General features: G+C 41.7%; 1 protein-coding gene and 1 pseudogene across 4 annotated transcripts; both read right to left on the bottom strand.

Moving 5' to 3' along the window:
* Positions 1-7,690: 7,690 nt before the first annotated feature.
* On the bottom strand, positions 7,691-36,165 carry TRA2A (transformer 2 alpha homolog (Drosophila)). Of its 4 annotated transcripts, XM_011973941.1 has the most exons (10): positions 35,913-36,165; positions 35,305-35,394; positions 26,288-26,587; positions 25,863-25,996; positions 20,236-20,401; positions 17,081-17,269; positions 11,658-11,773; positions 9,043-9,171; positions 8,655-8,719; positions 7,691-8,476 (listed from the first exon to the last, which is right to left on the bottom strand). In XM_011973941.1, the coding sequence occupies exons 5-10, from the start codon at positions 20,266-20,268 to the stop codon at positions 8,466-8,468; spliced, it is 543 nt and encodes a 180-aa protein (XP_011829331.1). In that variant the 5' UTR covers positions 20,269-20,401; positions 25,863-25,996; positions 26,288-26,587; positions 35,305-35,394; positions 35,913-36,165; the 3' UTR covers positions 7,691-8,465. The 4 variants fall into 4 exon arrangements, with proteins under 4 accessions (XP_011829331.1, XP_011829330.1, XP_011829329.1 ...); XM_011973940.1 differs by lacking the exon at positions 35,305-35,394 and having other exon boundaries at positions 8,655-8,722; XM_011973939.1 differs by lacking the exon at positions 26,288-26,587 and having other exon boundaries at positions 8,655-8,722.
* A 28,291-nt stretch (positions 36,166-64,456) lies between these two features.
* On the bottom strand, positions 64,457-66,894 carry LOC105535009 (annotated as a pseudogene).
* Between the last annotated feature and the right edge of the window lie 2,522 nt (positions 66,895-69,416).

The raw sequence follows: 69,416 nt of genomic DNA on the forward strand, positions 1-69,416 counted from the left end.
AAAAAAAAAAAAAGAAAAACCCCAGATCATGGCTTGAATTTAGTTATCATGTCTTTTCAGTCTCCTTTAATCTGAAATACTCCTGTCTTTATCTTTTATAATATTGAAATTGTTTAAGCTCCCAAGTCAATTATTTTACAGACTACTTCTCAATTGGGGGGTATCTGATTTTTTCTGATTATAGCAGTGATTATACTTATTTTTTGTGAAATATCACCAATGTCTTTAGTGCATCAGGAAGCACATGATATCCATTATTCCCATTACTGATGATATTAACTTTAATCCCATGGTTTGATATGCCAGGTTTCTCCAGTGTAAATTTACAAAGTTTTTTCTTTTCTTTTCTTTTTTTTTTTTTTTTGGAGATGGAGTCTCGCTCTGTCACCCAGGCTGCACTGCAGTGGCATGATCTCAGCTTACTGCAACCGCTTTCCTACTGCAACCCATGTCTCCCAGTTTCAAGCAATTCTCCTGCCTTGGCCTCCCGAGTAGCTGGGACTACAGGGGTATGCTGCCACATCTGGCTATTTTTTTGATGTTTTTAGTAGAGACAGGGTTTCACTGTGTTGCCCAGGCTGGTTTCAAACTCCTGAACTCAGGCAATCCGCCTGCCTCAGCCTCCCAAAGTGCTAGGATTACAGGTGTGAGCCACCATGCCTGGCCCAAAGTTTTTTCTTATTTGTAATAAGTAGCTTGTGAAGATATATTTTCAGATTATATAAACTCCTTGTTATTCCTGAATTTATTTTTGTTTGTTTGAGATGGAGTCTTACTCTGTCGCCAGGCCCAGGCTGGAGTGCAGTGGCGCGATCTCAGCTCACCGCAACCTCCGCCTCCCAGGTTCAAGCGATTCTGCTGCCTCAGCCTCCTGAGTAGCTGGGACTATAGACGTGTGCCACCACACCTGGCTAATTTTTTATTTTTAGTAGAGACGGGGTTTCACCATGTTGGCCAGGCTGATCTTGAACTCCTGACCTCAGGTGATCCACCGGCCTTGGCCTCTTAAAGTGCTGGAATTACAGACATAAGCCACCACACCCGGCCTATTCCTGAAATTTTTATGTACTAGTTTTAGTACCCATCAGAGACTTCCCTTATCAACTATTATTATTGTGGTTGCCAAATAATAACATAGTTTTTTTACATTTATATATTAACCCACCTATAATTTGTATTGTTGCAATATTGTATGAGGCAGGAGTCTAAATCTGTTTTCTTCCAAATAGCCATATACCATCCTTTATTGATTTGTCATTTTCCCATAAAAATAAAATGCCACCTTTATCGTATAAGTACACAAGTTTTCTTTCCTTTTTTGAGACAGGGTCTCATTCTGTCAGCTAGGCTGGAGTGCAGTGGCACGACCATGGCTCACTGCAGCCTGGATCTCCCAGGCTCAACTTACACATCAGCCTCCTGAGTAGCTAGGACTACAGGTATGCACCATCAAACCCAGCAAATTTTTTATTTTTTGTAGAGATGGGGATCTCACTATGTCGTCCAGGCTAGTCTTGAACTCCTGGGCTCAAGTGATCCTCCTGCGTCAGCCTCCCTAAGTGCTGGGATTACAGGCATGAGCCACCACACCCAGCCCATGTAAGTTTTCATAGGTACTTGGATCTAGTCTGGAGTCTATTCCTGATTATTTATTCATTTCTAAGTACATTCTTCCATGTGATCTTTGGAACTATTTCATTGAACTTCCAGCCCCCAGTCCCAAATCTTGTAGGGACAACTATAAACTGTTTAATAAGACCTTTCCCCTTCTGTGTAGGAATTTGGCCTTTCATTAAATTTCTAGTTGTTTCTCTGGTACCCTGATAAGGATAGTATGTCAACTATGTTACAACATTGCTTGTGGTAAAAATGATTTGACTGGTAAATTGTGTCTGGACTGGGAGAAACTAAAGTATCCAATGGAGACACTACATCTTAAGTGCAATGACATAAGAGGCATGTGTCTCAGGAAGCTTGGAAGCGATGCCTGTGGGTACTGGGTCATAAAACTTTTAAAACCAGGTGTCTTGTGCACTTGCGTGATGTGGATCTCACATCTCAGACCTAAGTTGTATTGCTGTGTGAACTGCTACAAGGTTTCCTGTGGAATGCCTGGCACTGCCCTACTTGCTGCTTCCTATCCTGTATTTTTCGAAGTGAATATGCCAAATGTGGACTAATGGTTTTCTAAGTCTGAATGTTTAACTTAAGACACCCTGCTGGTGCATTCTCACTGTAACTCCATGAAGTGTACAATAATATACATTTGGAGGTAAGGATTGAAATATTTATAGTACTAGGTTTTCCCATTCAGTAGTATGAATTCAGGATATATACATAAAAGACAACAAATGTTTTTCATTTTCTTCATTTGAGCTTTGCACTTTAATAACGAATTTAATAATTTGTTGTTAAAAAATAGTATAAACTCTAAATCACCTTAAGAACAACCAAAGCATACAAACCATACTTTAAAATGATAAATTTTATTAAAAGTTTGATTACAAATATATGTGTATGCCTTTACAAAGACAGGTTTGAAACTTTGCCTACATTCATTGTTGAAGGAAATGCTAAATTTCAGGTGGAAGTTTGTGAAAATAATGTATCAATAGCTTTGTTAGAGTATTTGAAATAAATCCAGCCGGGCGCCGTAGCTCACATCTGTAATCCCAGCAATATGGGAGGCTGAGGTGGGCGGATCACGAGGTCAATCGATCAAGACCATCCTGGCCAACATGGTGAAACCCCGACTCCACTAAAAATACAAAAAGTAGCTGGGCGTGGTAGCGCGCGCCTGTAGTCCCAGCTACTCTGGAGGCTGAGGCAGGAGAATCGCTTGAACCCGGAAGGCAGAGGTTGCAATGAGCTGAGATCGCGCCACTGCACTCTAGCCTGGGCCGGGTGACAGAGTGAGGCTCCATCTCAAAAAAAGAATATAAATCCATATCCCTTTTAAGTTTCAAAAAAAGAACATTTTCCATTGTGACTTTTTTTTTTTTGAGACAGAGTTTCACTCTTGTTACCCAGGCTGGAGTGCAATGGCATGATCTCAGTTCACTGCAACCTCCACCTCCCGGGTTCAAGCGATTCTCTTGCCTCAGCCTCCCGAGTAGCTGGGATTACAGGCATGCGTCACCAAGCCCAGCTAATTATATATTTTTAGTAGAGACGGGGTTTCTCCATATTGGTCAGGCTGGTCAACTCCTGACCAGGTGATCTGCCCGCCTCAGCCTCCCAAAGTTGCTGGGATTACAGGCGCGAGCCACCGTGCCCGGCCCATTGTGACCTGTTTGCACTTGATATTCTTGTGAATATCAAATAGAATGCTTAACTTATCTGACATATATAATCAGGGATCCCAGTATTCTGTATCAATGAATTTTCTTTTTTTATTTGGAGATGGAGTCTCGCTCTGTCGCCTAGGCTGGAGTGCAGTGACACGATCTCAGCTCACTGCAACTTCCGCCTCCCGGGTTCAAGCGATTCTCCTGCCTCAGCCTCCGGAGTAGTTGGGACCACAGGTGCATGCCACCACACCCGGCTAATTTTTTAATTTTTAGTAGAGACAGGGTTTTATCGTGTTAGCCAGAATGGTCTCGATTTCCTGACCTTGTGATCTGCCTGCCTTGGCCTCTCAAAGAGTTGGGATTACAGGCGTGAGCCACTGTACCCGGCCATAAATGAATTTTCAAGGTGACTTAAGCACCAACACTTTAATGATAATTAAACTGCCATTTTTCTTCCCTTATTACAAAGATTACTAAAAGTGATTTTTAACCATTGTTAGGGTTGTCATGATTATTTTCAGCCGAGATCCCTTCTGTCACACTGCCCTTATACTTCAGCTCTTTCAATTACTCTTCTATCCTCATTCATTTATGCAAATATTTATTGGATACCTACTCCATGCCAGGCATCATTCTGTGCAGCAGTCACAAAGCAAGGAAGTTACCTCATTGGTTAATCATTTTACAACTTTCAAATTGCAGAGTATACCAGGAACAGTTATGTAGCAACAAACTACATATATGTGGATTTTTTTTTTTTTTTGCTATGCATACTTGAAACTATACAGATTAAACACTAACTTCCCATTTCCTCTCTCTGTATATACTTTGAATTTTTCCTAGTGTTTGGAGCCATACTCTGTAACAGTCTGAAACTAGTACCTCAATTACTCATGTATCCATGCACTTGCAACTATACCCATTAAATACTAACTCCCCAGCGGGGCATGGTGGCTCATGCCTTAATCCCAGCACTTTGGGAGGCTGAGGCCGGCAGATCACAAAGTCAGGAGATCAAGACCATCCTGGCCAACATGGTGAAACTTCATCTCTACTTTAAAAAAAAAAAAAAAAAAAAAAATTAGCCGGGCGTGGTGGCACACGCCTGTAGTCCCAGCTACTCAGAGGCTGAGGCAGGAGAATCGCTTGAACCTAGGAGGCGGAAGCTGCAGTGAGCTGAGATCGTGCCACTATATTCCAGCCTGGACAACAGAGCAAGACTGTCTCAAAAACAAAATAAAACAAACAAAAAACCACCACCACCACAAAAAAACAACTCCCCATTCCTCTATATACACACTTTGAATTTTTCCTAGTGATTGGAGACATACTTTATAACGGTCTAAAACTAGTACCTCAACTACCCATGTATCCATTCATCCACCTCTAAGGGGTGAATAGGATAGTCATTTTAAACTAATTTTGTGTTGTAAATAATTGAGTATATAACCTTAGTTTTCTTTGTATAATACCATCTTTTTTTTTTTTTTTTTTTTGAGAGTCTTTCTCTGTTGCCCAGGCTGGAGTACAGTGGTGCTCTCTGTTCACTGCTACCTCTGCCTCCCAGGTTCAAGTGATTCTCCGCCTCAGCCTCCTGAGTAGCGGGGAGTACAGGCACATGCCACCATCCCTGGCTAATTTTTGTATTTTTAGTAGAGGCTGGGTTTCACCATGTTGGTCAGGTGAGTCTCAAACTCCTGACCTCAGGTGGATCCACCTGCCTCTGCCCCACAAAGTGCTAGGATTACAGACATAAGCCACCACGCCCAGCCCAAAAAGTAAATTTTTTTTTTTGTTTTTTGAGGCGGAGTCTCGCTCTGTCCCCCAGGCTGGAGTGCAGTGGCGTGATCTTGGTTCACTGCAAGCTCCGCCTCCCCGACTCACACCATTGTCCTGCCTCAGCCTCCCAAGTAGCTGGGACTACAGGGGCCCACCACCACGCCTGGCTAATTTTTTGTATTTTTAGTAGAGACAGGGTTTCATCATGTTAGCCAGGATGGTCTTGACCTCCTGACCTCGTGATCCACCCGCCTCAGCCTCCCAAAGTGCTGGGATTACAGGCATAAGCCAGCGCACCCAGCCTACTCTCTTAATAAATACTGTCTTCCAGGCCAGGCACGGTGGCTCACGCCTGTAATCCTAGCACTTTCGGAGGCCGAGGGGGGCGGATCACCTGAGGTTGGGAGTTCAAGACCAGCCTAACCAACATGGAGAAACCCCGTCTCTACTAAAAATACAAAATTAGCTGGAGTGGTGGCACATGCCTGTAATCCCAGCTACTTGGGAGGCTGAGGCAGGAGAATCGCTTGAACCCGGGAGGTGGAGGTTGTGGTGAGCCGAGATCACGCCATTGCACCCCAGCCTGGGCAACAAGTGCGAGACCATGTCTCAAAAACAAAAAAAACCTGTCTTCCGGATTGCGGCTAATGTTTTCAGTGTTGATACACTGCTTGTCTTTTAAAGTCAACAATGTTCTATTCAGAACTATAGGTTCTTTTTATTATTAAAGCCAAACCAAACCTTTATTATTATTAGAGGCAGGGTTCTCACTACGTTGTCCAGCTGGAGTGCAGTGGTTATTCACAGGCACAATCATAACATAATAGCACAATGCAGCCTTGAATTCCTGACCTCAAGCAATCGTCCTACCTCAGCGTTCCAAAAAGCTGTGACTATAGGTGCACTCTGCTCAGCTCCCTAGTCGCAAAATTTATTTAAAATAATTTTTAATAATAAATTTATTATTTAAAAAAGACAAGTCTTTCAAAAAGTAAGCTTTTAAATAGAGATGTCTAGCTGGGCATGGTGGCTCATGCCTGTAATCCCAGCACTGTGGGAGGCCGAGGTGGGAGGATTGCTTTAGCCTGGGAGGCAAGGGTTAGGTGGTCTCTGCACCCAGCCTGGGTGACAGAGACCCTGTTTCAAACAGAACAAAAGATGTCTGAGGCTTCAATCCCCTAACACTTTTTGAGACCACTTTAGCCAGGCTGGTCTTGAACTCTTGACCTCAAGTGATCCACCTGCTCAACCTCCCAAACTGCTGGAATTACAGGCATGAGCCACCACGCCTGGCCCTAGTCTTTTTTTTTTTTTCTTTTAGAGATGGAGTCTTACTCTGTTGCCCAGGCTAGAGTGCATTGGTGCAATCTTCGCTCACTGCAACCTCCACCTCCTGGGTTCACACGATTCTCCTGCCTCTGCCTCCTGAGTAGTTGTGATTATAGGTGCGTGCCAACACACCCGGCTAATTTTTGTAGTTTTAGTAGAGACGGGGTTTCACCACGTTGGCCAGTTTGGTCTTGAACTCCTGAGCTCAGGTGATCCGCCCGCCTCGGCCTCCCAAAGTGCTGGGATTACAGGCATGAGCCACTGCTCCCAGCCTTTTTTTTATGAGACGGAAGTCTCACTCTGTCTCTAAGGCTGGAGTGCAGTGGCATGATCTTGGCTCACTGCAACCCCCACCTCCTGGGTTCAAGTGATCCTCCTGCTTCAGCCTCCTGAGTAGCTGGGATTACAGGTGCCCGCCACCACGCCCGGCTAATTTTTTTGTATTTTTAGTAGAGACGGGGTTTCACCGTGTTAGCCAGGATGGTCTCAATCTCCTGACTTCGTGATCTGCCCACCTCGGCCTCCCAAATGCTGGGATTACAGGTGTTAGCACTGCGCCCGGTCCCCTAACACCTTTTTTATAAAGGTCACTTGAAACACCCTCCTCTTCTTTTACTTTATGGTCATTTAAAAATGTGTGTTTTCTATTGGAATATATTCAGACTTTTTAAGATATTAGCTACCTACCGGCCAGGCGCGGTGGCTCACACCTGTAATCCCAGCACTTTGGGAGGCTGAGGCAGGCAGATCACGAGGTCAGGAGATGGAGACCATCCTAGCTAACACGGTGAAACCTCATCTCTACTAAAAATAGAAAAAATTAGCCAGGCTTGGTGGCGGGCGCCTGTAGCCCCAGCTACTTGGGAGGCTGAGGCAGGAGAATGGCGTGAACCCGGAAGGCGGAGGTTGCAGTGAGTCAAGATCATGCCACTGCACTCCAGCCTGGACAACAGAGCGAGACTCTTGTCTCAGAAAAATAAAAATAAAAAAAAGAAGTATTAGCTACCTATCTTTCCTTCAGCATGGTGCTAGTACTGAATATTCTCAATATTTACAACTTGGTCTCCTCCAAAAGAGAAGAAAAACAAGGGTTTTAAAAGAACCAAAGAAAAGACAAGAAATAACATTCTGGTGTAAGAAAAAATATTTTTAAAAATGAGAAACATTGGGAAATTAAAACTCAGGATGGGTAAACTTTCATATAAATATGCACTGGGGGGATGTGAGGGAAAAGGACCAGTTCCTCAATCAATCATATTTCTCCATTATACCACAATAAAGAGACAATCCAATTTTCAAAGAAATTAGCTTTTATTTGAGACTACTTTTCCCCACATGTATCTTTCAAGAATTCTATGCTATATGATAACCTGCTTATCCACTGTCCCAATATCAGAATTTCTAACAGCAAATTATACAACTGCTGTAGGTAATAAATAAGGGTTGTCCTTCACTGATTAAGGGACTAAACGTCAATAAATTTAACAATAACAACAAAAAAATCACACTTTAGTTTTTAAGTTTTAACAGATGTATTTCAAATACAGCATGTTTTACAGGAGTTCACAAACTTTCCATCTCTAAAAAAAAAACTTTCAACTACTTGACTGTTCCATTCCACCCCAGACAATCCTGACACGACTGAACTACTTCATGTGTTACTTTCCTGAAAATAAAGTTAAAAAAAGGAGTTCATGATAAATGCAGATCTCTAATACAGTATCTAACACAAAATAAGCTTTAAAAAGACAGTTTCTTTCCTTATTTGATTAGTTAGAAGTTTAGGTAAAAGCAAAAAAAAAAAAAAAAAAAAAATTACAAAGCATAACATTAGGGTTCTTTTTATACTCAAGATGTTTAACTGCTCAAAATGATAACAATTACATCTTTAAGAGTATAATTAAAAGGGGTGGAAAACAGCAACACAATTGACAAAAGTGTAGATGCTAAATCAAAGATTTTTTTTCTTAAGGAGTAGGAAGAATCCAAAGCTTGGGGAAGTCTCAGGAAAAAAAGAAAAAAAGAAAACAGAGGAAAAAAATGTCCTTAATTACAACCATTCCGTTATCAATAGCGTCCTAAAAGAGAAAAAGAAAAAAAAAAAAAAAAAAAAGAAAAGGTTAACAATTATAGTTTAATTTGCCTAATATTTTTCCAACTATTAACTGCCACCTTCCACCTTATACTCTAATATTCTAAAGTAAGCCATTAATTAGAAATGAGGTTTTTAATGCTACAAAAGCAAAGTTCACATACTTGGGCTGTAGGAACGAGATCTTGATCGTGATCTGTATCGACTATAATAAGGAGAAGGTGATCGTCTTCTGTAAAAAATGAAAGATTACTTAGCATACTACATAATCACTCCACTGAGGCCGATGAAAATAAAAATTCCTCATCATTCAAAATAATAATGTACCTAAGGTGATAACTACTTAATATTAAGTTCTCTTTGTGCCAATGAGACCAGAAAAGTATAGAGCACAACAGAATACTGGCATATACAGATTGCTAACTTCTGTTCCTAAAGCGTCATATATGATCTATTTTAAAAATCAAGTTTTTATTCATATGTATCAAACATAAAAGTGCCAACCACTACTATCATCTAATTTAGAACAGAAAGCTCAAGTTAAAACATTACCTGTACCGGTAATCATAGTCTTCATATCTGTCATACCCACGATCATATCCTCTATCATAGTAAGAATCTCGACGTCTGCCACCACCTCCACCTCCACCACCGCCTCCTCCTCCACCACCACCACCACTACTGCAGAAAAATGTAAAAATTCTGCATTAGTGTGAATGACTATTTTCCAGGACACTTTAATAGAAATTGAATGCCTTAAAAAAGAGAAAAGTGAGAAAGAACATCCCTTTCATCAGAAATTGCCTCCGTATCTCATTTTACTGACTCCCATGGTATTCTGCTTTGCCTTATTCACTACATACATAACCAAGGACTTCACAAAACTCTCAAAACTATTAACTGCTCTTCTATTAATGCACTGCCCAAATCATCAAAACCTTTTCAACAAATTGAAACGATGAAACACTGTGTTGAGCAGCAGTATAAAAATGCTAATATGCATCCCTACTGCTAAATGAGACTGGTAAAATAAATAAATAAATGAATAAAAGGTGTATCCCTGTGACTAAAAGGCAATAAACACCAAGAATTTTAAAGTAACTAACTCTGGACACCAAAGAGAATACCAACGAATGACTATATTCCTTCTTTTATTCCCAAGAAATACCTCCATGAATACTGCCTTTGGTTGTATATTTTATTTTTATTTTTTCAGACAGAATCTTGCTCTGTCACCTAGGCTGGAGTGTACTGGTGTGATCTCAGCTCACTGCAAGCCCTGCCTCCCGGGTTCACACCATTCTCCTGCCTCAGCCTCCCAAGTAGCTGGGACTACAGGCACCCGCCACCACGCCCGGCTAATTTTTGTATTTTTAGTAGAGACAGGGTTCCACCGTGGTCCCAACCTCCTGACCTCATGATCCACCCGCCTCGGCCTCCCAAAGTGTTGGGATTACAGGTGTGAGCCACTGCGCCTGGCCAATGAACATCACAAGCCAGCCAGGAGGGTTGTATATTTAAAAACATTATCAAAACCCCTACTTACGTTTTTTGTTTTTGTTTTTAGAAAGAGTCTCACTCTGTCGCCCAGGCTCACTGCAACGTCCGCCTCCCAGGTTCAAGTGATTCTTGTGCCTCAGCTCCCGAGTAGCTGGGATTACAGGTGTGTGCCACCACACCCGGCTAATTTTTGTATTATTCTTTTAGTAGAAGCAGGGTTTTGCCACGTTGCCCAAGATGGATTTGAACTCCCGGCCTCAAGTGATCTGCCTGCCTCGGCCTCCCAAAGTGCTGGGATTACAAGTGTGAGCCACTACACATCAGGATGGCGTACAGTGGCTCATGCCTATAATCTCAGCACTCTGGGAAGTCAAGGTGGGTGAATCCCTTGAGCCCAGGTGTTCAAGACCCACCCAGGCAATGTGATGAGACCTCTTGCTCTAAGAGAGTCCTTCTCTCTTTAAAACAAAAAAATTAGCATGGCGGCATGCACATGTAGTCCCAGCTACTTCACAGGCTGAGGTGGGAGGATTGCTTTGGCCCAGGAAGAAGTTGCAGTGAGCCAAGGTTGCTCACAAGGTGCTACAGGTTCTTTTTATAACCTACCTCCAATTTTATTCTTTAGCTTATGAGGCGCAACCTCAGTTCACTGCAAACTCTGCTTCCCAGGTTGAAGCAATCCTCCCACCTCAGCCTCCTGAGTAGCTAGGACTACAGGTACATGCCACCATGCCTAGCTAATTTTTGTATGTTTTAAGGAGAGATGGGATTTCACCATGTTGTACAGGCTGGTCATAAACTCCTGGGCTCAAGTGATCCACCCACCTTGGCCTCCCAGTGCTGGGATTACAGGTGTTGAGCCACTGTGCCCGGCCTACTGTGGCATCTTTTAATATTTTTAACAAATGCTAAAATCAATAAAATCTGTCTTAAACACAGAGACTTCCCCAAATCACATAAGAACAAAAAGAGAATCAATATTTAAACAGCCTATAATATTTTTCTAGTATTCAGTAATTTTTCTGCTTGTACAGTACAAAGAGCTCAGCCAGGCTGGGGGGAAAAAAAAGCCAGGATGCACTTTTGATAGTTTTAATTTATCCTGTTGCTCAAACATATGTATGTAAAAATAAAAAGACTGGCTGAGGCAGGTGGATTGCTTGAGCCCAGGAGTTCAAGACCAGCCTGTACAACATAGTGAAATCTTACCTCTGAAATACACAAAAAACAATGTATTTAACTTTCAACTCTCTCCTGGCATGGTGGCTCATACCTGCAATCCTACACTTTGGGAGGCCAAGGCGGGCAGATCACTTCAGCCCAAGATTTCAAGACCAGCCTGGGCAACAAGGCAAAACCCCACATGGCAAAACCCCATCTCTACAAAAAATACAAAAATTAGCTAGACGTGGTGGCACGTGCCTGTAGTCCCAGCTACTCGGGAGGCTGAGGTGGGAGGACTGCTTGACCCAGGAAGCAGAGGTTGCAGTGAGCTGAGATGGCGCCACAGCAGCCCAGCCTGGGTCACAGAGTGAGACCATGTCTCAAACCCACACCCTTGCCAAAATCAATTCTAATTATAGGAAAAAAGTTTTTCTGAGTAATCAAAATTTTGCACATATTTCTGGTGGATTTCATAGTTTAGCTTAGGAAACTTGAACTCTTACTGAGTTGGTCTGCCCATGTAGATGCCTGGTGTTGGTGTGTGTGCTCTCTTGGTGATAGAATAATCCACCCGAATTCTTCTACCATCCAGCTCCATTCCATTTGCCCTTTCCATAGCCTAGAAAGAACAGGCACAGAAAGTCACGTATAATTCACCAGTCTTGAAGTAATCATTACTTAAAATTAAGCACAAAGTATTTGTAATCCAAATAAACTCCTGATTTTCAAAATGACAGCAATGTAGCTTGTACAGGGCACTGTATAGACAATTCTAGACCTCAACAATGTCCAGAACACATTTTAATTTACTCAGCAGAAAGAGTAGTTAATAAACTTTCCCAAATAATTTTCCAGTTCTGGTTCAATTCCCATTCCCCACTCCATGAGATCAACAAACAGTAGTTAATAAACTTTCCCAAATAATTTTCCAGTTTTGGTTCAATTCCCATTCCCCATTCTATGAGATCAACAGGGGAGCGGAGACTGAAGTCTTTTCAAGCTAATTTTGTAGGTTGCCCAGGTAGACTGCCATTTCATACTTTCTAGTTTCCGGCGATTTCACTTATAAAGACTGACTTCAGAACATTAAAAAGGGTTTGCTAAGCTTTATACAGGTTCTTTTTATAACCTGCCCCCAATCTTATTCTTTAGTTTGCAGTCTAGTATACTGACAAGACTCAGTGAGCAGTCAAGAAATGATGATATAAATAGACAAGAACAAATTTATGGTAATGCCTTTCAGCCTTTTACTGAGACTGAACTAATAAAAGTATAATAAACTAATAAAAGCTACACAATTTTTATGTATCCACAAATATTTCTCTGTAAGAGTGCCCTATAAACTAAAGGTCATTAAAAAACAAAACAAAACAAAAGACAAGGTCTCACTCCGTTGCCCAAGCTGGCAGTGACAAGATCATAGTTTACTGTGACCTCAAACTTCTCGGCTTATGCAATCCTCCAGCCTTAGTCTCCTAAGTAGCTAGAACCACAAGGTTTGTGCCACCATGCTTGGCTAATTAAAACAAAAATTATTGGTAGAGAAGGGGTCTAAACAGTATTCCATTCAATGGACTGCATTTTATTATTTATTTATGAGAACAAGTTTCGCTCTTGCTGCACAGGCTGGAGTGCAATGGCGTGACCTCAGCTCACTGCAGCCTCTGCCTCCTGGGTTGAAGTGATTCTTCTGCCTCAGCCTCCCAAGTAGCTGGGATTACAGGAATGCGCCACCATGCCCAGCTAATTTTTTGTATTTTTAGTAGAGATGGGGTTTCACCATGTTGGCCAGGATGGTCTCGATCTCTTGACCTCGTGATCCGCCCGCCTCGGCCTTCCAAAGTGCTGGGATTACAGGCATAAGCCACCACACCCGGCCTGCAAGCATTTATTTTTGTAGAGACAAGATCTGGATATGTTGCCCAGGCTGGTCCCTTAACTCATGGCCTCAAGTGGCCTTCCCACCTCAGCCTCCCAAATTGCATGAGCCACCTTGCACAGCCTAATTCTTGAAGATCAAGAGATGTCTCTTTGAAAACAACTCTTTAGAGTATTATTTGTTTCTGGAACAATTTTTTTCCTATTCTCTCACACACACATATATATTTGTAGAGACCAAGTCTCCCTACGTTTCCCCAGGCTGGTCTCAAACTCCCGGGCTCAAGGAATCCTCCTGCCAAAGTGCTGGGATTAGAAGCATGAGCCACCACACCCGGTTCAATTTTTAAAAAGAACTTTACATCACATAAATGTCTGTAAAAGCAAAGCTGCAAAAATTTAACACATTTTCCATTTGAAGTTCCAAAAATCAAAGTTGATCTCCCCTCATCCCATCCTAAGCACTGCCCCCAAAAACACACACAAAACCTCTAAGTACTTCTTACTAAAACAGGGTGAGGAGCTTATATTATTATCTTCACCACATGCACTCTAACAACTTTGACACTTCAGTGAAATTTTCAGAATCAGGGAGAAGTTAGTTAATAAAGGACACAAATTTTAAAATGATTTTAAAAATCACTTTAGGCTGGGCGTCATAGCTCACACCTGTCATCCCAACACTTTGGGAGGCCAAGATGGACGGATCATGAGGTGTCAGGATCGAGACGATCCTGGCCAACATGGTGAAACCCCATCTCTACTAAAAATACAAAAATTAGCTGGGTGTGGTGGCGTGCGCCTGCAGTCCCAGCTACTCAGGAGGCTGAGACAGCAGTAGCCGAGATTGTGCCACTGCCCTCCAGCCTGGCAACAGAGCAAGACTCTGTCTCAAAAAAAAAAAAAAAAAAAAAAAAAATCACTTTAGCCAACTGAAGTGGCTCATGCCTGTAATCCTGGTACTTTGGGGAGGTCAAGGAGGGCAGATCACTTGAGGTCCAGAGTTTGAGGCTAGCCTGGGCAATGGGGCAAAACCCTGTCTCTACCAAAAAATACAAAAATTAGCTGGGCATGGTGGTGTGCACTGGGGTTGTCCCAGCTACTCTGGAGGCTGAGGTGGGAGGATCACTTGAGCCTGGGAGGCGAAAGTTGCAGTGAGCTGAGATCGTGCCATCACACTCCAGCCTAGGCGACAGGGCAAAGAGCAAGACCTCATCACAAAAACAAAAAAAACAAAAAACAGAAACAAGAAAAAAATCAAATCACTTCAGATTGCCTGTCCCTAAAGACTGGAGGCAGTCTCAGCCATAGAGAAGAAACCATACAACATGCCTGTGTTAGCTGAGGATTCAGCCTAGGCAACTGAAAAGAGAAACTGCGATTTAGCTGACAAGCCTAGTCAACCCAATCCTTAAGTAACACATTGTCACCTAGTGAACTAAAAGGAACTTCTAAACCTGCCACTAAGTAACTGCTCCTGTCTTTAAAGTTGCCATTTAAGCTTTTTTTTTTTTCTTCTTTTTGAGATGGAGTGGAGTCTTGCTCTGTTGCCCAGACTGGAGTGAAGTGGCACGAATTTGTCTCACTGCAACCTCTGCCTCCCAGGTTCAAGCAATTCTCCTGCCTCAGCCTCCCGAGTAGCTGGGATTACAGGCACATGCCACCATGCCTGGCTAATTTGTGTACTTTAGTACAGACGGGGTTTCACTGCGTTGGCCAGGCTGGTCTTGAACTCCTGACCTCAGGTGATCCACCCACCTCAGCCTCCTCAAATGCTGGGATTACAAGGTGCGAGCCACTACGCCCGGCCTGCCATTTTAGCTTTATCCAGAAGTGGAAGGGGGAGAGGTGGAATCAAGAGATAAACATGTTTCATATTAAAAAATAGTAAGAAGAAAAAAACTGTGTTCTGGCTTGCACTTCGCAACTTTTACTTCAGCTCAGATATCCTAGTATTTCTAAATTGATACCTTTATCTCTTGAGAAAAGAAATATATATAAATCACAAATATGTAACAGTAAAAAAAAAAAAGTCATAATACTGACAAATTAAGGCATTAAACTGCCTGTGACATAAATGATTAAAAACTGAAGTACTAGCCAAGATTGTGCCACTGCACTCCAGCCTGGGCGACAGAGCGAGACTGTCTCAAAAAAAAAAAAAAAAAAAAAAAAAAAAAAAAAGCCTGATTATTAATAGAACTTCTAGATATATACAAATATATATATATTTTTTAATTTAGAAGACAGAAGGTCTAATAAAACTAAAAGTATTGAGCTTCAAATTCCTTAAAATGCAATTTTATAAATCAATTACTATCAACTTTTAGTAAAGAGTAAGCGAGCCTAGGCCAGGTATAGCAGCTCACATCAGTAATCCTAGCACCTTGGGAGGCCAAGGCAGGAGGAACAGTTGAGGCCAGGAGGAGTTCCGAGACCAGCCTAAGCGACACAGCAAGACTCCCTGCAAAAACTTAAAGCAAGCCTAATACTTCGTTTATAATACCTAATATGTTAGAATAGCACTATTTCAAATTATTGACATTGATTAGTTCATTGTTAGACAAGAACAGCATTAAAAAATTATCAATTCTTTCCTTGTAGTATTTTTCAATTATTGAACAGACTGATACATGAACATTTAGAGAACAGAAAAACAAAGTTCCTTCTTCATTATAGACACAAAATTAAACATATCAAACCTAAACATCCCAGAATTATTTTTAAAGTTAACGTAATCACCTATTTGGAGCATCATTATGGCTTATTCAAAAGAGAACGCTTACACATAAATACTTTTTCCATTAACTTTTAACTTTTTCCATTAACTTTACACACCCAGATTTCAATTAGGATATGCCTATACCAGAGAGCATAACTGAAAAAAGTGAAACTGTGGTCACTCCAATTGTTAACACTGAGAGGCAGAGTTTGAATCAGGTCAAAATTAGAAAGGACATAACAGACCACATATGATGGCTCATGCCTGTAAAACCAGCATTCTGGGAGGATCACTTGAGGCCAGGAGTTCAAGATCAGCCTGGGTAACATAGTGAGACCTCATCTCTACAACAAGAAATTATCTGGGCATGGTGGCCCACGCTTGTAGTCCCTGCTACTCAGAAGGCTGAGGTGGGAGGACTGCTTGAGCCCAGGAGGTCAAGGCTGCACTCCAGCCTGGGCAACAAAGCAAAATCAGCAAGATCCTATGTTTTATTTTTTTGAGACGGAGTCTCGCTCTGTCGCTAATCAATGTCAATGATTTGAAATAGTGCTATTCTAACATATTAGGTGTTAAAAAGGAAGTGTTAGGCTTGCTTTAAGTTTTTGCAGGCAGTCTTGCTGTGTCGCTTAGGCTGGTCTCGGAACTCCTCCTGGCCTCAACTGTTCCTCCTGCCTTGGCCTCCCAAGGTGCTAGGATTACTGATGTGAGCTGCTATACCTGGCCTAGGCTCGCTTACTCTTTACTAAAAGTTGATAGTAATTGATTTATAAAATTGCATTTTAAGGAATTTGAAGCTTATACTTTTAGTTTTATTAGACCTTCTGTCTTCTAAATTCAAAAATATATATATTTGTATATATCTAGAAGTTCTATTAATAATCAGGCTTTCTTTCTCTCTCTTTTTTTTTGAGAGAGTCTCACTCTGTCGCCCAGGCTGGAGAGCAGTGGTGCAATCTCGGCTCACTGCAAGCTCTGCCTCCTGGGTTTGCGCCATTCTCCTGCCTCAGCCTCCCGAGTAGCTGGGACTACAGGTGCCCGCCACCACGCCCGGCTAATTTTTTGTATTTTTAGGAGAGTCGGGGTTTCACCGTGTTGGCCAGGATGGTCTCGACCTCCTGACCTCATGATCCGCCCGCCTTGGCCTCCCAAAGTGGTGGGATTACAGTCCTGAGTCACTGCACCCAGCCGCAAGATACTATCTTAAAAAATAAATAAATAAGAAAGAAAGAAAAAGGAATGCAATGTTTACAGAAACAAAAGTCTGTTAATCAACTTTTCACACTAATTCAGTACTATAATCAGGCATATAAAAGACAAATTTACCTCCTTTGAGTCATCTATTCTCTCAAAATACACAAATGCAAATCCTCGAGATCGTCCAGTTCGCTGATCATAAACCACATTGACACCACTCAATGGTCCATATCGAGAAAATACTTCACGAAGATCTCTCTCTGTTGTGTACAAACTGAGGCCAAACACTCCAAGGCAAGTGTTGGGATCTGGATTTGCCTATTGAATAAAAATATTATTTAAAACTCCAAATTAAAATCAAAATTAAAGAAACAAATACTTTGTTTAGAACACCTCATCTAATACACAAAAAATATATTGTTTCTAGTAATTTAGAGGTAAGATTTTAAGAAAACTAGAGCAGATGAGCCATATTTTACAATTCACAATACACCCAGGGACTTCTTTGGGATATGCTTTCTGTCTATTGCCTGAATTAAAATGTTCTTACTCTCCAGCCCAGCCACGTTCATAATGTATCCTAAAAATCCTGTAATCCCAGCACTTCGGGAGGCTGAGGCGAGTGGATCACCTGAGGTTAGGAGTTTGACACCAGCCTGGCCAACACGGTGAAACCCCATCTCTACTAAAAATACAAAAATTAGCCGGGCATGTTGGCAGGTGCCTGTAATCCCAGCTACTCCAGAGGCTGAGGCAGGAGAATCGCTTGAATCCTGGAGGTGGAGGTTGCAGTGAGTCAAGATTGCGCCGTCGCACTCCAGCCTAGGTGACAAGAGTGTTAGAAATGTTTGTTTCTCGGTGTTGTAAAGAAGTACCACTTGAACATACATTTTTTTAGTAAGGCCATTTTTATTTTCTGGAGAAAGGGTACACTTCTCAGCAGTTTTGTCACAAGAGTACACTGAACAAAGGAAACAGGGTCATTTATAATCTGATATGTCTACCTTACTGTTGTGTCCGTTTTTTATTGGTTGGAACGGGACTTCACATTCTGTATTTGTCTTGATTGGCTAGTAACTTAGAACTTTTTAAAAGAGGCAAAGGCAGGAGAACAAAGGAAGGAGGAAGTAACTTGTGGAATGTTGAGAAAGGTAAAAACACCTTTAAATAAAGAAGAGGAACAGGCTATGACCTAATGCTTATTTGGACCTGTACAAGCATGTTAGGGCAAATATTTAGGCTAAATTGTGGGAGCTAAGAACATAAAGTACATTGATTTTTTTTTATTACGGCTAGTACTTTTTTTTTTTTGAGACGGAGTTTCACTCTTGTTGCCCAGGCTGGAGTGCAATGGTGTGATCTTGGCTCACCGCAACCTCCACCTCAGCCTCCCAAGCAGCTACACCCATTCACAGTATACACTACCCATTACAGGCATGCACTACCACCCCCAGCTAATTTTGTATTTTTTGGTAGAGATGGGGTTTCTCCATGCTGGTTAGCCTGGTCTCGAACTCCCAACCTCAGGTGATCCACCCACCTTGACCTCCCAAAGTGCTGGGATTATGGGCGTGAGTCACCGCACCTGGCCTAGCAGATATTTAAGAATGTTAGCACAGGTCTTTGAACAAATTTTGCTTCTAAGAGAAGTTATTATTTACTTCTAATTAGATGGGGAGGAAAATCTCTTTGAAGAGGAATCTTTACTTTTTACAAGAGCGAAACTCCATCTCAAAAAAAAAGTTCAATGCCATCTTTCTTGTTTATTCAAATGCTTTACATCCCTTACAGATTTGTACTTAATCTGACTTCATCTGTAATTGTTGATTTAGACTCCTTCTCCTCCATTTTCTTATTTTTTTCCCTGAGACAGGGTCTCACTCTGTTGCCTAGGCTGGAGTTTAGTGGCCCGATTACAGCTCACTGCAGCCTTGGCCTCCTTGGGCTCAGGGAATCCTCCCATCTCAGCCTCCCAAGTAGTTGGGATTACAGGCATAAGCCAATATGCCTGGCCCATTTTCACTTTTTAGCAAGGATATTCTTTCAGTGTTCCCACAATTCAGATTTTAGAAATAAATTTACAGATTTCAAAACATTAAATAATGACATGCTCCACCAGTTTAAGTTAGTATCCTGTGGGAGCAGTATAGCACGGCATGCAAACATGCTCTAAAAACTTCAGAGTTCAGCTGCCTGATTGAAATCTAGACCGCCAGTTAGCAAAAACTAAACCAAAACCAAAAGTCCTTCAATGTCATATATCCAAGACTCAATAACTTGCCTCACAGAAATATTAAGAGCTTGAAGTGTACTGAATAAAAGTGTTAGCTATGATTACTAAAAAGTTTTTAGTATTTCTTCGACCCCCTTACCCCATCATAAAACTCTGAACATATCCCAATTATTTCCAACTCAGTTTATGCTTTTCACTTGAATTCTTGGAACACATTTCTTCTCAAATATCATCTCCTTTATTTTTTGAGACAGAGTCTCACTCTGTCGCCAAGGCCAGTCTGGAATGCAGCGGCACAATCTCGGCTTGCTGCAACCTCCACTTCCCGGGTTCAAGGGATTCTCCAGCCTCAGCCTCTCAAGTAGTTGGGATTACAGGCGTAAGCCACCACGCCTGGCTAAATCTTGTATTTTTAGCAGAGATGGGGTTTCACCATGTTGGCCAGGCTGGTCTCGAACTCCTGACCTCAGGAGTGAGGTCACCCGCTTTGGCCTCCCAAAGTGCAGGGATTACAGGTGTGAGTCACTGCGCCCAGCCTTCATCTCCTTTTTACTCAAAAGTCATGAAAAGAAAAATATACTCCCAGCCAGGCACGGTAGCTCATGCCTGTAACCCCAGCACTTTGGGAGGCCAAGGCAGGTGGATCACCTGAAGTCAGGAGTTCGAGACCCAGACTGGCCAACATGGTGAAACCCCATCTCTAAAAATATAAAAATTAGCTGGGTGTGGTGGCGCACACCTGCAATCCCAGCTATTCGCGAGGCTAAGGCCGCAGTGAGTCGAAATTGCACCCTTGCACTCCAGCTGGGGAGACATAGTAAGACTCTGTCTCAAAAAAAGAAAATATACTCCCTTTGCATTCTTCGTCATAAAACATGTAAGCTTATGAAAGATGGTGGTATTTCCTTTATTTTGAAAGCTAAAGCAGCTTATTAAGGATGTTTCCAGAGTATCACTCCTAAACAATGGCCAAGCTCTCCTAAAAGCAAGACATGCTATGACTAAACACAGGAAAGAGAAAATAAGTCATTAACTTTTATAAACCACATACCCTGCTGCCAGTATGTCTTCTCCGGTTAGACATTGGAGAATGGCTTCGGCTCCTTCGCCGCCGGTATTCTGGTGTGTATGATCGACTTCGAGATCGTCTCCTATGAGAGTGAGAGTGGGATCTGGATCGAGTGTAACGTCTATGAGAATGCCTCCTTGACCTCGACCTTTGAGAGAAATACATTTAGGTAAAAATACTGAAACAAAATGGCTAACATCCTTCCCTCTTCCAAGGAAGTATACATGTATTCCTAACTATTCTGAGGTCCTTCCTCCTTGTTTCGGAGGAAAGGGTATTCTTCCTCCGGTTCACTTAAGTCACCACATCTTCCACTTTGTTCTCAGTCAAGCCCCTCTGCATTCACCCTTTTCACCTAACCTTACAAAAACGTTAAGGCCCCATCTTCTTTAAAAAAAAAAAAACAAAAGGGGCCGGGTGCGGTGGCTCAAGCCTGTAATCCCAGCACTTTGGGAGGCCGAGATGGGCGGATCACGAGGTCAGGAGATCGAGACCATCCTGGCTAACACGGTGAAACCCTGTCTCTACTAAAAAATACAAAAAAACTAGCCAGACGAGGTGGCGGGCGCCTGTAGTCCCAGTTACTCGGGAGGCTGAGACAGGAGACTGGCATAAACCTGGGAGGCGGAGCTTGCAGTGAGCTGAGATCCGGCCACTGCACTCCAGCCCAGGCAACAGAGCGAGACTCAAAAAAACAAAAACAACAACAAAAACCAAAAAACAAAAACCCAACTATTGCTGTAAAATAAAATCCTGGCTGGGTGCAGTGGCTCATGCCTGTAATCCCAGCACTCTGGGAGGCCGAGGCGGGTAGATCACAAGGTCAAGAGATCAAGACCATCCTGGCCAACATGTTGAAACCTCGTCTCTATAAAAATACAAAAATTAGCCAGGCGTGGGGGTGGGCACCTGTAATTCCAGCTACTTGGGAGGCTGAGGCAGAAGAATCACTTGAACCCAGGAGGCGGAGGTTAGAGTGAGCCAAGATCATGCCACCGCACTCCAGCATGGCGACAGAGCGAGACTCCGTCTCAAAATAAATAAATAAATAAAATCATTGGATTCTTAGTTAAGTGCAGTGGCGTGTGCTTATGTTCCCAGCTACATGAAAGATGAAGCAAGAAAAATCACTTGGGCCCAGGAGGACAAGTCTAGCCCAGGCAACACATCAAGACTCCACACCTCTATTTAAAAACAAAAACAAACAAACAAAAAAACAGGCTGGGCGCAGAGGCTCACGCCTGTAATCCCAGCACTTTGGGAAGCCGAGGAAGGCAGATCATAAAGTCAAGAGATCAAGACCATCCTGGCCAACATGGTGAAACTCCGTCTCTACTAAAAACACAAAAATTAGCTGGGCGTGGTGGCCCACGCCTGTCATCCCAGCTACTCAGGAGGCTGAGGCTGGAGAATCGCTTGAACCCGGGAGGTGGAGGCTGCAGTGAGCCAAGATCGTGCTACTGCACTCCAGCCTGGGCAACAAGAGCGAAACTCCATCTCAAAAAACAAACAAACAAACAAAATCCTTTTTGATTTTCCGCTACTTTCTCCATATAGTTCTTTGTCGCCCAGGCTGGAGTGTAGTGGTGTGATCTCAGCTCACTGCAGCCTCTCTTTCCCGGGCTCAAGAAATTCTCCCACCTCAGCTTCCCAAAGAGCTGCACCACCATGCCTGGCTAATTTTTATATTTTTCCGGGTTTTGCCATGTTGCCCAGGCTGGTCTTGAAGTCCTGGGTTCAAGCAATTTGCCCACCTTGGCCTCCCCAGTTAAGCCAGTGTGCCTGGCCCATAAAGTTCTACATTCCCCTCATTGCTAAGCATCATTTCCATTTCCGATCCTTCTTTAGCCTGCTGCAATTCAGCATCTGCTAAACTAATTCAACCACCACCTAAATGCCCATCAAAACTGATAACTTTTCTTTTCTTTTCTTTTTTTTTTGAGACAGTCTCACTTCTTTACCCAGGCTGGATTGCAATGGCACGTCTCGGCTCAGTGCAACATTCACCCCCCAGGTTCAAGTGATTCTCCTGCCTCAGCCTCCCGAGTAGCTGGATTACAGGCACTTGCCAGGGTGCCCGGCTAATTTTTGTATTTTTAGTAGAGATGGGGTTTCACCATGTTGGCCAGGTTGGTCTCGAACTCCTGACCTTGTGATCCACCCACCTCAGCCTCCCAAAGTGCCGGGACTACAGGTGTGAACCACTGTGTCCGGCCCAAAACTGCTAACATTTCTGAGTCTTTATGTTTTTTTTTTTTCCTTGAGACAGAATCTCGTTCTGTCACCCAGACTGGAGTGTGCAATGGCCTGATCTTGGCTCACTGCAACCTCTACTTCCTGGGTTCAAGTGATTCTCCTGCCTCAGCCTCCTGAGGAACTACAGGCCTGTGCCACTACACCTGGCAAATATTTTGTATTTTTAGTAGAGACAGAGTCTCAACATGTTGGCCAGGCTGCTCTCAAACTCCTGACCTCAAGTGATCCACCCCTCCTTGTGCTCCCAAAGTGCTGGGGTTATAGGCATGAGCCACCACACTCAGCCTAAGCCTTTACTTATTGATACTTTCTATAACATCTCACTTGTCTACTGCTGCTTTTCTAGTTCATCTCCTCTAATTCCCAGTTGCTTGCAGTCCTTTCTTTGCCTGTAAGACTAATCCAACAGGCCGGGCACAGTGGCTCATGCCTATAATCCCAGCACTTTGGGAGGCCAAGGCAGGCAGATCCCAAGGTAAGGAGATCAAGACCATCCTGGCCAACATGATAAAACCCTGTCCCTATTAAAAATACAAAAAATTAGCTGGGTGTGGTGGCGCATGCCTGTAATCCCAGCTACTCGGGAGGCTGAGGCAAGAGAATCACTTGAACCTGGGAGGCAGATGTTGCAGTGAGCTGAGATCACGCCACTGTACTCCAGCCTGGCAACAGAGTGAGACTCCGTCTTAAAAAAAAAAAAAAAACTAATTCAACAAATTCTTACCTACCATTCATATGACCCACCCTTAACTGACACAGACCAGCAGTGATGACAGTCATATAAAATACCTTCTATATGGTACTCAATGAACCCAGGAGGTGGAGGTTGCAGTGAGCTGAGATCACACCACTGCACTCCAGCCTGGGCAACAGAGCAAGACTCCATCTCAAACAAAACAAAACAAAACAAAACAAAACTCTTCAAGAGTCTCTACTTTTTTTCAGCTCAATAATAACCCATTGTTAATACGGCTAACTGTCCTCAGTAATTCCCTACTTGAACCAGATCACCAAATTTTCTGTTAAGTAATCAAGCAAAAACTTTTTGCATGATTTTACAGAGTGAGGATATGGAATACAGGAATAAAACTAGAGGGAAGACCTTATGAAACACAATAGGTGAATAATAACACTAGGAGAGTTGATATTTCCCATTTTAGCTAGCACCAATTTACAGTTCCAAATTTTAAAATGAAGAAAAAAAAAAGTAAGAAAACCCTTAATTTAAAACATCAATTATTACTTTTAAACAGCAATGAAAGTGAGACAATAAAACTCTTCCAGCCAGGCGCAGTGGCTCACGCCTGTAATCCCAACACTTTGGGAGGCCGAGGTGGGCGGATCACCTGAGGTCCAGAGTACGAGACCAGCCTGGCCAACATGGTGAAACCCCGTCTCTACTAAAAATACAAAAAATCAGCCAGGCACCTGTGATCCCAGCTACTCAGGAGGCTGAGGCAGGAGAACTGCTTGAACCCAGGAAGTGGAGGCTGCAGTGAGCTGAGATCGTGCCACTACACTGCAGGCTGGGCAACACAGCGGGACTCTATCTCAAAAAACAAACAAACAAAACCCTTCAAGAGTATCTACTTTTTTTTTTAATTAGACAGTGACAAATAACATAAAAAAATTAAGAGTAAGGGAATAAAGGATATGTGAGTAACTCAATGTTCTCAGGTGACAATCAAATGAAATGAGGAGAAAAATGTTCTGGGTTGAAGGTGGCAAATGCAAAGGCCCTAAGGCAAAAACATGCTTATTTCTATATCTATACTCAAATTCTAGCCCGTGCTATTCTGCACATAATAAATTTAATAACTGAGTAGTAAGTAATCGAGCACTGGGCTAGGCCCTTGCTGTAACAGAAAACAGCATGGCTGCTAACCCCAAGAAAAGTACAGCCTTTTAACTGATTTTTCTGTCTCATGCCCCTTTGCCAGTAGACTGTTCAAAGACGTAAAATCTAACCCTCCACCCAAGAAATGACAATGAAGTAGCTAACTGGTCAGGCTGTTTTAAAATCTTTTTTTTTCTTTTGAAGAAAGAGTCTCGGCCGGGCGCAGTGGCTCAAGCCTATAATCCCAGCACTTTGGGAGGCCGAGGCAGGCGGATCACCTGAGGTCAGAAGTTTGAGACCAGCCTGACCAACATGGAGAGCACCCCCCCAACCATCTCTACTAAAAATACAAAATTAGCCGGGTGTAGCAGCACGTGCCTGTAATCCCAGCTACTAGGGAGGCTGAAGCAGGAGAACTGCTTGAACCTGGGAGGTGGAGGTTGTGGTGAGCTGAGATCACGCCATTGCACTCCAGCCTGGGAAACAAGAGCAAAATTCCATCTCAAAAAAAAAAAAAAAAAAAAAAAAAAAGGAGTCACCCCAGGGTGGAGGGCAGTGGCGCCATCTCTCGGTTCACTGCAACCTCCACATCCTGGGTTCAAGCGATTCTCCTGCCTAAGCCTCCCAGGTAGCTCGCCACTACGCCCAACTAATTTTTGTATTTTCAGTAGAGGCAAGGTTTCACCATGTTGCCCAGGCTGGTCTCAAACTCCTGACCTCAAGTGATCCACTCACCTCGGCCTCCCAAAGTGCTGGTATTACAAAGGTGCACCACTGCGCCCAGCCTGTCTTAAAACTTTTTAGCCCACCTCAGTACACCTGGGGCATTTGACAGTGACTTTGCATTGGTTCTGCATCGGTTCACTATAGCGTTTCTGTTGTCCATGGTGGTGGGACCCCGAATCAGCTGAGGACTTTTCTGCCCAATTACATCTGACCAGAGCTCTACCGTGGACATAGAGTCAGAATCTTCAGATAAAAATGTAGCTGGAATGTAAATCCTAAAAATGCTTCTCAATCGTTCTGACCAACCAGCATAACATACACATATCAACTTTCTCTGCACTAAATTACATGTGAGACTCCAATGCAGAAAACCACCTTTTTGTTGTGCAAATATTGTTGGCATAGAAACCAAACACTAATTATCAAATGCCAAACACACTTAAATCGATGGCTATATACACATAATTTGTATTGGTTGCAACTATCCAATATATTAACTGGGCCAGGAGATGATTTTATTATTAATTTCTTATTTTTCAGCGACAGGGTCTCCCGGGCACCCAGCCTGTGGTACAGCGGTGCAGTCAATGCAGCCTGGAATTCCTGGGCTCAAGCCGTACTTCCAAGTCTTTGTCTGGGATATGGTATTCATTTACAAAGAGCAGTCTGAGAAAAACTACTTCGTCATTTTGAGTCTTTTGTGAAATTTCTACACAAAATGCAGCCAACAACCGCTTTGTCCTCAAAAACCCCAGAAGAATATTTTAAGTATTATCTTAAACAGACTTACCTGGATTTTGATCTTGATCGAGAATGGGATTCAGAGTGTTTGGAAACCCTTGATGGACTACGAGATCCTGACCTGCTCTCCGATTTTACACGAGCAGGAGTTCCCGTTGGAGATTTTGACTGAGAGCGAGACTCCTAACAAAGAAGACAGTATTACAAATGGCACTGGTCATGTAGATGCCTAACACCTAACATTTAAAGTACCGTAATTATTTATATTGATTGCTCCTGAAAAACAAATGGTTAGGCAACACCCTCCAGAAAAAATTTCAGCTCAATAATAACCCATTGTTAATACTGCTAACTGTCCTCAATAATTCCCTACTTGAACCAGATCACCAATTCTCTATTAACTAAGTAATCATGCAAATTCATCTACAACTTGATCATACAGACACTGGAACATAAACCATACATTTACTTAACCTAGGACCCATTCATTCTTCCAGATTCTTTTAATTCTACTTCACTCTTGCTTTCTACTTCTCTTCATTCTTCATTGAGTTTTTCATTTTTCATACTTCGTGTATTCTTCCCCAATTCAAACAATTCAAAATAGCCTTAAAAAAAATTCAAGTGCTTCTATCTGACCAATCTTCTGTTCAATTTTTTCCCCCATTCAATTTTAATTTTCTGATCTTTAATACTTTTCATTAGCCTTCTTTTATCTTGATTTATCTTCCACATTCTTGGAAAAAACTCTTCAATTTCTTCACGAACATTAACCTTAATGGAAAAAGAACATTTAGTATATTTAAGCACGTGGGGATTATAAAACTCTGCTGGAGTTCAGAATGTTATCTACCAAATGGAAAAGCCAGCAGGTAAAGTGCAAGTAACTAATTTAAAAAAAAAAAAAAGAAAAAAAAAACAATTTTATAGTCTTTAAAATTGTTCAAAACTCTAGTTTCTAACAGAGAAGTTACTAAATTTCTCTAAATGTTTTTTTAACCATACTCTTCACCCTCCTCCCATGTTTCATTCTAGTTCCTAAGATGTGAGCAATTTTAATATAAATAATTCAAACATAAATCTAACAGCTATAATTTCCCCCCACCTGTTAAATTTTCACTATTTTATAATCTGAAGATTCTTAAAACAAGCTTTCACTAAGTTATGCTAAGAAATCAAGATATAGTTAGAGTAAGGCATCCAGGCTGAAATATTTGTACACACCTATCTAAACTCACCCATAGCACATATCAAAGTTCAAATAAGTCAAAAAGAAAAAAATCAGTAAAATTACACCTTCTTTCAACTTTGACCACTATCTTTGTTCACTCTGACTTAAAATATGTTCTGAAGACAAAAAAAGCATACTGAAAAAACTAATAGGCATCAAAGTCTTAAAATTTCCCCATTAGCTTATTAATTCCTGATATATACATTTTTGCAACCATATCACTTTAAAATGCTCTATTATCCATGAAATACCACAATGTGGCAAGAAGGTACAAAATGTATATCATGGTCTTTATCTTTGATTCCACCTGTTTTGTTCAGTTTTTACATAATTTATGCATTTATGTATGCTGGCACTCCCTTCAGTGACTATATCCTATATCCAAAAAGTGATGGGTTTCTGAAAAAATTGGATGTAAATCAAAGCATTCCAAATAAAATAACTTACTGATCATAAGCTTTTTTTTTTTTTTTTAAACAGATATGAGGCACTCATGATCAAAACAGGATAGACAGCTTGGTTTCTGTCCAGTTAAGCCTTGATTATCAGTGTAAATAATTATCTCCATTTCACAGAAGTAATTTCATACCAATTTATTTATGCCTTAAGACTATCACACAACTCAAACAGCTTTCTGAAAATGTTTCCTGTGCTTCAAGTTTAATGTCAACTTATTTATCAAAACTGAAATACACAGCTGCCTTTCCGCTCAATACCAACCTTTCCCATTTAGCTACCTACAAGTCTTTCACTGCATCTCAGATACTCTAAACTACTGAACAGATGTCTGCAGCAGGCACAGCAATCTGGGCTTTTTCAGTCACTGAAACTATGAAAACAGCATATTCAGTATCTTATTTTTAAAAAAAAGGCATGGCTAATTTGCTTGTAATTTAAGTTTCACAGACTGGTTCATTAACCAAACAGGTAAGAGTATCTCATATTCCCCTCTTCTCTTTTGGCTTCCCTTTCTACAAAACAGACCTTATGACATAACATTCATTTATGCTACTGTTGAATAGCAATAGCTGGATTATCATCTACGAAAGTTGCTACTGTCCTTCTTATATATACACAGGAGGCTTTCCTCTGTAAAACACTACAATCCTTTAGTTTTACTAGGATGGAAATAAAAACCTTTTATTAAAGTAAACAAAATAATTCAGTAACATCTTAAAATTCAAATTTTAAATCCCAGTTTTGGAGTAGCAGCAAAGCATTACGGTATGATAGAATGTCTTTTTAAGGGACGTTAGCTTATTTATTTTGAGACGGAAGAGTCTCACTCTGTCACCCAGGCTGGAGTGTAGTGGTGCCATCTAAGCTCACTGCAACCTCCACCTTCTGGGTTCAAGTGATTCTCCTGCCTCAGCCTCCTGAGTAGCTGGAATTACAGGCATGCACCACCTTGCCCGGTTAATTTTTGTATTTTTTAGGAGAGATGGGGTTTTCCCATGTTGGCCAGGCTGGTCTCAAACTCCTGACCTCTAGTGATCGGCCCGCCTCGGCCTCCCAAAGTGCTGGGATTACAGGTGTGAGCCACCATGCCCGGTCAACATTATATTTATTTTAAAAGAAGCTTTGCTTTTTATTATCAAAGGTGTCACAAATACCTAACCTCCTTTGTTGTCTGCCCTTCTCTCTCTTTATCTCAGAGGAAATCTCAAGTCTGCATAAATTTCTTCATGGAAACATCTAAGTTTAAAACAGTCCTCTTCTTCCTAGCTATGAAGTTGTCACCATGATTTTTTTTTTTTTTTTTTTTTTTTTGAGATGGAGTCTCACTCTGTAGCCCAGGCTGGAGTGCAGTGGCACGAGATCTCGGCTCATTGCAACCTCCGCCTCCCGGGTTCAAGCGATTCTCCTGCCTTAGCCTCCTGGGTAGCTCGGATTACAGGTGCGCGCCACCACACCCAGCTAATTTTTGTGTTTTTAACAGAGACAGGGTTTCACTACGTTGGCCAGGCTGGTCTCGATCTCCTGACCCCTTGATCTGCCTGCCTTGGCCTCCCAAACTGCTGGGATTACAGGCGTGAGCCACCACATCCAGCTTCATTTTAACTTTCAAAAACAATTTACACACTTATATTAACAAATCAGTCAGTAACACTGTTAGTGAACTTAACTGGAAGAATAAACTGCCAAGTATATAATTATTTAGAAATAAAGTAACATTTCTCAAAAGCTGTTACCAAATAAATGCCACTTTCATGGAACTCTACATTAGGAATCAGGCTATAAGAAGTCCTTTATATAAAGAGGATAAATGCTAGACTAATCCTTTTCTCTCTGACTTGTCTTCATTATGAAATAATTTCAACTTTTTCTCAAAGAAATTCATAAAACTATCCATAATTTGGAAAATGAATTGAAATTGCAAACAAAAAAAAAATTGCTAGGAATGGGTGGTATCTGCCCTATTTCACTAGACTACTTGTTCTTAAAGCTGTCCAGTCAAAGAATTCTACATTTCCTCAGTAATCTGGCTCCTGCATCCAATAACCATTAAAAATACACTGCCCAGTTGAAATGCGCAGATTAATAACTCAACTCACAGAAATCTTAAATAGGCCTCCAGTCTATCTTACACGCTATAAAGCAGAAGCCAGGCAGAAAAGTTCTTTTAACAGCACAACCTGCTTAAACAGGTTTTTGTTTTGATGTTTATTTGCTTGTTTGGTTTTTCTGTCACCCAGGCTGGAGTGCAATGGCACAATCTTCTCATTGCAACCTCCACCTCCTAGGTTGAAGCAATTCTGCCTCAGCCTCCCGGGTAGCTGGGAGTACAGGCACCCAACGCCGCACCCAGCTAACTTCTGTATTTTATTTTAGTAGAGATGGGGTTTCACCACATTGGCCAGGCTGGCCTCGAACTCCTGACCTCAAGTGATCCACCTGCCTCGGCCTCACAAAGTGCCGCGATTACAGGCATGAGCCACTGCACCCGGCCTGCTTGATTAAACTATTCTATTATCAAGATGCCCCTGCTGCTGGTTGAAGGAAATGGCCAAAAATTAAAAGGAGGGAACTAATACTAAGAAAGTATTACAGTGTATCCAATACAAGCTGGTCAAGAATTGTCTGTGTTAAAACAGAGTTGTATTTTACACACTGAATAACCACGTACTATTCTTTAATCAGGAAAAGGGTTATTATATACATGTACATACTGTTGAGGTACATGAACAATTCCTACAGCAAACAATAATTGCAATCTTTTAATATAGCCTGTGTCATACTATAAAAAGAAATTCCAATACTATACATATATGTGCTATCCATTAAAATAAACAAACTATTAAATGCTATACTGTAACTTACTCTAACATTAAGGCCAGGCAAATTCTATGCCATTTAATAGTGCCAAATTTACTCAAGTCCAAGTCTATGAGTAGAAGCTTGTAAAACAAACTTACTCAAAATGTGTTTTCCTGCCACTTTATGACATTGGAGCTCTATTTCCATAGATACACACTAGTTGCATTCAGGAAAATCACAAGTACCCCCAAACAAAGGGAAATGTACATAAATTATCCAAATACCTTACAATATTCATCTTACTATTTACTAAAGAAATTCTTCAAGACTTGTAAAAAACCTGTATTTACTCAACCTCAGCCTATAGAAAGAACAGTTCTGCTTCCTTCCTCTTGGGTATGGTAGAATACTTATACAGACCCCATGAAGTTAAAGCAACACTTCCATTCTCTCCTTAAACTGTAACTGCTATTAGAACAAATCCCTTAAAAAGATGGCAACTGCTCATATTAAATTTAAACATAATTTCCCTTCTTTTAAATGCAGCATGCCTATATGCTGCATTCTGAAGTCAATGTGGTCTTTATCTGCAAAGACTCAAGCATATTCTAATACTGTACGTTTGCTTATTCTCTGAAGTTTAGAATAGTCTTATCATAAATGATTTAGTAACTGACACCCACATATAATCAAATTTAAACTCATACCATAATTGTGAAATTACCTGTAAAATTTACAATATTTTGTACAGATTTTAAATGTGGTTCATAAGTCTCCTAGCTTATATATCATGATCAACTGTAATGTTCAAAAAGCTAATGTATAAGTGGCAATTTCAAAGGTAGAAAAAACAAGTTTGTTTTAAGGACTAATGTGGTTTAACCGTATTAAAAGCCAATAAATAGCAACTAAACCCAAACTACTAAGAACCTGTTACAGCATTCTCTATGTTCTCATCTTCTGGTGTTATACAGTATTTATGAATCTTGGTAAGTCAGATGATAGGGTCCTGGTTTCAAGGAAAAATCACAACTTTTCTTCTACATATTAGTCAGGCCTAGTCACTCCATCTTTGGTGAAAGTCATGGGACAGGAAGGATTATATATAACTATATATAGAAGTAACTTAAAAGGAGGGAAGGGAAACCATATTTCCCTTTATTATTCTCCTCTCAACTTTTCTTCAGTGTATACAATCTTTCCCTCATCTGGTTGTTACTATCTTTTTTCACCTCCATGCCTGTCTTGCTAAATTTGTGAGGACATATGAACAAATAGCAATCAGTTTTAATTCATTAGCACGTGAATACACATCTTTCAGTTATCTAATGAATGAGCACCCACTGACACTATCAAAGAAAGTTTTCTGTCAGTCAAGTTCTAAGAAACTACTATACTGATTATTGATGATATTTCACACTTGTTATGCTACATCATAGGTCAGAGTTTGGTGGATTTACAAAATTAAGCCCACAAAGTGTTTTCCAAACCACACATCCCTAAATATTTGAATCCCTGGACATTCCTTCAGATCTCAAGGTTCTATATTCCACTTAATGAGTAGTACAAAGTATAAGCCTCTATGACAGAACTGTAAAATTAGTTATGCACTGTGGGTATAATTACTTGCGCCGCTCCTTTTCAAAATCTTGCCATCTACTTATATTGAGCAGATCAGCATCCTTCAGTGAAAAAACCTCAAATATAAAAATTCGAGATTTAAATTTTTTTTTAAGTTTACAAATTCTTTGCTTAAATGGAAGGGGGGAGAACTGAAAGCATTAAAATCAGATAAATGATAGTACTTAAATTTAGGAAAACAGATTAAACCCAAGACTCTCTTAGGTTAACACTATCCCTACTATAAGAAAGCAAGCTTTACCCTTATGTAAGGTCAATTTGATGATATATGGAATTAAATTGCTAAAGATGCTGAATAAGCAAAATGCTTACATCTCTCACATTTATCTTAAAATTTCATACACAAATTTTAAGCCCAATTTAAAAGTTTTGGGGTTTTTTTTTTTTTTTTTTTTTTGAGACAGAGTCTCGCTCTGTCACCAGGCTGGAGTGCACTGTGGGGAGTGCAGTGGTCGATCTCGGCTCACTGCAACCTCCACCTCCTGGGTTCAAGTGATTCTCTACTTCAACCTCCCGAGTTGCTGGGATTACAGACACGCGCCACCACGCCCAGCTAATTTTTGTATTTTTAGTAGAGACGGGATTTCACCATATTGGCCAGGATGGTCTCCATCTCTTGACCTTGTGATCCACCCACCTCAGCCTCCCAAAGTGCTGGGATTACAGGCGTGAGCCACCGCGCGCGGCCTTGTTTTGTTTTAAACAAGCCAGTCACAGAGCTGGGTTTTGAATAAGTAGTTATCATCCCTATCATTCTCAGATTTCAGAAAAGGACCCTCCCCCCATTTCTTCTATTCTTTAACAAAAAATCTTTACACACAAAACTTTTAATTCCAAATTGGTACAGATAAATGTTTGCCCTTTTTTTTTTTTTTTTTGAGACAGTCTCGCTCTGTCGCCCAGACTAGAGTGCAGTGATGCGATCTCGGCTCTCTGCCTCCCGCGTTTAACCAATTCTCCCACCTCAGCCTCCTAAGTAGCTAGGATTATAGGCATGAGCCACCCCGCCCAGCCTGTAGTAATCTCTCAAAAATATTACAGCTACTCAAAAAGCCAAAACAAATCCTGAAAAGGAGGCAAGAATAAGCGGTATTTTTCCTCTTCAACTGTAGAAAACATAAATAACTCTGGAATTACAAGATAGGTCCCTAACAATAAGGAATCATTAACCTCTATTATCAACACTGGGCTGTTGTATGAAAATTGCACATTTTTATAAAGTATAATTCTTAAAATTTTAGGGGTAGAGGTGTAAAATGTTAAGAAAAGATTTCCATTGCCCTTAATTTCTATGAAGGGCATTAACAGTTTTTGAGCTCAAAATCCCAATTTTGGTTGAAGCTGTACTGAGGCAAACAACTCATTACTTTTATCAAGACATGCGAAAGCCACCGAAAGCCACCGCTTAAGTGCTACTTTCACTCCCAGCTCCAAAGGACATCTCCACTTAAAATTTCTTTAATGGACCTATTTATTTATTTATTTTTGAGATAAGAGTCTCACTCTGTTGCCCAGGCTGGAGTGCAGTGGCGCAATTCCGCCTCCCAGGTTCAAGTAATTCTCCTGCCTCAGCCTCCCAAGCAGCTGGGATTACAGGCGCACGCCACCAAGCCCAGCTAATTTTGTATTTTTAGTAGAGACAGGGTTTCACCACGCTGGGCAGGCTGGTCTCGAACTCCTAACCTCAAGTAATCCACCCGCCTCGCCTCCCAAATTGTAGAGATTACAGGCGTGAGCCAGTGTGCCAGGCCAGAAACGATTTAAAAAGGACATCTCCAGACAAGCTTCTGGCATTGTTCTAATTCTTTAACCAATTGCAAATAAAGACAATTATCTCAACCTATAAAAACTAAAAGACAAAACATAAAAAGATACAACAGGTGAGCCTACAAGCACTAGCTGATTTCCACGAAAATACATTTGGGTACCACTTGTGAAAAAAGTCTTTCTTATGACCACAAAGGGCCGTAAGGCCTTTTATTTCTATTAAATAAATCTTTAATGGCTACATATATTTTAGTTTAAAAGTGGGTGGGAATCTTTTTTTTTTGGGGGGGGGGGAGACAGGAGTCTCACTCTGTCGCCCAGGCTGGTGGGTGGGAATCTTAACATGTTACTTTCTTAGGAGGGAAAAGTGACAATTGTCGGCAACTTACTCCTTTCCTAGACTTCATGATAAATTTAAAAAAAAAAAAAAAAAGCAAACAAGGTCCCTCTAGTAGTTCTCTTCACTCCCCACAAACCAAATCAAACATCAACCCCCCAATTTTTTTAATAATGAAAGTTAATTGAAGAAATGTATGAATGGACAGCAAATTTTCTATCGACAATTACTCAACATTTTCAAAACAAGAAGCATTTTACAACTACCATCATATATGCTTATTGCATGATTTTAGAAAGTTATGTTGGGGCAATCAATATACCATCCTAAAAAATGAGCAAGTTCAATTTTCATTTGTTTCCATGCTCCAAACTTTGTCAAAAAATTCCAATCAAAAGAAAGGCAATTTCTTTAATAGTCTATTGGGTAACTATCACAGTTTATTGCTTTAAATCTCTTTCCTCAAAGAGAACTAAAGCCTAAACCGACCTTCTGATTTGACTTTTTGGTTCTAGATCTTTATATCATGAACTCCCAAAAAGGACAAAATTCGCCCTCCAGTACACACCTCAAGTGTTTTTATGTGCTTCCCCTAGTGACTAAAATAAACATCAACACAACAGCCCGGAACGTGTTGCATGAGGCTTTTGTTTTCCTTCCAGTTTCACAGGAACTCACTTCTACAATTCCCAATGTAGGGTAAACTTTGGAAATGAAACTCACTGAAAAACGTTCCAGTACATTTAAGCTGGGTATAACGTACTCTTTGTGATGTTTATATTTCTCCGACCCCAAATACATTAATAAAAACTTTCTTCTGAGCCCTCTTCGGTGGGGAATAGGGTGAGAAGAGAAATGGGAGAGGGCCTGTTAATTTTCAGGTCATCTTTTAAGTTACAGAACAGTACATACTGACTAGTTATCTTAATACTGAGCCAATGAATTCGTTCAGTTATGTAAGATTAAAGACAGTTTTTGTTTTTGTTTTTGTTTTTTACCGTAAAAAGCTGTAAAGGAGTGGTCAGTTTTTAGATGAAAGGTCATAGGAAGAAGAGCATTAAAAAGTTCAGATATAAAGAAGAGAAAAAACCCAACATCGAGGAATTAGAAAAATAAGGCGTGAAAGCATTTCCACATTCATTTCGAAGTGAAAGCAAAAGTCGAAGGGACATTAAGGGAAAAGGGCTCCTTGCGTAGTTTTCCCCTCACAGCTCTCGTCTTAAGAACGCTTAAGGGTCGGTGCGGTCGTTGACTAACCACTTCATTAGGCTCGTCCCACCTTCAACCTCAAGGCTTTCGCCTTTATAGACGCAACGCCGCCGGTTCCAACAGAGACGCGGCCGCTCACTGCAATAGAGAGCCAAGGAGACACAGGCCCCAGCTAGTCCCACGCCAGCTTCTCCCCGCCCGGAAAACAGCCCCGCGCACTTTCGACCCCGAGACCCTCTACGATGCTCGGGGTCGCCAGAAATGCCACCGCAGGAAGCACCTACCACTATCCGGACGGAAGGGAGCTCCCTGCCGCCTCCTCCCGCCCAACCGCGACCGGGACCCACACCTCGGAGCAGACATAAGGAAGCCTCAGGGGTGGGGAGAAGGACGGGAGCAATGCGGGGGCGGGGCGGGAAGAGGACCCAGAAGTCCAGGTATCAATCAGCCTCCAAAAAAGGGGGAGGGGTGTTATCCGTGGTGTTTGGGGAAGGAGTGGAACCCAGAAGCCATCTTGGGATGGGAGGAAGCAATCGCGATGGCTCCAGAGGTTGCTCCTCGCGGGACTACCCGCAACCCCGCCCGACCGCGCTTGTTCCCGTGAAACCCCGAGCATTGGGCCGCCGCCTAGACGGCTCCCGCGGCTTTGTACTCACTCTGCCCTCGAAGTTGTTCTCCTCTACATCACTCATGTCGACGAGGCGCTCCCCAGAACTAAATAAGAGACAAGTCTCGGCTCGAGGGCCGATGGCCTAATTAACCCGCTGACTGGACCGTGGGGAAGAGGAAAGAGTCGGCAACCACAGCCGCTCCACTCCACTCCCACTCGGTCGCAGGCTCCGGCAAAATGGCGCCGGCGCCGCCAGAAATCTCCTGGCCTCCTCAGAGCACGACGTAAAGGGGGCGGGCGTATCTGTGACGTCACGAGGCCCCACCTCCCGCGAGGCTTTGTGCCGGCTGGGCGGGGCGCCAGGGTGGAGGTTGGCGGGTGGCCTGCGCTCTCAGCCTGGGCGCCTTGGAATCGCGGTCCCGTGCTGTCCTCCAAACTTCAGACTCATCTCGGACGTGTCAACCTCTTTGAAGACTTTTCAGTCACCACCAAGTGGATTCTGATGCAAGGGAACAAAACAATGGAAGCTTTTTTTATTTTTTGAGTCAGGGTCTCCCTCTGTCACCCGAGCTGAAGTGCAGTGGAGCGTTCACTGCTCACCACAGCCTCAAACTCCCGGACTCAGGCGATCCACCCACCTCAGGCTCCCGCGCGCACCACCACGCCTGGCTAATTTTTTGGGGGTGGGGGACCGAGTCTCACTCTGTTGCCCAGGCTGGAGTGCAGTGGCGCTATCATGGGGTTTTGCCATGCTGCCCAGGCTGATCTCGAATTCGCGGACTCAAGCGATCTGCTCGCCTAGGCCTCCCAAAGTGCTGAGATTACAGGTCTGAGCCACCGCGCCCGGCTGGAATCGTGTATATATAATTAACAGGCTTTTGCGGGGGACGTTGTCAGCTGACTGTATTACTTTTCTTCCCTATTTGCCCGGTGTAACGTCGACGTAATACATGCACAGATGAGGTTATGATGCAAAGCCGCTGCTCCTTGCCTCATCCCTCCCTGCTCCAGATCCCCCTCCTAGAGACAGCCGTGTAGTCTTTTTTATAATGCTTAACTCCCTACTAGTCTTTTTGACTTAGATATTTCCATAAAGCTTCATAGTGAAGACCTCCCAAATCTGTCAACTTGGTTCCCAATCATGGTAGTAATCTCTGAGATGAGTTTTCCTTGTGTAATACAACTTAAAAAAATTAGTTTCATCGTACATTTTTTTCCTACAGTGCTTTATGGTAAAAAGATTGACATGGACTTTCAACTATAGTTCTATGGTAGGAAAGTTCATCTAGCATTATTATGAAGATTGCTACCCCTGGGGGCAAGATTTCAAGGTTTGAATGTCAGTTATTGATAGGGCTAAACTTATATGACATCTGGCTCTTAGAAAAGATGTTGAACTTGGCTGGGTGGTGACTGATGCCTGTAATCCCAGTACTTTGGAGACCCTAGATGGAAGATCGCTTGAGGCCAGAAGTTCGAAACCAGCCTGGTCAACATGGTGAGCCCCATCTCTACAAAATAAATAATAATAATAATTATTATTATTGTTGAGACGGAGACTCACTTTGTCACCCAGGCTGCAGTGCAGTGGCGTGATCTCGGCTCACTGCAACCTCCACCTCTGGGTTCAAGTGATTCTTCTGGCTCAGATTTCCAAGTAGCTGGGATTACAGTGCGTGCCACCATGCCCGGCTAATTTTTGTATTTTTCGTAGAGACGGGGTTTCACCATGTTGGCCAGGGTGGGCTGGAACTTGTGACTTCAGATGATCTGCCCGCCTTGGCCCCCCAAAGTGCTAGGATTACAGACGTGAGCTGCCATGCCTGGCCAGGTTGATACCATTTGAACCACTGATCAATCTTAGTACCATTAAAAGTGAGATAACCAGATATAAGATACCTCATGATGTGATGCAATAGAAAATACCCAGTGCCTCCTGTGAAGTATTCCTAATCCCTCAAACTGAACTCAAATCTAATTAAGCCTTAGATCTAGCCAACAGTTTATAGGAAATACAAGAAAGGGAAAAATAAAAACACCAAGATGAAGTACAGGACAAATAACCACATTCCCCAACAGATTAAATTCACAATCAAAGATGGGAGAAAGGTAGACTATTATGGACTAAGAGTCTTCCCCCGACCCTTTATTCCTCTTATTTATTTTTTGGAGACATAATCTGACTCTGTCACCTGGGCTGGAGTGCAGTGGCACAATCATGGCTCCAACGATCCTCCAACCACACCCTCTCAAGTAGCTGGGACTACAGGCCTCCAACACCATGCCCAGCTAATTTTTAAATTATTGTAGAGACCAGGTTTCCCCCTGTTGCCCAGGCTGCTCTCAAACTCCTGGGCTCAAGTGATCCTGCCGCCTAGGCCTCCCAAAGTGTTGAGCAACCAGGCCGGGCCTAGAAGAGTAGTTTCTTTTTTCTTTGTCTTTTTTCTGAGACAGTTTCACTCCTGTGCCCAGGCTGGAGTACAGTGGCACAATCTTGGTTCACTGCAACCTCTGCCTCTCGAGATTCTTCTGCCTTAACCTCCCCGGTAGCTGAGAACACAGGTGCATGCCACTGTGCTAGGCTAATTTTTGTATTTTTTTTTGTACAGATGGGGTTTTGATGTTGGCCAGGCTAGTCTCTAACTCCTGGCCTCGAGTGATCCACCCACCTCAGTCTCCCATAGTGCTGGAATTATAGGAGATATTTGCTTTATTTTATGAGTTGTAATCCATTGCTATAATTATTTATTTTGTTGCTTGAATTGTCCCAGATTTCAGTTATAATCTTTTGATATGTTTAAACATATATAATGTCCTTTTTTGGGAATTGTCTCCATTTTTCTATTGGATTTTTATCCTTTGTCCCTCAAGTTTTATGAGTTCCTTATATATTAGGAATATTAGCCTTTTATTTGTGCTTTATGTGCAAATATTTTCTCCTAGTTTGTAAATTGTATTTGACTTTGCTTATGGTATATGTTGCATACTATATTTTGATTTTTAATTAAATTAATTTATTTATTTATTTTACTATGGCAATAAAAGACTTCCAAACTAACATACTATTATTATTATTATTTTTTTTTTTTGAGATGGAATTTCGCCCTTGTTGCCCAGGCTGGAGTGCAATGGCTCAATCTCGATTCACTGCAACCTCTGCCTCCCAAGTAGCTGGGATTACAGGCATGCACAACCACACCTAGCTAATTTTTGTATTTTTAGTAGAGATGGGTTTTCACCATGTTGACCAGGCTGGTCTCGAACTCCTGACCTCAGGTGATCCACCCCCCCCCACCCCCCTCAGCCTCCCAAAGTGTTGGGATTACAGGCGTGAGCCACCGTGCCCGGCCACTACTTTCTTTTCTTCTTTTTTTTTTTTTTGAGATGGAATCTCACTCTGTTGCCCAGGCTGGAGTGTAGTGGCGCAATCTCGTCTCACTGCAACCTCCACCTCCCAGGTTCAAGCGATTCTCCTGCCTCAGCCTCCTGAGTAGCTGGGATTACAGGCGAGGGCCACCATGCCCGGCTAATTTTTGTATTTTTAGTAGAGACGGGGTTTCACCATATTGGTTAGGCTGGTCTCAAACTTCTGACCTTGTGATCTGCCTGCCTCAGCCTCCCAAAGTGCTGGGATTACAGGCGTGAGCCACCGTACCTGGCTGCCCCTGGATTTTAAGTCATAGTTAGCCTTTTTTTCATACTGAGGTTAAAAAGGACTTCACTATGTTTTCTTCTAGTAGTTATGTAGCTTCATATTTTACATTTAGATTCTTGATCCATTTGGCATTTATTCTTACGTATGATGTGAACTATAGATCTAATTTTACCTTCTCCAAATGGCTACCCTGTGATCCCAGCATTAAAAAGCCCATCTTTGCTTTTTAGATGTCACCTTTATCATATACTACATTTTCTTATGGAGTTGAGTCCATTTTTGGGTTTTCTGTTTCCCTAGTCATGCACCAGTAGTGCCACACTGTTTTAATACAGAGGCTTTCAAATTTTTGTTTGTTTTTTTGTTTGAGATGGAGTCTCACTATGTCACCAGGCTGGAGTGCAGTGGCACAATCTTGACTCACTGCAACCTCCGCCTCCCGGTTTCAATCAATCCTCCTGCCTCAGCCTCCCGAGTATCTGAGACTACAGGTGCTCACCACCATGCCCAGCTAATTATTTGTAATTTTAGTAAAGACAGGGCTTCACCATGTTGGTCAGGCTGGTCTCAATCTCTTGACTTCATGATCCACCCGCCTCAGCCTCCCAAAGTGCTGGGATTACAGGTGTGAGCCACCACGTCCAGCTCAAATTTTTATGTCTGATTGGGCAAGTCCCCCTTCCTATATATTTTTAAGTAAGTCTCATTGCTTAGTAGCTACAATTCATTTTAAAAATCTTATTTTGTTTTATTTATTTTCGAGACAAGTTCTCACTCCATTGCCCAGGCTGATTCTCCCACCTTAGCTTTCAGAGCTGCTGAGACTACAGGCATGTGCTACCACACCCAGCTAATTTTTTTTCTTTTTCTTTCTCTTTCTTTCTTTTTTTTTTTTTTTTTGAGACGGAGTTTTGCTCTTGTTGCCCAGGCTGGAGTGAAATGGCGTGATCTCAGCTCACTGCAACCTCCACCTCCCAGGTTCAAGCAATTCTCCTGCCTCAGCCTCCTGAGTAGCTGGGATTACAGGCGTGCGTCACCACTCCCAACTAAGTTTTTTGGTACTTTTAGTAGAAACGGGGTTTCTCTATGTTGGTCAGGCTGGTCTCGAACTCCCGACCTCAGATGATCTGCCTGCCTCAGCCTCCCAAAGTGCTGGGATTATAGGCGTGAGCCACCGTGCCCAGCTTTCTTTTTATTTTTTAAGCAGAGATGAGGTCTCACCATATTACTCATGCTGGTCTTCAATTCCTGAACTCACGTGATCCTCCTGCCTTGGCTTCCCAAAGTGCTGGGATTATAGGAGTGAGCCACCATGCCTGGCTCCTTGGGAGAAATTGAAAATGTGAGTGTGTGAAGTATCTTTCCTCTCCCCAAGCCCAATCTCTCACTTTTGGCATGTGAGGAGTGTTAGAGTATTTGAGGCTAACTCTCCTTATTCATATCTTACTGGGAGTTTAGGAGAGGATCCTGCATGAGGAGCAATATTAGAAATAAGAGGTGTCTCCAGTTCCCTCATTTTATATGCAGAAAGGAAGACTCAGAAAAGGAAAGTCACCTGCACCAATAAGAGAGAGATGGACATTGGATACAGTGTACACTGCTCGGGTATTGGATGCATAAAAATCTCAGAAATCACCACTAAAGAACTTACCTAAGTAACCAAAAACCACCTGTTCCCCAAAAACTATATAAATAAAAAATTTGAAAAAAACTGTTAAAAAAAGAGAGAGATGGAAACAAACTTAGAGATAATCTAATTACTTGGTTTTACAGAAGCAGAAGTCATAAGTTGCCCACCCAAAGTCATGTGGCAGTAATAGTACCATTGAGTCTTCACCATGCTTCAAGCACTGAACTATTTTTATTTATTTATTTATTTATTTAGAGACAGAGTCTTGCTCTGTCACCCAGGGTGGAGCGTAGTGGTGCCATCTCAGCTCACTGCAACCTTGGCCTACTGGGTTCAGGTGGTTCTCCTGCCTCAGATTACAGGCACCCACCACCACGCCTGGCTAATTTTTGTATTTTTAGTATAGATGAGGTTTCGCCATGTTGGCCAGGCTGGTCTGGAACTCCTGACCTCAGGTGATCCACCCGCCTCTGCCTCCCAAAGTGCTGGGATTACAGGCATGAGCCACTGCGCCTGGCCTGGGCTACGTATTCTAAAAAGTTTAACTTGTGTATTACAACCTAAAGATTAGATAATATTATTGCCTCCATTTTTTTCATTTATTTATTTATTTAGAGATGGGATCTTGCTATGTTGCCCAGTCTGGAGTGTGGTGGCTATTCACAGGTGCAATCACAGCAAACTGAAGCATGGAAGTCCTGGGCTCGACTGATCCTCTTGCTTTAGACTCCCAAGTAGCTGGGGCTACAGGTGTGTGCCAGATGGCTCAACTGCCTCCATTTTATAGATTTTTTTTTTTTTTTGAGATGGAGTCTTGGTCTGTTGCCCAGGTTGGAGTGCAGTGGCTCATGTGATCACAGCTCACTGCCAGCTGTGCCTCCCGGGTTCACGCCATGATCCTGCCTCAGCCTCCTGAGTAGCTGGGACTCCAGGCGCCCGCCACCACGCCTGGCTAATTTTTTGTATTTTTAGTAGAGACGGGGTTTCACTGTGTTAGCTAGGATGGTCACGATCTCCTGACTTTGTGATCTGCCCACCTCAGCCTCCCAAAGTGCTGGGATTACAGGTATGAGCCACAGCGCCCGGCCATTTTATAGATTTTTAAGGCTGAAGCTGAGAGTGGTAAAGCAACCAGGTGAGTCAGACAGCTGGCACAAAGCAGAACTGGGGTTTAAACTTGGGTAGATTAACACTCTTAACCATTAGGCTCTCGTGCCTCCCGACAAGCCACTATCATCACAGATAAAGAGCTCAAATGAGCAGACCTAAGTTTAGTCTCCAGTCACTCAAAAATTACTTGTTTTAACCAAGAACTGAAGTGTTGATATTGTACAAACTCTTGCATTAAAGTAAAAACAGATAGAATGAACAGTTTATATTAATGATTTCACAATGCACCAGGCCAACCCAGGAAGGTCATTGTCTCACAGCAGTGGTTTTTGTTTTTGTTTTTTTTAATGTATGCAGCTTGAGCTTTTGCTTTAAACATGTATACATCTGCACATGTGCATTCTTCCCTTTTGACTAGCAAGCAGAGAGAGATACCTCCACACCACCTGAATATCCAGTTGCCCATCAACCCTTCATTCAGTGGGTTTGGCATCCATTGAAAAATCTTTGCCTGAATCAGCCATTCTATTCAAAATGTGGACTTTCCAATTCTATCTTGTCCCTCTATTCACCAGCTGGCAATCTTCTAGTAAATAGTTTCGTTTTTCTTTGTTTTGTTTCCTGCCCACTTCCTCTCTCTGCTCAATAGTTTTTTGTTTTGTTTTGTTTTGTTTTTTAAGAGCTTTTTCCATCAGCTACAGGTTATGTGACTATTTTGAAATACAGTTCCATCGCTTCTCAGCCTTTTGGCTAGGATCACATGCAAAATACAGTTCCTGCTGGAAATGATAAATGCTTAATTATTTTAATTGCCAATTTCAGAATAAGGTGTTTGTAAAACAGCTCCAAAGGAGGAATATGAAGCTTTTCAATTTGAAAGGGATTCTCACTTAGAGTACCTTTCCACTTATATACTGTGGTGTTATGATATCTCATATCCATTTTCGTCCAGGTTCCTGGCTGGTAACTCCCCATAGGCCTTGTTACAGTCTTTTGTTATAATGTTGGTTGTGTTAGGCTTCTTGCAGGCCTCAGGAAAGAATCTCTTTGACCTTCTTCTGTGCTCCTTTCACTTGACCCAAGGTAGGACTCAATACTCTTCCCCTGCCTTTCTGATTGTGGGTCATAAGACCCTCATTCCAGAGAGGCCAATCACATTTCCAAATAGTTGTCCATAAAAACCCAGGAGGACTGGGTTCACAGAGTTTTCAGATAGCTAATACTTGGAGGTTCCTGGAGGGTGGCTCCCCCCGGGAGGGCATGGAAGCTCCACACCCCTTCCTCCATACCATATATTTTGTAATGTTTCTTTGAGTTTTGTGAGCTGCTCCAGCAAATTTATTAAACCCAAAGTGGTGGATGTGGGAATGCCCAAAGCACTAGGGTTATAGGCATGAGCTATCTCTTCTTTTTAGTATTATTACTGTTATTTTTTGAGATAGAGTCTGGCTCTGTCTCCCAGGCTGGAGTGCAGTGGCACAATCTCTGCTAATTGCAACCTCTCCTCCTGAGTTCAAGTTATTCTCGTGCCTCAGCCTCTCGAGTAGCTGGGATTACAGGCACATGCTACCATGCTCAGCTAATGTTTGTATTTTTGGTAGAGACAGGGTTTTGCCATGTTGGTGAGGCTGGTGTTGAACTCCTGACTTCAAGTGACCCACCCCCGGCCTCAGCCTCTCAAAGTGCTGAGATTACAGGCATCAGCTGTCGTGCTCAGCCAAAATTATATTTTGTGGCCTCCCCAGTACCTCAAACCTGTAATCTCAGCACTTTGTAAAGCTGAGGTAGGAGGACTGCTTGAGCCCAGGAGTTTGAGACCAACCTGGGCAACAAAGTGGGACCCTGTCTCTAAAAAATTTAAAAAATTAGCTAGGTGTGGTAGTGCATGCCTGTGTCCCCTCTACATAGGAGGCTGAGGCAGGAGGATCGCTTGAGCCCAGGAGGTCAAGGCTGCAGTGAGCAGTGTTTGTGCCACTGCACTCCAGCCTGTCTGACAGAGCGAGACCCTGTCTCAAAAGAAAAAAAAAAACAACCAGCCAACAAACATTTTATCACCTCAAGCACTCAGAGTAGAACACAATGAAATTAACCTGTAGCATTTAGCCAGTTCTTAGGAACTAGATCTCAACACTGAAAGTGAGAAAGATCAACCACAATTAAAGAAAAGATAGGTGAATTCGAACATCAAAATTTACAACTTTTGTGCATTAAAGGATAATATCAACAGAGTGAAAAAACAACCCATTGAAAAGGAGAAATATTTAGAAATCATATGTCTAATAAGGGTCTAGTATTCAGAATAAATAAATAACTCTTACAGTTTAAGAAAAAACAAGCAACCGGTCCCAGTGGCCTATGCCTGTAATCCCAGCACTTTGGGAGGCTGAGGCGGGCGGATCACAAGGTCAGGAGATCGAGACCATCCTGGCTAACATGGTGAAACCCTGTTTCTACTAAAAATGCACAAATTAGCCGGGTGTGGTGGCGGACGCCTGCAGTCCCAGCTACTCAGGAGGCTGAAGCAGGAGAATGGTGTCAACCTGGGAGGCGGAGCCTGCAGTGAGCCATGATCTTGTCACTGCACTCCAGCCTAGGCAACAGAGCGAGACTCCATCTCAAAAAAAAAAAAAAGAAAAGAAAAAGAAAAAGAAAAAACAAGCCTGGGCAACATAGTGAGACCCCTTCTTTCAAAAAAAATTTTTTTACTTCTTATTTATTTATTATATTATTATTTATTTTATTTTTTATAGAGACAGGGTCTTACTATATTGCTTAGGCTAATCTCAAACTTCTGGCCTCAAGTGATTCTCCTATCTTCACCTCCCAAAGTGCTGTGATTACAGTCATGAGCCACCATACCCGGGCTATATCTCTTCCGTAGGGAGAAATCTACTGAAGTCCTTTGTTCATTTTCTAATTGTTGGGTTTTTTTTTTTTTCATTTTTTATTTAATTTTAAAAAATTGTTTGCTTTTGTTGCTGTAAAACTTTTTTTGTTAGTTTCTTGTTTTGTTTTTGTTTTTTGGTGTTTCGGGGGCACAGGGGCTTGCTCTGTCACCTCATAGCCTGCTGCAGCCTGCAACTCCTGGCCTCAAGCAATCCTCCCACTTCAGCCTCCCAAAGTGCTAGAATTATAAGCATGACATAATTTTTTTGTAATTAGCTGGGCATGTTGGTGTGGGGCCATAGTCCTAGCTACTGTGGGAGGCTGAGGTAGGGGATGGCTTGGGCCCAGGAATTGGAGGCTGCAGTGAGCTACAATGGCACCACTGCACTCCAGCCTGGGTGACAGAAGGAGACCCTGTCTCTTAAAGAAAAAAAAAGCAAGATGATATATAAATGGCTAATGAGCATACGAGCCTATGAAAAGATGCTCAACATCATGAGTCTTAGAGAAATGCAAATTAATGCTAAGATGGCTACTATAATGTTGAAAAAAGAACAATCAATGACAGGTGTTGAAAAGGATATGGAGAAATTGGAATCTTCATACACTGCTAGTGGGAATGTAAGCTGGTGCACCTGCTCTGGAAAGCAGATGGACAGTTCTTCAAAAAGTTAAACAGAGAATTACTGTATAACCCAGCAATCCCACTCCTAGGTATATACTGAAGGGAAACATATGTTCGTTCACATGAAAACTTGTACACAAATGTACATAGCAGCATTGTTCATAATAGCCAAAAAGTTGAAACATTTCAAATGTTTATCAGCTGATGCATGGATAAAAAGTGTGATATGTCCATACAATGGAATACTATTTAGTCATAAAAAGAAATGAAATACTGTTACATGGTCCAACTTGGATGAACCTTGAAAACATTATGCCAAGCGAAAGAAGCCAGACACAAAAGGCCATACAATGGGAGCTTCTGGATACTGCGTGAAGGTTCCTGGAGGGTGATGCACCTGGAGAGGGCATAGAAGCTTCCAGTCCCTTCCCACATGTCTTATCCTATGTATCTCGTCATCTGTATCCTTTGTAATATCCTTTATAATAAACTGGTAAATGAGACCAGCTGGATAAGCAAGGGCCCTCTAGTTTCATCTCCAAACACAGTGTGGGCCACTTCATACTGTGCTGCCTCACCACCAATTAGTACGATGGGCATAGCACCTGCTCCTCCCACCTGTACAACTAGGACTCTGGCCCCGTCTAGGAGGATGGAATTCTAAAAAAGGAACAAATGAAGAGAGCAATGAAGCTTGAGCCAAGAACTTCAAGTTAAAAAAAAAAGGCCACATTTTGTTTTTGTTTTGAGACAGAGTCTTGCTCTGTAGACCAGCCTGGAGTGCAGGGCGTGATCTCGGCTCACTGCAACCTTAGCAGCTGGTCTCATTTACCAGTTTATTATAAAGGATATTACAAAGGATACAGATGATGAGATACATAGGCTAGGACATGTGGGAAGGGGCTGGAGGCTTCTATGCCCTCTCCAGGTGCACCACCCTCCAGGAACCTTCGCATGCTATACAGAAGCTCCGAATGCATGGCCTTTTGGGTCTTACTCTGTTTCCCAGGCTGGAGTGCAGTGGTGCACTCTCAGCTCACTGCAGCCTCTGCCTCCTGGGTTCAAGCGATTCTCCTGCCTCAGCCTGCGGAGTAGCTGGGATTACAGGCGCCTGCCACCACACCCTGCTAATTTTTGTATTTTTAGTAGAGACAGGGTTTCACCATGTTGGCCAGACTGACTTTGACCTCCTGACTTCAGGTGATCTGCCTGCCTTGGCCTCCCAAAGTGCTGGGATTATAGGCATGAGCCACTGCGCCCGGCCGATATGGAAGTTTCTAAAGAAATTAAAAATAGAATTACCAGATGGCCCAGCAATCCCTTTGCTGGGTATACATAGCCAAAGGAAATGAAATCACCACCTAGTAAAGATATCTGCATTCCCATGTTCATTGCCATGTTCATTGCAGTACTATTAACAATAGCCAGGCCTGGTGCAGTGGCTCACGCCTGTAATTCCAGCACTTTGGGAGGCTCAGGCGGGTAGATCACCTGAGGTCAGGAGTTCGAGACCAGCCTGGCCAACATGGCGAAACCCCATCTCTATTAAAAATACAAAAAAGAAAAAAAAATTCGCCAGATGTGGTGGTGGGTGCCTGTAATCCCAGCCACTCGGGAGGCTGGGTCAGGAGAATTGCTTGAACCTGGGAGGTGGAGGTTGCAGTGAACTGAGATCGCGCCATTGCACTCCAGCCTGATTGACAAGAGTAAAAAACTCCGTCTCAAAAAAAAAAAAAAATAGTGAAGATATGGAAACCACCTCGGCGTCCATCAATAGATGAATGGATAAAGAAACTGAAACTGTGAGAGACACACACACACACACACACACACACACACACACATACACACACACAGTGGAATATTATTCAGCTATAGGAAAGGAAATCCTGCCATTTGCCACAACACAGATGAAACTAGAGGGCATTATATTAAGTGAAATAAGCCAGATAAATAAAGAAAAGTACTGCATGATCTCACTACTTACATGTGGAATCTAAAAAAAGGAAAGAAAAAAAAAAAAGAAGCAACTTCAGGAGCAGAGGTACCCTTGCAGAGCACAGAGAAAATTCACAGTATCTTTAAACACTTTGGTAGGACTGACTTTGGTCTGTCAGTCGCCAAAATGATACCATCTGGGGGGTGTAGAAAAGACCTCTCTGCTTAATTGATTCTCAACTTTTCCACTTTGCTGAGACTCGTGGTTAATCATCAGCAAAACCCCCTGTGTCCTCTATCTCCTCTTTAAATAGTTCATTCACCTTGCTGTAGCTCAGAGATTCTCACCTGGAAGCAATTTTGCCCACCTTCCCAGAGCACATTTGGCAATATTTGGAGGTATTTTTAGTTGTCACAACCGGAGATGGTGCTACTGACATCTAGTGGGAAGAGGCCAAGGATGCTGCTAAACACCCTACAATGACAATGTACAGGATGGCCCCTCACAGCAAAGGAGTATCAGACTCAGATGTCAATGGCCAAATTGAGAAACCCTGACTCTTTTCTGTAGGTACTGCTTCCTCTTTAGATCTCTCAGATCATCTGTGTTTTCTCGTACCACTGGGTTTGGAGGTGGAGTGGGAGTCTTCTTCCTTTCTCATTGCTGCTTGCAAACAATTCTTCCTCCCTAAATCCTTAAAAAAGCCCAGCTTAACTTTGAATTTTACATCCTCAGACGTTATCACTCACCACCTCTCCTTAATGCAGTCATCTGCAGATTTCCACTCCTTTCATCGTCATTCTCTTTAACACCACAACCATCTTCAACCTCGGCGATTTCATCACCACACAGACGATCCTTCCAACATCTTGGACTCTCAGTTCATTGTATTCCACTCCTGCGGGGAGTATGACTCTCCACCACAGTCACTTCCTCACCTACATTGCCATAATTGCCATCATCTGAATTTCACTTTCTGGGCACTACATCCTATCATTTTAGCCCACTCCCTGTAGTAGGTTGATTTCAACAAATCTTTGATCTCATTAGGTAGTGAATGATAATGTCTGATGATGTCATTAGGACAACCAATCCATCAATCAATTGCGTAGTATTTATACTATGAAAATCAGCAAATCTACAAATTAGTGTTCTTTTCCTCTTTCTTTCAGAAAGCTAGTTGTTAAACATTTAACTCTTGTGTATTCATGGGATATACCTTAAGCAATCTGTGTGTATGTGTGTGTGTGTCTGTGTCTGTGTATGTATACATACATAAAATGTTGCTTTGCACATTTAAACATTTTGTATACCTGGTTTACTATAGTATGTTTTCTGATATGACTTTCCCTCCACAACATTTAGATTATGAGATGCATTCACGTTGATATGTGTAACTCTGGATTACGGGTTTTTTTTTTTTTTTTGAGACAGAGTCTCACTCTGTTGCCCAGGCTGGAGTGCAGTGGCATGATCTCGGCTCACTGCTGCCTCTGCCTCCCAGATTCAAGTGATCTTCCCACCTCAGCCTCCTGAGTGACTGGGACTACAGGCCTGCACCACCATGCCTGGCTAACTTTTGTATTTTTAGTAGAGAAGCTCTTTCGCCATGTTGGCCAGGTTGGTCTGGAACTCCTGACCTCAGGTGATCCACCCGCCTTGGCCTCCCAAAGTGCTAGGACTACAGGTATGAGCCAAGGTGTCAGCTGGTTCATTCATTTTCTGCCCTATACAGCAAGAATGTAAGCTCCATGAAGGCAAAGATTTTTATTGATTTTATTCTCTGCTATATTCCTAGGATTTGGAACAGTGCCTGGCACAAAGCAGGCTCATATTTATTTGAAAAAACTGGCCCAGGACGGTGGCTCACACATGTAATCCCAGCACTTTGGGAGGCCGAGGTGGGCAGATCACTTGAGGTCAGGAGTTTGAGACCAGCCTGGCCAACATGGGGAAATCCCATCTCTAATAAAAATACAAAAATTAGCTGGGTGTGGTGGCTCACGCCTGTAATCCCAGCTTCTTGGGAGGCTGAGGCAGGAGAATCACCCGAACCTTGGAGGCAGGGGTTGCAGCGAGCAGAAATTGTGCCACTGCACTCCAACCTGGGCAACAGAGTGACACCCTGTCTCAAAATAAAAAAAAAGAAAGAAAGAAAAAGAAATGAATGTTGGGCCTGAAATTCTACCTTTGCCACTTATCTAATTTAAAATATTGCTTGGTTATTTTTCTTTTCGTTTCTGGTTTTTTTTTTTTTTTTTTGCTGCCCCTTGTGGAGCAGAGCTACCTCTTACACAGTGGGCCCAGAGTAGCCTATGTTGCTATTCGGTAGCTTAGTAGATCTTACTACACTGAACCACTTGGTTTTCAAACCTCATCAAGGAATTTATTTTGCATATCCTTTGTAACCAGAATAGGGCAAGCTTGGAGGGAAAAAGAAATAGGTGAGGAATGGAAACAAGTCCTAAATGTAGTACGCTGCCTGTTTTGAATATCTATAGCCACCAGGTGGCAGTATGAGCATGCTGGAAATTTAAGGTCGGGGATCCAGGCTACAGGGGTCTCCGAAAGTAGATGGGTGCCCCAAACTTACACATTTTTCCACTTTATTTCTCCTTTTGGTCAAGTTGTCATTTTTTAACATCACTATTCTGCAGATTTATATAAGTTGATACTTTCTATTTTCCCTTACATTTGACAATACTAAATTTAAAATATTGGAGCATAACAGATAATAAAAAATCACATAGCAGGGTGTGGTGGCTCACGCCCATAATCCCAGCACCTTGGAAGGCTGAGAGAGGAGAATCGCTTGAGCCCTGGAGCCTGGGCAACATGGGGAGACCTTGTCTCAAAAAAAAAAAAAAAAAAAAAAATCCACGCTTGGTGGTGAGCACCTATGGTTCCAGCTACTTGGGAGGCTGAGGTGGGAGGATCGCTTGAGCCCAGGAGGTGGAGGCTGCGGTGAGCTGTGTCTGTGCCATTGCATTCCAACCTGGGCGAGAGAGAGACCATGTCTCAAAAAAAACAAAACAAAACGACAAAAAGACAAAAAGCAAAACAAAACAAAAAACTCGCATAACATACAAATCACTATTAAGCCTGCCTGCTTCCTTGCTTTCTGCCTGCTTGCATGCTTCCTTTTCTTTTTCTTCTTTCTTTCTTTCATTCTTTCTTTCTCTTTCTTTCTTTTCTCTTTCTTTCTTTCCCTTCCTTCCTTCCTTCCTTCCTTCTTGCCTTTTTCTTTTCTTTCTTTTTTGACATCTGACACCATCACCCAGGCTGGTGTACAGTGATGCGATCTCAGCTCACCGCAACCTCTGCCTCCTGGGTTCAAGCAATCCTCCCACCTCAGCCTCCTGATTGTCTGGGACTACAGGTGTGTGCTACCATGCCTGGCTAATTTTTGTGTTTTCTGTAGTGATGGGGCCTTGCCATGTTGCCAAGGCTGGTCTCCAACTCCTGAGCTCAAGCAATCTGCCTGCCTTGGCCTCCCAAATTGCTGGGATTGCAGGCTGGAGCCACTGTGCCAGGCCTTAAACCATTTTAAAGTGTAAAATTCAGTGGGTTGCCTTAAACCATTTTAAAGTGTAAAATTCAGTCGGTTTTAGTATAATATATTCACAATGTTGTGCAACCATCACAATGACCTAATTCTGGAATATTTACATTAAACCAAAAGGAAATCTTATACTCATTCAGTCACTTGCAAGCCTCCCGCCATCTTCTGACAAGTACTAATGTACTTTATGTCTCTATGGATTACCTGTTCTGGGGATTTCAGGTAAATGGAATCATACACTATAACAGCACTTTTTTTTTTTTTTTTTTTTTTTAATTTTTAAACAGAGTCTTGTTCTGTTGCCCAGGCTGGAGTGCACTGGTGCAATTTCAGCTCACTGCAACCTCTGCCTCCTGGGTCCAAGCGATTCTCTTGCCTCATCCTCCAGAGTAGCTGGGATTATAGGTGCCCGCCACCAAGCCTGGCTAATTTTTGTATTTTTAGTAGAGCCTGGGTTTCACCATGTTGGCCAGGCTGGTCTTGAACTCCTTAACTTAGGTGATCCACCCATCTCGGCCTCCCAAAGTGCTGGGATTACAGGCGTGGCGTGAGCCTCTGTACCCGGCCAGCAGCACATATTTTTAATTGCAATATTTATCTATGGCATCATACAGATGGACATTGTAGACAGAATTGGGGGATGTTGAAGGCGCGTGAGGGATGAAAAATGACCTATTGGGTACAATGTACACTATTCAGGTGACCTGTGCACTAAACATCTAGACTTCACATTCCACAATTAATCCATGTAACCAGAAACCACTTGTACCCCTAAAGCTATTGAAATTAAAAAATGTTATAAAGGACTTATCTCTGGCATTGAAATAAGGCTATGTTTTTAGGAATTTCATCTAAAATATCGAAGTTATATACAAGGTGGAAAAACATACAATTTTGGAACAATTAGTAACCCTAACTTCCTTTAATATTACATAATAAAATTTTAAGGGCTACCTAAATTGTGTTTGCCTGCCCTCTTGGGCAGGGATGCACTTTGGCTCTCTTAATTGCAATGAGACAGAGACTGAAGAATGGAAGCAATGGAGAATGATTAGCAGAATTCATGTTCCCTTAATTCTCTAGCAAATAAAATGCATAGCAATATCCAGACATTACCCATCACATTTTCAAGCTCCTACATAGTCTTCATGGCTCTGAGCTCAGAGCTGGCTGCAAGTGGTCCCTGATGGGTTTTGCCCACAGCACAGGCATGGCACCTCTGGAGACAGCTGGGCTAATGTTCAGCAAAGGTTGGCAGAAGCAGGGAGAGGGGTTTGTCTTTCTTTCCTAACTTTCCCAAAAATAGAACTTGTGAGTTCATGGCAACATTTAGTCACAACTTAATTTTGTAAATAGAGACAGGGTCCCACTCTTTCACCTGGATTGGAGTGCAGTGGTGTGATCATAGCTCACTGCTATGAACACCTGGGCTCAAAGAATCCTCCTGCCTCATTCTTTTAAGTAGCTGGGACTTACAGGTGCACGCCACCACACTCAGCTAATTTCTTTTGAATTTTTGGTAGAGACAGGGTTTCACCATGTTGCCCAGGCTGGTCTTGAACTCCTGGGCTCAAGGGATACTCCTACCTTGCCCTCCCAAAAGCTGGAATTACAGGTGTGAGCCACCATGTCCGGCCTCCTTCTTTTCCTTTATTATTATTATTTTTTAGATGGAGTCTTGCTCTGTCGCCTAGGTTGGAGTGGAGTGGCATGATCTCGGCTCACTGCAACCTCCGCCTCCCGGGTTCAAGCTATTCTCCTGCCTCAGCCTCCTGAGTAGTTAGGACTACAGGCACATGCTACCACATGTGGCTAATTTTTGTATTTTTAGTACAGATCGGGTTTCACCATGTTGGCCAGGATGGTCTCGATTTCCTGACCTCGTAATCCACCGGTCTCAGCCTCGCAAAGTGCTGGGATTACAGGCTTGAGCCACTGTGCCCGGCCTCCTCCTCCTCCTCCTCCTCTGCTTCCTCCCTCCTCCTCCTCCTCCTCCCCTTCTCCTTCTCCTCCTTCTCCTTCTTCTTCGCAATTTCTCTCTCTCATTTTCTGAGATGTACTCTTGCTCTGTCGGCCAGGCTGGAGTACAGTGGCGTGATCTGGGCTCGCTGCAAGCTCCGCCTCCCGGGTTCAGGCCATTCTCCTGCCTCAGCCTCCCAAGTAGCTGGGGTTACAGGTGCCTGCCGCCACGCCAGGCTAATTTTTTGTGTTTTTAGTAGATACGGGGTTTCACCATGTTAGCCAGGATGGTCTCGATCTCCTGACCTCGTGATCCGCCCACCTCGGCCTCCCAAAGCGCTGGGGTTACAGGAATGAGCCACGACTCCTGGCCTCCAAAGAGTTTTTCAGAGGGGATCCCACAGCACTGAATGTCGTCTTCACTAGTGACAAACACAGACAGATGCATGTACTTTAAAACTGAAATTCATGGCTGGGTGTGGTGGCTCACGCCTATAATCCCAGCACTTTGGGAGGCTGAGGCAGATGGATTGCCTGAGGTCAGGAGTTCAGACCAGCCTGACCAACATAGTGAAACCCCATCTTTACTAAAAATACAAAAATTAGCCAGGTGTGGTGGTGTGTGCCTGTAGTCCCAGCTAGTTGGGAGGCTGAGGCAGGAGAATTGCTTAAACTTGGGAGGCGGAGCTTGCAGTGAGCCGAGATCCCACCAATGCACTCCAGCCTGGGCGACAGGGCCAGACTCCGTCTCAAAAAAAAAACAAAAACAAACCCAAAAACCAAACAAAAAAAACTCCCAAAACCAAAAACTGAAATTCACTGAAGTAAAAGTGACAGGAACATGGGGAGAAAATGATTCTACAGCCATCATAATTTTTTCTTTTTTTTTTTGTTTGAGAGACAGACTCTTGCTCCGTCGCCTAGGCCAGTGGCACGATCCCGGCTCACTGCAACCTCTGCCTCCCAGGTTCAAGTGATTCTCCTGCCTCAGCCTCCCAAGTAGCTGGACTATAGGCGCATGCCACCATGCCTGGCTCATTTTTGTATGTGATTTTTTATAATAGGAATAGCCAGCTATGTCTTGAAGATTATGAAAACATTCAGATTTTTAAAAATTCGGAGAGCTGGGTATGGGTGGCTTGCACCTGTAATCCCAGCTACTTGGGTGGCTGAGGTGGGAGGGTCACTTTAGGCCAGGTGTCCCAGGCCAGCCTGGACAACATAGCAAGACCCTCATCTCTTTAAAAAGTTTTAAACAATTATCTGGGCTTGGTGGCACACACCTGTAGTCCCAGCTACTCAGGAGACTGAGGTGGGAGGATCACTTGAGTCCAGGAGTTCAAGGCTTCAGTGAGCTATGATCATGCCACTGCACTATAGCCTGGATGACAGAGTGAGACCCTGTCTCAAAAAAAGAAAAAATGAGTTCAAAGAAAGGAGAGGCATAATTCATTGGAATGATGGCCTCGTACAGCGGTTCACGCCTGTAATCCCAGCACTTTGGGAGGCCAAGGTGGGTGGATCACCTGAGGTTAGGAGTTCGAGACCACCCTGGCCAACCTGGTGAAACCCCGTCTCTACTAAAAATACAATAATTAGCCGAGTATGGTGGGGGGCACCTGTAGTCCCAGCTACTCAGGAGGCTGAGGCAGGAGAATTGCTTGAACCTGGGAGGCAGTGACTGCAGTGAGCCAAGATCGCACCATTGCATTCCAGCCTGGGCAACAGAGTGAGACTTGGTCTCAAGAAAAAAAAAATTCATTGGAATGAGATTTTCTTTCATTTATTGTCATTCATTAAATATTTAGTAAGTTCCTATTATTTGCTCTGCACTGTGCTAGATGTGCCATGATCAAGAGGATTGGGTTGCCCTGAAATAGTCAATTCTGATCACATAATTTAAAAGGACCTCAGTGAAGAAGAGTAAAAGGAGATGTCTGAAAAAGCCACTGTGATAGTATGCAGCATTTTCTAATTAGTTTGGATATTAATAGAAAATATATGCATGACAGAAATAAGGAAATGTGACTAAAGATGAATAGAGAGAGTTCCACAAATCTGTAAAAATGGCATGAGGAATACTACAGCTCAAATGCAGGGAGAATTGCAAAGCCACTAACGACAAATAAAACAGTTTTTTAGGCCAGGCGTGGTGATCCATGCCTGTAATCCCACCCCTTTGGGAGGCCAAGGTGTGTGGATCATCTTAGGTCAGGAGTTTGAGACCAGCCTGGCCAGCATGGTGAAACCCCGTCTCTACCAAAAATACAAAAATTAGCCGGGAGTGGTGGCGTGTGCCTGTAGTGCCAGCTACTCGGGAGGCTGAGGCAGAATCACTGGAACCCAGGAGGCGGCAATTGGAGTGAGCCAAGATCACACCACTGCACTCCAGCCTGGGTGACAGAGTAAGACTCTATCTCAGAAGAAAAAAAGATCACATTTAGCTGAAGAAGACAAAAGAAGACCTAGGTCTGATGCTTGGGCTGTGTAGTGTGAACAAGCGACAGAGGAAGCATAACCCTTTGAGTCTGTCTTCTGTGTCAAAGAAAATGGTCTGGATACTGAAAAAGGTAAAACAAAAGTGGATCAGAAGGAACTGGAGCCCAAAATGGGTGAGAAGTGTGAGAATATATAAATTGTACAGTGATCTAAATAATTTTCAATTATCAGGCCTACGTGAATTAGATCTCAGCTTACTCAGAGAGCCCTGAATGAGTAGATGAACAGATATTCTTTTATTTGAAAATCAAGGAGAATGAAATCAAGGTCGGATATTAACAAATACAGAGGCAATTTCTAATAGGAGAAGCTGGAGCTCTCAAATTATATGCTGATGAAATTGGTTTTGATTCTGGGCAAGATTCAAGAAAGAATTCTTCAAAGTATCATTTATGTGGTCATATAAAGGAAACACATTCTTAGAAGTGAGAGTTTGCTAGAGATGTGTATTTTCAGATTCACTTTATTTTTATTTATTTATTTTTTTTGAGACAAGGTGTGACTCTGTCACCCGGGCTGGAGTGCAGCAGCACGATTATGGCTCCACCTCCTGGGCTCATGGCATCCTTCCACCTCAGCCTCTTGAGTAGCTGGGACTATAGGTGCACGTCACCATGCTTGGCTAGTTTAGCAATTTTTTTTGTTATTGTTGTTAGAGATGGGATTTCCACATGCTGCCCAGGCTGTTTTCCAACTCCTTAATTTTTCAAAGTGCTAGGCTTACAGGTGTGAGCCACTGCGCCTGGCTAACTTTACTTTCTTTATTTTGACATGATTAATGAATTTGTAAAAGAAGGAATGCAAATGACAGGAAACCTTTTTTTTTTTTTTTTTTTTTTTTTTTTGAGATGGAATCTCACTCTGTTACCCAGGCTGGAGTGCAGTGGCACAATCTCCGCTCACTGCAACCTCCGCCTCTCGGGTTCAAACGATTCACCTGCCTCAGTCTCTTGAGTAGCTGGGACTACAGGTGCACACTACCATGCCCAGCTAATTTTTGTATTTTTTAGTAGAGATGGGATTTCACCATATTGCCCAGGGGTGTCTCGAACTCCTGACCTCGTGATCCACCCACCTCAGCCTCCCAAAGTGCTGGGGTTACAGATGTGAGCCACCGCACCTGGCCAACAGGAAGTCTTGTCTTCCATAGGGCTATAGAATAGGTTTCTCAGGGTACCTTCCAGACTGCAAGGTCCTTGAGTGTAAACGATTGTGCCTCATTTGTCGTTGTGTCCTCCAATGCCTGCCTGAAACAGATTTTTCTTTTTTGAAGAAACATCCTGAGATTTAGTTTTTATTTATTTATTCATACACAATAGTTGTACATATTTATGCAGTACATATGGTATTTTGACACACACATACAATGTGTAATGATCAAATCAGGGTAATTGGACTATCACTTCACATATTTATCATTTCTCTATGTTAAAAACATTCCAAATCTTCTCTTCTAGCTATTTTGAAATATATGATAAATTATTATTAACTATAGTCACCCTACTATTCTATCAAATATTAGAAATTATTCCTTCTATCTAACTGTATTTTCGTACCCATTACCTAACCTCTCTTCATTCCCCCTTCCTCCTACCCTTCCTGGTCTCTGTAACCACGATTCTATTCTCTACCTCCATAAGATCGAATTTTTAGCCCTCACATATGAATGAGAACATGCAATATTTGTCTTTCTGTGCCTGGCTTATTTCACTTAACATAACATCCTCCAGTTTCATCCATGTTGCTTCAACTGGCAGGAGTTTATTCTTTATTACGGCTGAATAATATTCATATATATGTATATATCACATTTTCATTTCTGTCTCTTTTTTTAAATGCCCACATTTTCTTTATACATTCATCCATTGATGAACTGTCTTAGGTTAAGATTCCATTCGTTGGCTAGTGTGAATATGCTGCAATAAACATGCAAGTGCAGATATCTCTTTGGAATGCTGATTTCCTTTGTTTTGGGTATATAACCAGCAGTGGAATTGCTAGATCATCTGGTGGTTCCCTTTTTAGTTTTTGAGGAACCTCCTCTGTACTGTTTTCCACAGTGGCTGTACTATTTTACATTCCCACCAACAGGGTAGAAGTGCTCCTCTTCTCCTTGTTAGCATCTGTTCTGTTCTTTTCTTTTGTTTTTTTGAGACAGAATCTTGCTCTTTCGCCCAGGCAGGAGTGCAATGGCATGATCTCGGCTCACTGCAACCTCCGCCTCCTGGATTCAAGCAATTCTCTGCCTCAGCCTCCCGAGTCCCTGGGATTATAGGCACCCGCCACCACGCCTGGCTAATTTTTGTATTTTTAGTAGAGACAGGGTTTCACCATCTTGGCCAGGCTAGTCTCGAACTCCTGACCTTGTGATGTGCCTGCCTCGGCCTCCCAAAGTGCTGGGATTACAGAGCTGAGCCACCGTGCCTGGCTGCTGCTTCTCCTTTTTTTTTTTTTTTTTTTTTAACCCTTTCCTATGGTGCTAAGCATTTGTTATTTTTGATCTTTTTGATAATAGCCATTTTACTGGGGTGAGATATCTCATTGTGGTTTGATTTGTGTTTGCCTGATATGATTAGTGATGTTGAGTATTTCTTTTCATATACCTGTTGGCCATTTGTATATCATTTATTTATTTTTAGAGATAGCGTCTTGCTATATTGCCCAGGTTGAACTTGAACGTCTGGCTTAAGAGATCCTCCCACCTCAGCCTGATGAGTAGCTGAAACTACAGGCATGCGCCACCATACCCTTATACATCTTCCTTTGAGAAATGTCTATTCAGATCTGTTGCCCATTTTTAAATTGAATTATTTGTTTATTTTTGCTATTGAGTTGCATGAACTCCTTGTATATTCTGATTATTACTCCCTTGATAGATGGATAGTTTACAAATATTCTTTTAATTCTTAAAATTAGTTAATTATTTTGTAAAGACAGGGTCTCACTGTGTTGCCCATCCTGGCCTTGAACACCTGGCCACAAGCCATCCTCTTGCCTTGGCCTCCGAAAGTGCTGGGATTACAGATGTGAGTCACTGCACCCAGCCAGTTTGCAGATATTTTTCCCATTCTGTGGGTTGTCTCTTCACTTTGTTAATTGTTTCCTTTGCTGTGCCAAAGCTTTTTAGTTTAAGATAGTCCTGTTTGTCTATTTTTGTTTTTGTTGCATGCGCATTTGAGGTCTTACACACAAAAAAGTCTTGCTCAGACCAGTGTTCTGGAGCATTTCCCCCATGTGTTCTAGTAGTTTTGTAGTTTCAGGTCTTAGAATCAGCTCTCGAAGCCATTTTGAGTTTATTTTTGTGTATGATGAGATATAGGGGTCTAGTTTTATTCTTAAGCACGTGGATATCAGTTTTCTGAGCACCATTTATTGAAGAGACTGCCCTTTCCCCAGTGTAAATTTTTGGCACCTTTGTTGAAAATGAGATGGCTACAATGTGTGGCTTTATTTCTGGGTTCTCTATTCTGTTCCGTTGGTCTATGTGTATGTTTTTATGCCAGTACCATGCTGATTTGATTACTATAGCCTTGTAGTATATGTAGTATACTACTGAAATCAGGTAGTGTAATGTCTCTGGCTTTGTTCTTTTTGCTCAGAATTACTTTGGCTATTCAGAATCTACTATGGTTCTATAAAAATTTTAAGATTAAAATTTGTAACAATCTGGTCTGGCGTGGTGGCTCACGCCTGTAATCCCAGCACTTTGGAAGGCCAAGTCTGGAGGATCACTTGACATCAGGTGTTTGAGACCAGCCTGACCAACATGGTAAAACCCCGTCTCTACTAAAAATACAAAAATTAGTCAGGCATGGTGGTGCACGCATATAGTCCCAGCTACTCAGGAGGCTGAGCAGGAGAATTGCTTGAACCTGGAGGCGGAGGTTCCAGTGAGCCGACATCACGCCACTGCACTGCAACCTGGGTGACAGAGGAAAATTCTGTCTTAAAAAAAAAAAAAAAAGGTAGCTTTTTCTATTTATGTAAAAATATCATTGGTATTTTGATAGGGATTGCATTGAGCCTGTAGGTTACTTTGGGTGGTATGAACATTTCAACAATATTAACTCTTCCAATTCATGAGCATCATTTATCTTTCCATTTTTTTTGTGTCCTCTTCAATTTCTTTCATTAATGTTTTATAGTTATCATTGTAGAGATCTTTGATTTCTTTGGTTAAATTGATTCTTAGGTATTTTATTTTATTTTTGTAGCTATAGTAAAATGGGATTGCTTCTTGATTTCTTTTTCAGATTGCTCACCGCTGGCATACAGAAATGCTACTGATTTTTATATGTTGCTCTTTGTATCTGCAAACTTTACGAAATTTATCAGTCCTAAAACTTTTTTTGTGGTATCTTTAGTTTTTTCTTGAAATAAGATAATGTTATCTGCAAGGAAGGACAGTGTGACTTCTTCCTTTCCAATGTGAGTGTTCCTTATTTCTTTCTCTGGTCTAATTGCTCTGGCTAGGCCGTCCAGTTGAATAAAACTGGCAAAAATGGGCACCCTTGTCTTGTTCCAGATCTTCAAGGAAAGACTTTCAATTTTTGTCCATTCAGTATGATGTTAGCTGTGCGTTTGTCATATATTGCCTTTATTGTTTGAGGTGTGTTCCTTCCATACTCAGTTTGTTAAGAGTCTTTATCATGAAGGGAATGTTGAATTTTATTCAATGCTTTTTCAGCATCTATTGAAATGATCATATGGTTTTTGTCTTTGATTCTGTCAATGTGGTATATCATGTTTATTGGTTTGCATATATTGAACCATCTTTGCTTCCCTGGGATCAATCTCACTTGATCTTTTACATATCAATTCTTAATTTAATAAGTAATTATTAGTGAAGAGACTGTCTAATAATATTAATATTAATTCATTTAATATTTATTTTTAATTTAATTTAGTTTGTTAGTATATTTTGTTGGGGATTGTTGACTATGTTTCTCAGGGGTAGTAGAATATAGTTTTCTTTTATTATTGTGTCTTTGTTAGGTTTTAGTATCAGGGTAAAGCTGGCCTCACAGAGGAAGCAGTACCTTCTTACTAATTTTCTGGAATAGTCTGAGTAGAACTGGTATTATTTCTTTACAAGCTTGGTAGAATTTATCAGTGAAGGCATCTGGTCCTGGGCTTTTCTTTATTGGCAGACTTTTTATTATGGCTTTAATCTTGTTACTTTTTATTGGTCTTTTTAAGTTTTCTATTTCTTCATGATTTGATCTTGGTAGTTTGCATGTGTCCATATATATATATATATATATAGTTGTCCAATTTGTTAGCATGCAGTTGTTTATAATATTCTTTAATAATCCTTTATGTGTCTGTGGCATCAGTTATAATGTATTCTTTTTCATCTCAGTTTCATTCATTTTATTTTTATTTATTTGTTTATTTTATTATTATTTTTTAGAGATGGAGTCTTGCTACGTTGCCCAGGCTGACCTTGAACTCCTGGGCTCAAGTGATCCTCCTGCATCAGCCTACCAAGTAGATGGTATGCATGCACCACCATATCTGGCTATTTTTCTTTAATTGATACTAATATTTGTACATATTTATGAAGTAACTGATATGTTGATACATGCATAGAATGTGTAATGATCAAGTTAGGGTACTTAAGATATCCCTCACCTCAAACATTTATCATTTCTTGGTGTTGGGAACATTTCAAATCTTCCCTTCTTGCAATTTTGAAATATACAATATATTGTTGTTAAACATAGTCACCCTACTGGGCTATTGAACACTACCTACTATCTAACTGTATGTTTGTACCATAACTTTTTTTTTTTCCTTTTTGAGATGGATTCTCACTCTGTCCCCCAGGCTGGAGTGCAGTGGTACCATCTTGGCTCACTCCAACCCCTGCCTCCTGGATTCAAGCGATTCTCCTGCCTCAGCCTACTGAGTAGCTGAGATTACAGTTGCCTGCCACTACACCCAGCTAATTTTTGTATCTTTAGTAGAGATAGGGTTTCACCATGTTGGCTGGCTGGTCTAGAACTCCTGACCTCAAATGATCCACCCACCTCGGCCTCCCAAAGTGCTGCGATTACAGGCGTGAGCTACCATGCCCGGTGTGTTATTTTTTTTTTTCTTTTCAATAATGACCATTGTAACTGGGGTAAGATGTTATCTCATTGTGGTTTTGATTTGCATTTTCCTGATGATAAGTGATGTTGACCTTTTTTTTTTTTTTTTTTGAAGCAGGATCTCACCCAGGCTGCAGTGGTATGATGAAAACTTACTGCAGCCTCGACCTCCCATCTCAGCCTCCTAACTGGCTGGGACTACAGGCATGCATCATTACGTCCAGCTAATTTTTAAATTTTTTGTAGAGATGGTCTCACCATGCTGCCCAGGCTTATCTCAAGCTCCCGGCCTCAAGGAATCCTCCCACCTCAGCCTCCAAAAGTGCTGGGATTACAGGTGTGAGCCACCACACCTGGTCTTATAATGTTTACATTGATTTGCATATGTTGAACCATTATTGCATCAGCTGGATGAATCCCATGTGATCATGGTATCTGTCTAAATATCTTTTTAATGTGTTTTTGGATTCAATATGATAATATTTTGTTAAGGATTGTTGACTCTATGTTTATCAGATATCTCAGCCCATACTCTTTTTTTGTGATGTCCTTGTCTGGTTTTGGTATCAGGGTTATGCTGATCTGACAGGATGAGTTAGAAAGTACTTCCTTCTCTCAATTTCCTTGGAATAGTTTGGGAAGAATTGGTGTACTTTGTTCTGTATACGATTGATACAATTCAGCAGCAATGCCATCTGGTCCTGGACTTTCCTTTGTTGGGAGTTTTTTAAAATCACTGATTCAATCTCATTCCTCATTATTAGTCTGTTTAGGTTTTCTATTTCTCTGCAGTTCAATCCTGGTGGTTGTGTGTCCAAAAATTTTCCATCTCCTTCCATTTCTTAGCATATAGTGGCTTGTTATAGTCTCTAATAATAGTTTGTATATGTGTGGAATCAGTTGTAGTGTCTCCTTTCTCCCCCTAATTTTGATTATTTAGGTCTTCTTCCTTGTTTTCTTGATTAGTCTAGCCGAGTTTATCAATTTTGTGTATGTTTTCAAAAAACCAACATTTTGTTTCATTGATCCTTTGTATTGTTTTTTTAAGTCTCTATTTCATTTAATTCTGCTTTTTTTAAATAGCTTTTGCTTATTTTATTCAATATATTTGAACTTAATCATTCACAAATTTAACCTATCCTTAAAAGTAGGCATTATTTATTTTATATTATCCTATTTGTGTACAAAACAAACTCTTTACATACTCACACTTAGGTAAGTGCACATGAAAAATCCTAAAAGAATATACATTATTAAATTCAAATGCTGGTAACCTTTGGGAGGGTAATAAAGGGAGATCATTTTTTATTTCATTCTGTATATTTGAATTTTTTACAACATGTATTTATGGATTACTCACATAAATTATTTTTTAAAAGGCATAATGGGATTCAGTTAAACCATACTTTCTAGTCATTATGTGCATATTAATCAGGACTTCTATTATTTCAAGTAGCTCTTAAAGTTTGCGAAATACTTTCTAATTTCCCCCTCAATTTTGCTTGCCCCAGTCATTTATTTAGTAAACCCTTTTCCTCACTCATAAGTTAATTCCAGTTTTGTCAGAAGTACAACTTAAAGTGGCTCCAGGCTACAGGTAATCCTGTTCAAAATTCAGGAACTCAAGAAATTTGGATGGATTTTTAGAACTAAAAAAAGGTTTAGATAATGCGTTCTATATCCAAACTCATAAATGAATATATATGGTACCAAGGGATACTTTGTATTGCTATCTAGGCACTTTTGCACTAATGTTGCCTTTAGGGAAGTGGTTTATAATCCTTGGGTGCCCACTGGAAACATCTGTGGAACTTTAAAAAAATACATACATGCTTAGGCACCATCTTTAGAGATTTCGAGTCTATAGTTGTAAGGGAAGCAAATGTTCTTTAGAAATGTTTTTTCCTAAGAAGAAGAAGAGAAAAGAAATGCTTTTTCCTAAATCTCGATCAGTGATTATATGTGTAAAAAAACGACATTACCCAGAGAATGACTGAATACAGAACCTTATGGAATGCAAAAGCTAAAAAATTCAGAGTAAAGTTAGGGTTTTTTTGGGAGGAAGGGAACAGAATTGGTTTCTGCTAAACATATTCAAAAGCACCAAAAAAGATGAAAAACAATTTTAAAACACGTATTTTTGCACTAGTGGTGTTTTATAGTATGCAGTCTTCCTTGGAAGCCGTGTACTGATAATTGAGGGCAAAGACTGTAAACAAATAACAAACATAATCCTGAGGTTTATTTATCAAATGCCAGTCAGTGAAATCTCTGACCAGCTTTTAAAATGAGGGCAGTTTCATTACACTGGCATACTTGGCAAACCAGGTAAATACAGAAACCCTGTTCAAGATTTAAAAAATGGAGCAACACTGGTCAGCATTTGGTATGTGAATATAATATACCTACTGAAAATCTTCCCATACATCATGAAAACTTGGAGGTAATTTGTATAGCTTGAAATGACTTTAGAATATTATGCATAAAAGGGCCTCATCAGGAACAGAAAAAGTGGCATTTTTTTGTGTTTCGACTACAAGTTAGAACCCTACTGGCTTTGATGTTATATTCAGTAAATTCCAGAGTATGTGGGGCATAAAATCCTGATTTGAGTTTTATATGACAAAAATTCTAGTAAATATTCTTTTTAATAAGTGGCTTATCAATATTCTCAAATTCAATCTAATCATCCAAGAAAAAGTAGTTTCCACTCTTCTTTTGTTCTACATCCTTAATTGAATTAAATTTATTTATTCGTGGCCTATAGTTGTTTGGATCTCTTCTGAATGTAGTTTCAAGCTGAGAGAAAAATGTATTCATGCCAGCCAAAAGGGTTTGAGGACTGTTTGCAACTGTGTTCTTAGTAGATGGAACACCATCAAAAATGATGACATGATCCGCTAGATAGGTGGCCATGATGAAGTCATGTTCCACAACAAAGGCTGTCTTTTTTGCATGAAGTATGAAACGTCTGGCAACTCAAGCTGCCATCAGTCTTTGCTCAGAATCCAAACATGCAGATGGTTCATCAATTAAATAGACATCAGCAGATTTGCCCAAACAAAGGGCTAAAACTACTCGCTATAGTTCACCACCCGATAACGTCTGCACCTCTTGATTGATGATGTTTTCAATTTGCAGAGGCTTCATTACATTAGTCACAAATTGTGAATGAGTATAAGCATCTCTTGTCTTTTCATGTAGTAACTGGCGAACACTTCCAGTTGATTTTGGACTAATTTTCTGTAGCTTATAACTGACATTTAGAACTGGTACTTCTCCTCCTTTATCAGGTTTAAGTCTTCCAGCAAGCATTCTGATAAATGTCGTTTTACCCATTCCATTTTCCCCCAGCATCACCATGATTTCAGAATCTGTAAACTCTCCAGCTACAATTGCTAGCTCAAACTCTCCCATTTTTTCTTCATTCTTGGATATTTATACATACACGTCATTTTGACTTCTTCTTGATTTGCTGTCTCAGCCACTTTAAAAACAAGTGATGCATCTCTGAATCTCAAGTTTTCTGTTGGAACATAGCCATCCAAAAAAATGTTTATGTCCTTTCTTACACTAAAAGGCATAGTGACAACTCCATAGGCGCTTGGTACACCATATAAACAGCAGATGAAGTCAGAGAGATAGTCTAATACACTTAGGTCATATTCCACCACAATAATATATCTATCCGGATTTATTAGAGATTGTAGAGTAATAGCAGCCTTTAAATGCTGCTTGACATCTAGGTAACTAGAAGTCTCATCAAACATGAAAATATCAGCTTTCTGTATGCAAATGACAGCCCAGGCAAATCTCTGCAACTCTCCTCCTGAAAGATCTTCAACATTTCGTTCTTTTAGGTGGGTTAAATCAAGCTGCTAACATACAATTTCCTGTGCCTTTGTTTCATCTTTTCGGTCCAAAATAGATCCCACTGTCCCCTTTGCAGGCTTAGGAATCTGATCTACATATTGGGGTTTGATGATGGCTTTTAGGTCATCTTCTAGAATCTCAGTAAAGTAATTCTGTAATTCAGATCCACGGAAATAAGTCAAAATCTCTTGCCAATCAGTAGGATCATCATACTTTCCAAGGTTTGGCTTTTGTTTTCCTGCAAAAAATTTTTAAAGCAGTTAACTTTCCAATACCATTAGTTCCAACTAATCCCAAAACTTCACCTGGATGAGGGATAGGCAACCTGTGAAGCTTGAAGACATTGGCACAATATCGATGTGTGGTTTCTTTTTCCAAGTTGCTTGGTAAATTGTCAATTGATAAGGCACCAAAGGGGCATTTCTTAATACAGATACCACAACCAATACCAAGAGTTTCAGAACTTTGCTCTGGGGTGTAACTTCTGTGCATAATTTTCCCATCTGAACTACAGGACAACTCTTTTTGCATTCCCGTTGACATTTCTTAGGTTTACATTTGTCATGGTTGACAATAGCAATTCTCATTAATTTGTGTGCTATAACTGTGCGAAAGAATATCCAGCTCTTCTGGAGAAAATGATCACCTTGAGGAGGGGAGTGCAGAGGCCAAATCAGCTCTTGCCTTCACTTATCAGCCACACAGCATGTTCTCATGGCCACCGGCCAAAATGGCTTTTTTTTTTCTTTGAGATGGAGTCTCACTCTTGTTGCCCAAGCTGGAGCACAATGGTGCGATCTTGGCTAACTGCAACCTCCACCTCCTGGGTTCAAGCGATTCTCCTGCCTCAGTCTCCCGAGTAGCTGGGATCACAGGCCACTGCCACCGTGCCCAGCTAATTTTTGTATTTTTAGTGGAGACGGGGTTTTGCCATGTTGGTCTCGAACTATTGACCTCAGGTGATCCACCCCCCTCGGCCTCCCAAAGTGCTAAGATTACAGGCGTCACTGTGCCTGGCCTATTCTTTTTTATTAATTAAAAAAAATTAAAATAGAGGCAGGGTCTCATTCTGCACTTACCCAGGCTAGAGTGCAGTGGCACAATCACAGCTCACTGCAGCCTCAAACTTCTAGGCTCAAGCAATCCTCCTGCTTCAGCCTTCTGAGTACCTGGGACTACAGGCACCCACAACCATGCCCCGCTAATTTTTTGTTTTATTTATTTTATATATTTAATTAATTAATTAATTTTTGAGACGGAGTCTTGCTCTGTCGCCAGGCTGGAGTGCAGCTGCGTAATCTCAGCTCACTGCAACCTCCGCCTCCCAGGTTCAAGTGATTCCCTTGCCTCAGGTTCCTGAATGGCTGGGACTCCAGGTGTGTGCCGCCACGCCCAGCTACTTTTTGCATTTTTAGTAGAGATGGGGTTTCACCATGTTGGCCAGGATGGTCTCAATCTCTTGACTTTATGATCCGCCCGCCTCAGTCTCCCAAAGTACTGGGATTACAGGCGTGAGCCACTGCTCCCGGCCAATTTTTTTTTTTTTACATAGAGACAGGGTCTCATTATGGTGAAACGATATTGCATTGTGGTTTTGATGTGCATATCTCTGATGACTAGTGATGTTAAGCATTTTTTTCATATACCTGTTTGCTATGTGTATGTCTTCTTTTGAGAAATGTCTGTTCAAATCCCTTGACCATTTTAAAATCAGATGATTATTACTTTTTGCTATTGAGCTGTTTCAGTTCCTTACATATTCTGATTATTAGTCCCTTGGCAGATGGATAGTTTGCAGATATTTTCCTCCATTCCATGGATTATCTCTCTGTCTCTCTGCTTTTTTTTTTTTTTTTTTTTTTTTTGAGACAGGGTCTCACTCTGTTGCCCAGGCTGGAGGGTAGTGGTGTGATCTCAGCTTATTGTAGTCTCAGCCTGCTGGGCTCAGGTGATCCTCCCACCTCAGCCTCTCAGGTAGCTGGGACTACAGGTGTGTGCCCGCATGCCTGGGTAATTTTTTGTAGAGACAAAGTTTTGCTATGTTACCCAGGCTAATTTCAAACTCCTAGACTCAAGCAATCTGCCTGCCTCAGCTTCGCAGAGTGCAGGGATTACAGGTGTGAGCCACTGCTCCTGGCCTCTGTGAGTTGTCTCTTCACATTGTTCATTGTTTCCTTTGTTTTAAGGAAGCTTTTTAGCTTGACATAATCCAGTTTTCTGTTTTGCTTTGGTCACTTGTGCTTTTCAGGTTTTACAGAAAAAAAATCTTTGCCCAGATGAATGTACTGGAGCAATTCCCCAATGTTTTTTTCCAGTAGTTTCATAGTTTCAGGTCTTAGAATCAACTATTTAATCCATTTTCAATTTATTTTAATGAATGGTGAGAGACATAGGTCTCGTTGCATTCTTTTACATAGAGTTATCTAGTATTCCCAGTACCATTTATTGAAAAGACTGTCCTTTCCCAATTGTATGTTTTTGGTGCCTTTCTCAATAATGAGTTGTTGCAAATGTGTGGATTTATTTCTGGGTTCTCTATTCTGTTTTACTGGTCTATATGTTTGTTTCCATGCCAGTACCTCGTGCTGTTTTGGTGACTATGCTTTGTAATAAATTTTGAAGTCATGTAGTGTGATTCCTCTATTTTTGTTCAGGATTGCTTTGGTTATTTGGGGTCTTTGTGGTTCCATATAAATTTTAGGATTGCTCTTTCTATTTTTGTGAAGAATGTCATTGGTAGTTTGATAGGGATTACATTGATCTGTAAATTGTTTTAGGAAGTATTGTCATTTTAACAATATTCTAATCTATGAGCATAAAGTATTTTTCTATTTTAATGTCCTCTTCCATTTATTTCATCAAAGCTTTTTGTTTTTTTGTTGTTGTTGTGGTGGTTTTGTTATTTTTATTTTTATTTTTTTTTGAGATGGAGTCTTGCTCTTGTTGCCCAGGCTGGAATGCAATGGCATGATCTCAGCTCACTACAACCTCCGCCTCCTGGGTTCAAGCAATTCTCCTGCCTCAGCCTCCTGAGTAGCTGGGATTCCAGGCACCTGCTACCACGTCCAGCTAATTTTTGTGTTTTTAGTAGAGACAGGGTTTTGCCATGTTGGCCAGGCTGGTCTCGAACTCCTGACCTCAAGTGATCCACCCGCCTTGGCCTCCAAAAGTGCTGGACTACAGATGTGAGCCACTGTACCCAGCCTAATTTTGGTTTCTTTGTTGATTTTTCTGTCTGAAAGATCTATCTAGTTTTGAAAGTGGGGTGTTGAAATGTTCTACTATTCTTGTGTTAAGGTCTGTCTCTCTCTCTAGCTCGAAGGATATTTGCTTTATATATCTGGATGCCTCAGTGTTGGATGCATATATATTTGCAACCGTATATCCTCTTGCTGAGTTGACCCCTTTATCATTATATAATGACCTTCTTTATCTCTTTTTACAGTTTTTGACTTTGTCTATTTTATCTGATGTAATGATAGCTACTTCTGCTCTGTTTTGGTTTTCATTTGCATGAAATATTTTTTTCCATCCTTCACTTTCAATCTCTGTGTGTCTTTATAGGTGAGGTGAGTTTCTTTTTTATTTTATTTATTATTTATTTATTTTTTTGAGACGGAGTCTCACTCTGTCGCCCAGGCTGGAGTACAGTGGCACAATCTCGGCTTACTGCAAGCTCTGCCTCCTGGGTTCACCCCATTCTCCTGCCTCAGCCTT

This window comes from Mandrillus leucophaeus, unplaced genomic scaffold, assembly GCF_000951045.1.
Source record: "Mandrillus leucophaeus isolate KB7577 unplaced genomic scaffold, Mleu.le_1.0 Scaffold140, whole genome shotgun sequence".
Classification (NCBI taxonomy): domain Eukaryota; kingdom Metazoa; phylum Chordata; class Mammalia; order Primates; family Cercopithecidae; genus Mandrillus; species Mandrillus leucophaeus.

What these genes read in the sequence shown, in the direction of transcription:
- TRA2A (XM_011973938.1), bottom strand. Translation starts at nt 35,948, where the DNA reads ATGAGTGATGTAGAGGAGAACAACTTCGAGGGCAGA. An exon ending in GAATAGATGACTCAAAGGAG is followed by an intron (nt 11,774 to 17,080) that starts GTAAATTTGTCT and finishes TGTTCTTTCTAG; the next exon opens with GCTATGGAAAGGGCAAATGG. An exon ending in GACTATGATTACCGGTACAG is followed by an intron (nt 8,723 to 9,042) that starts GTAATGTTTTAA and finishes CATTTTTTACAG; the next exon opens with AAGACGATCACCTTCTCCTT.